This window comes from Somniosus microcephalus, chromosome 9 (genome assembly GCF_052327205.1).
Source record: "Somniosus microcephalus isolate GS21.2 chromosome 9, FLI_Smic_1.0, whole genome shotgun sequence".
NCBI lineage: Eukaryota > Metazoa > Chordata > Chondrichthyes > Squaliformes > Somniosidae > Somniosus > Somniosus microcephalus.
Genome location: NC_140995.1, coordinates 220,944,991 through 221,017,079, shown reverse-complemented (window position 1 = coordinate 221,017,079; position 72,089 = coordinate 220,944,991).

Below are 72,089 nucleotides of genomic sequence, written 5' to 3'. Positions count from 1 at the left end.
CGCACCATTACAATGGGTAGACTCAGTATCGCACCATTACAATGGAAAGACTCAGTATCTCACCATTACAGTGGATAGACTCAATATCGCACCATTACAATGGATAGACTCAGTATCGCACCATTACAATGGTTAGACTCAGTATCTCACCATTACAGTGGATAGACTCAATATCGCACCATTACAATGGATAGACTCAGTATCGCACCATTACAGTGGATAGACTCAGTATCGCACCATTACAGTGGATAGAAACAGTATCGCAACATTACAATGAATAGACTCAGTATCGCACCATTACAGTGGATAGACTCAGTATCGCACCATTACAGTGGATAGAAACAGTATCGCAATATTAAAATGGATAGACTCAGTATCTCACCATTACAGTGGATAGACTCATTATCTCAACATTGCAGTGGATAGACTCAGTATCGCACCATTACAGTGGATAGACTCAGTATCGCAACATTACAATGGATAGACTCAGTATCGCACCATTACAATGGATAGACTCAGTATCGCACCATTACAGTGGATAGACTCAATATCGCACCATTACAATGGATAGACTCAGTATCACACCATTACAATGGATAGACTCATTATCGCACCATTACAGTGGATGGACTCAGCATTGCACCATTACCGTGGATAGACTCAGTTTCGCACCATTACAGTGGATAGACTCAGTATCACACCATTACATTGGATAGACTCAGTATCGCACCATTACAGTGGATAGACTCAGTATCACACCATTACAATGGATAGACTCAGTATGGCACCATTACAATGGATAGACTCAGTATCGCACCATTACAGTGGATAGAATCAGTATCTCACTATTACAGTGGATAGACTCAGTATTGCACCATTACAGTGGATAGACTCAGTATCGCACCATTACAGTGGATAGGCTCAGTATTGCACCATTACAGTGGATAGACTCAGTATCACACCATTACAGTGGATAGACTCAGTATCGCACCATTACAGTGGATAGAAACAGTATCGCAACATTACAATGAATAGACTCAGTATCGCACCATTACAGTGGATAGACTCAGTATCGCACCATTACACTGGATAGAAGCAGTATCGCAATATTAAAATGGATAGGCTCAGTATCTCACCATTGCAGAGGATAGACTCAGTGTCTCACCATTACAGTGGATAGACTCAGTATCGCACCATTACAATGGATAGACTCAGTATCTCACCATTACAGTGGATAGAGTCAGTATCTCACCATTACAGTGGATAGACTCAGTATCGCACCATTACAGTGGATAGACTCAGTATCTCACCATTACAGTGGATAGACACAGTTACGCAACATTTCAATGGTTGGACTCAGTATCGCACCATTACAATGGATAGACTGAGTATCGCAACATTACAATGGATAGAGTCAGTATCTCACCATTCCAGTGAATAGGCTCAGTATCGCACCATTACAGTGGCTAGACTCAGTATCGCACCATTACAGTGGATAGCCTCAGTGTCGCACTATTACAATGGATAGACTCAGTATCGCACCATTACATTGGATAGACTCAGTATCGCACCATTACAATGGATAGACTCAGTATCGCACCATTACAATGGATAGACTCAGTATCGCACCAATACAGTGGATAGAATCAATATCTCACCATTACACTGGATAGACTCAATATTGCACCATTACAGTGGATAGACTCAGTATCGCACCATTACAGTGGATAGACTCAGTATCGCACCATTACAGTGGATAGACTCAATATCGCACCATTACAATGGATAGAATCAGTATCTCACCATTACACTGGACAGCCTCTGTATTGCACCATTGCAGTGGATAGGCTCAGTATCGCACCATTACAGTGGCTAGACTCAGTATCGCACCATTACAGTGGATAGATTCAGTATCGCACCATTACAATGGATAGACTCACTATCGCACCATTACAGTGGATAGAATCAGTATCTCACCATTACACTGGATAGACTCAATATTGCACCATTACAGTGGATAGACTTAGTATCGCACCATTACAGTGGATAGACTCAGTATCGCACCATTACAGTGGATAGACTCAATATCGCACCATTACAATGGATAGACTCAGTATCTCACCATTACAGTGGATAGACTCATTATCTCAACATTACAGTGGATAGACTCAGTATCGCACCATTACAGTGGATAGACTCAGTATCGCAACATTACAATGGATGGACTCATTATCGCACCATTACAATGGATAGACTCAGTATCGAACCATTACAGTGGATAGACTCAGTATCGCACCATTACAGTGGATAGAAACAGTATCGCAATATTAAAATGGATAGACTCAGTATCTCACCATTACAGTGGATAGACTCATTATCTCAACATTACAATGGATAGACTCAGTATCGCACCATTACAGTGGATAGACTCAGTATCGCAACATTACAATGGATAGACTCAGTATCGCACCATTACAATGGATAGACTCAGTATCGCACCATTACAGTGGATAGACTCAGTATCGCACCATTACAATGGATAGACTCAGTATCGCACCATTACAATGGATAGGCTCAGTATCGCACCATTACAATGGATAGACTCATTATCGCACCATTACAGTGGATGGACTCAGCATTGCACCATTACAGTGGATAGACTCAGTATCGCACCATTACAGTGGATAGACTCTGTATCACACCATTACAGTGGATAGACTGAGTATCACACCATTACAGTGGATAGACTCAGTATCACACCATTACAATGGATAGACTCAGTATGGCACCATTACAATGGATAGACTCAGTATCGCACCATTACAGTGGATAGAATCAGTATCTCACTATTACAGTGGATAGACTCAGTATTGCACCATTACAGCGGATAGACTCAGTATCGCACCATTACAGTGGATAGGCTCAGTATTGCACCATTACAGTGGATAGACTCAGTATCACACCATTACAGTGGATAGACTCAGTATCGCACCGTTACAGTGGATAGAAACAGTATCGCAACATTACAATGAATAGACTCAGTATCGCACCATTACAGTGGATAGACTCAGTATCGCACCATTACACTGGATAGAAACAGTATCGCAATATTAAAATGGATAGGCTCAGTATCTCACCATTGCAGTGGATAGACTCAGTGTCTCACCATTACAGTGGATAGACTCAGTATCGCACCATTACAATGGATAGACTCAGTATCTCACCATTACAGTGGATAGAGTCAGTATCTCACCATTACCGTGGATAGACTCAGTATCGCACCATTACAGTGGATAGACTCAGTATCTCACCATTACAGTGGATAGACACAGTTTCGCAACATTTCAATGGTTAGACTCAGTATCGCACCATTACAATGGATAGACTGAGTATCGCAACATTACAATGGATAGACTCAGTATCTCACCATTACAGTGGATAGGCTCAGTATCGCACCATTACAGTGGCTAGACTCAGTATCGCACCATTACAGTGGATAGCCTCAGTATCGCACCATTACATTGGATAGACTCAGTATCGCACCATTCCAGTGGATAGGCTCAGTATCGCACCATTACAATGGATAGACCCATTATCGCACCATTACAGTGGATGGACTCAGTATCACACCATTACAGTGGATAGACTCAGTTTCACTCCATTACAGTGGATCGACTCAGTATCGCACCATTACAGTGGATAGACTCAGTATCGCAACATTACAATGGATAGACTCAGTAACTCACCATTACAATGGATAGACTCAGTATCGCACCATTACAGTGGATAGACTCAGTATCGCACCATTACAGTGGATAGACTCAGTATCGCACCATCACAGTGGATAGAATCAGTATCTCACCATTACAGTGGATAGACTCAGTATTGCAACATTACAGTGGATAGAGTCAGTTTCGCACCATTACAATGGATAGACTCAGTATCGCACCATTACAGTGGATAGACTCAATATCGCACCATTACAATGGACAGACTCAGTATCGCACCATTACAATGGATAGACTCAGTATCTCACCATTACAGTGGATAGACTCAGTATCGCACCATTACAGTGGATAGACTCAGTATCGCACCATTACAATGGATGGACTCAGTGTCGCACCATTACAGCGGATAGAATCAGTATCGCACCATTACAGTGGATAGACTCAGTATCGCACCATTACAATGGATAGACTCAGTATCGCACCAATACAGTGGATAGAATCAGTGTCTCACCATTACACTGGATAGACTCAATATTGCACCATTACAGTGGATAGACTCAGTATCGCACCATTACAGTGGATAGACTCAGTATCGCACCATTACAGTGGATAGACTGAATATCGCACCATTACAATGGATAGAATCAGTATCGCACCAATACAGTGGATAGAATCAGTATCTCACCATTACAGTGGACAGCCTCAGTATTGCACCATTGCAGTGGATAGGCTCAGTATCGCACCATTACAGTGGCTAGAATCAGTATCGCACCATTACAGTGGATAGATTCAGTATCGCACCATTACAATGGATAGACTCAGTATCGCACCATTACAGTGGATAGAATCAGTATCTCACCATTACACTGGATAGACTCAATATTGCACCATTACAGTGGATAGACTCAGTATCGCACCATTACAGTGGATAGACTCAGTATCACACCATTATAGTGGATAGACTCAATATCGCAACATTTCAATGGTTAGACTCAGTATCGCACCATTACAATGGATAGACTGAGTATCGCAACATTACAATGGATTGACTCAGAATCTCACCATTACAGTGGATAGGCTCAGTATCGCACCATTACAGTGGATAGACTCAGTATCGCACCATTACAGTGGATAGACTCAGTATCGCACCATTACAATGGATAGACTCAGTATCGCACCATTACAATGGATAGGCTCAGTATCGCACCATTACAATGGATAGACTCATTATCGCACCATTACAGTGGATGGACTCAGCATTGCACCATTACAGTGGATAGACTCAGTATCGCACCATTACAGTGGATAGACTCAGTATCACACCATTACAGTGGATAGACTCAGTATCGCACCATTACAGTGGATAGACTCAGTATCACACCATTACAATGGATAGACTCAGTATGGCACCATTACAATGGATAGACTCAGTATCGCACCATTACAATGGATAGACTCAGTATCGCACCATTACAATGGATAGGCTCAGTATCGCACCATTACAATGGATAGACTCATTATCGCACCATTACAGTGGATGGACTCAGCATTGCACCATTACAGTGGATAGACTCAGTATCGCACCATTACAGTGGATAGACTCTGTATCACACCATTACAGTGGATAGACTCAGTATCGCACCATTACAGTGGATAGACTCAGTATCACACCATTACAATGGATAGACTCAGTATGGCACCATTACAATGGATAGACTCAGTATCGCACCATTACAGAGGATAGAATCAGTATCTCACTATTACAGTGGATAGACTCAGTATTGCACCATTACAGCGGATAGACTCAGTATCGCACCATTACAGTGGATAGGCTCAGTATTGCACCATTACAGTGGATAGACTCAGTATCACACCATTACAGTGGATAGACTCAGTATCGCACCGTTACAGTGGATAGAAACAGTATCGCAACATTACAATGAATAGACTCAGTATCGCACCATTACAGTGGATAGACTCAGTATCGCACCATTACACTGGATAGAAACAGTATCGCAATATTAAAATGGATAGGCTCAGTATCTCACCATTGCAGTGGATAGACTCAGTGTCTCACCATTACAGTGGATAGACTCAGTATCGCACCATTACAATGGATAGACTCAGTATCTCACCATTACAGTGGATAGAGTCAGTATCTCACCATTACCGTGGATAGACTCAGTATCGCACCATTACAGTGGATAGACTCAGTTTCACTCCATTACAGTGGATCGACTCAGTATCGCACCATTACAGTGGATAGACTCAGTATCGCAACATTACAATGGATAGACTCAGTAACTCACCATTACAATGGATAGACTCAGTATCGCACCATTACAGTGGATAGACTCAGTATCGCACCATTACAGTGGATAGACTCAGTATCGCACCATCACAGTGGATAGAATCAGTATCTCACCATTACAGTGGATAGACTCAGTATTGCAACATTACAGTGGATAGATTCAGTTTCGCACCATTACAATGGATAGACTCAGTATCGCACCATTACAGTGGATAGACTCAATATCGCACCATTACAATGGACAGACTCAGTATCGCACCATTACAATGGATAGACTCAGTATCTCACCATTACAGTGGATAGACTCAGTATCGCACCATTACAGTGGATAGACTCAGTATCGCACCATTACAATGGATGGACTCAGTGTCGCACCATTACAGCGGATAGAATCAGTATCGCACCATTACAGTGGATAGACTCAGTATCGCACCATTACAATGGATAGACTCAGTATCGCACCAATACAGTGGATAGAATCAGTGTCTCACCATTACACTGGATAGACTCAATATTGCACCATTACAGTGGATAGACTCAGTATCGCACCATTACAGTGGATAGACTCAGTATCGCACCATTACAGTGGATAGACTGAATATCGCACCATTACAATGGATAGAATCAGTATCGCACCAATACAGTGGATAGAATCAGTATCTCACCATTACAGTGGACAGCCTCAGTATTGCACCATTGCAGTGGATAGGCTCAGTATCGCACCATTACAGTGGCTAGAATCAGTATCGCACCATTACAGTGGATAGATTCAGTATCGCACCATTACAATGGATAGACTCAGTATCGCACCATTACAGTGGATAGAATCAGTATCTCACCATTACACTGGATAGACTCAATATTGCACCATTACAGTGGATAGACTCAGTATCGCACCATTACAGTGGATAGACTCAGTATCACACCATTATAGTGGATAGACTCAATATCGCAACATTTCAATGGTTAGACTCAGTATCGCACCATTACAATGGATAGACTGAGTATCGCAACATTACAATGGATTGACTCAGAATCTCACCATTACAGTGGATAGGCTCAGTATCGCACCATTACAGTGGATAGACTCAGTATCGCACCATTACAGTGGATAGACTCAGTATCGCACCATTACAATGGATAGACTCAGTATCGCACCATTACAATGGATAGGCTCAGTATCGCACCATTACAATGGATAGACTCATTATCGCACCATTACAGTGGATGGACTCAGCATTGCACCATTACAGTGGATAGACTCAGTATCGCACCATTACAGTGGATAGACTCAGTATCACACCATTACAGTGGATAGACTCAGTATCGCACCATTACAGTGGATAGACTCAGTATCACACCATTACAATGGATAGACTCAGTATGGCACCATTACAATGGATAGACTCAGTATCGCACCATTACAATGGATAGACTCAGTATCGCACCATTACAATGGATAGGCTCAGTATCGCACCATTACAATGGATAGACTCATTATCGCACCATTACAGTGGATGGACTCAGCATTGCACCATTACAGTGGATAGACTCAGTATCGCACCATTACAGTGGATAGACTCTGTATCACACCATTACAGTGGATAGACTCAGTATCGCACCATTACAGTGGATAGACTCAGTATCACACCATTACAATGGATAGACTCAGTATGGCACCATTACAATGGATAGACTCAGTATCGCACCATTACAGAGGATAGAATCAGTATCTCACTATTACAGTGGATAGACTCAGTATTGCACCATTACAGCGGATAGACTCAGTATCGCACCATTACAGTGGATAGGCTCAGTATTGCACCATTACAGTGGATAGACTCAGTATCACACCATTACAGTGGATAGACTCAGTATCGCACCGTTACAGTGGATAGAAACAGTATCGCAACATTACAATGAATAGACTCAGTATCGCACCATTACAGTGGATAGACTCAGTATCGCACCATTACACTGGATAGAAACAGTATCGCAATATTAAAATGGATAGGCTCAGTATCTCACCATTGCAGTGGATAGACTCAGTGTCTCACCATTACAGTGGATAGACTCAGTATCGCACCATTACAATGGATAGACTCAGTATCTCACCATTACAGTGGATAGAGTCAGTATCTCACCATTACCGTGGATAGACTCAGTATCGCACCATTACAGTGGATAGACTCAGTATCTCACCATTACAGTGGATAGACACAGTTTCGCAACATTTCAATGGTTAGACTCAGTATCACACCATTACAATGGATAGACTGAGTATCGCAACATTACAATGGATAGACTCAGTATCTCACCATTACAGTGGATAGGCTCAGTATCGCACCATTACAGTGGCTAGACTCAGTATCGCACCATTACAGTGGATAGCCTCTGTATCGCACCATTACATTGGATAGACTCAGTATCGCACCATTCCAGTGGATAGGCTCAGTATCGCACCATTACAATGGATAGACCCATTATCGCACCATTACAGTGGATGGACTCAGTATCACACCATTACAGTGGATAGACTCAGTTTCACTCCATTACAGTGGATCGACTCAGTATCGCACCATTACAGTGGATAGACTCAGTATCGCAACATTACAATGGATAGACTCAGTAACTCACCATTACAATGGATAGACTCAGTATCGCACCATTACAGTGGATAGACTCAGTATCGCACCATTACAGTGGATAGACTCAGTATCGCACCATCACAGTGGATAGAATCAGTATCTCACCATTACAGTGGATAGACTCAGTATTGCAACATTACAGTGGATAGATTCAGTTTCGCACCATTACAATGGATAGACTCAGTATCGCACCATTACAGTGGATAGACTCAATATCGCACCATTACAATGGACAGACTCAGTATCGCACCATTACAATGGATAGACTCAGTATCTCACCATTACAGTGGATAGACTCAGTATCGCACCATTACAGTGGATAGACTCAGTATCGCACCATTACAATGGATGGACTCAGTGTCGCACCATTACAGCGGATAGAATCAGTATCGCACCATTACAGTGGATAGACTCAGTATCGCACCATTACAATGGATAGACTCAGTATCGCACCAATACAGTGGATAGAATCAGTGTCTCACCATTACACTGGATAGACTCAATATTGCACCATTACAGTGGATAGACTCAGTATCGCACCATTACAGTGGATAGACTCAGTATCGCACCATTACAGTGGATAGACTCAATATCGCACCATTACAATGGATAGAATCAGTATCGCACCAATACAGTGGATAGAATCAGTATCTCACCATTACAGTGGACAGCCTCAGTATTGCACCATTGCAGTGGATAGGCTCAGTATCGCACCATTACAGTGGCTAGACTCAGTATCGCACCATTACAGTGGATAGATTCAGTATCGCACCATTACAATGGATAGACTCAGTATCGCACCATTACAGTGGATAGAATCAGTATCTCACCATTACACTGGATAGACTCAATATTGCACCATTACAGTGGATAGACTCAGTATCACACCATTACAGTGGATAGACTCAGTATCACACCATTATAGTGGATAGACTCAATATCGCAACATTTCAATGGTTAGACTCAGTATCGCACCATTACAATGGATAGACTGAGTATCGCAACATTACAATGGATTGACTCAGAATCTCACCATTACAATGGATAGGCTCAGTATCGCACCATTACAATGGATAGACTCATTATCGCACCATTACAGTGGATGGACTCAGCATTGCACCATTACAGTGGATAGACTCAGTATCGCACCATTACAGTGGATAGACTCAGTATCACACCATTACAGTGGATAGACTCAGTATCGCACCATTACAGTGGATAGACTCAGTATCACACCATTACAATGGATAGACTCAGTATGGCACCATTACAATGGATAGACTCAGTATCGCACCATTACAGTGGATAGAATCAGTATCTCACTATTACAGTGGATAGACTCAGTATTGCACCATTACAGCAGATAGACTCAGTATCGCACCATTACAGTGGATAGGCTCAGTATTGCACCATTACAGTGGATAGACTCAGTATCACACCATTACAGTGGATAGACTCAGTATCGCACCATTACAGTGGATAGAAACAGTATCGCAACATTACAATGAATAGACTCAGTATCGCACCATTACAGTGGATAGACTCAGTATCGCACCATTACACTGGATAGAAACAGTATCGCAATATTAAAATGGATAGGCTCAGTATCTCACCATTGCAGTGGATAGACTCAGTGTCTCACCATTACAGTGGATAGACTCAGTATCGCACCATTACAATGGATAGACTCAGTATCGCACCATTACAGTGGATAGACTCAGTATCGCACCATTACAATGGATAGACTCAGTATCGCACCATTACAATGGATAGGCTCAGTATCGCACCATTACAATGGATAGACTCATTATCGCACCATTACAGTGGATGGACTCAGCATTGCACCATTACAGTGGATAGACTCAGTATCGCACCATTACAGTGGATAGACTCAGTATCACACCATTACAGTGGATAGACTCAGTATCGCACCATTACAGTGGATAGACTCAGTATCACACCATTACAATGGATAGACTCAGTATGGCACCATTACAATGGATAGACTCAGTATCGCACCATTACAGTGGATAGAATCAGTATCTCACTATTACAGTGGATAGACTCAGTATTGCACCATTACAGCAGATAGACTCAGTATCGCACCATTACAGTGGATAGGCTCAGTATTGCACCATTACAGTGGATAGACTCAGTATCACACCATTACAGTGGATAGACTCAGTATCGCACCATTACAGTGGATAGAAACAGTATCGCAACATTACAATGAATAGACTCAGTATCGCACCATTACAGTGGATAGACTCAGTATCGCACCATTACACTGGATAGAAACAGTATCGCAATATTAAAATGGATAGGCTCAGTATCTCACCATTGCAGTGGATAGACTCAGTGTCTCACCATTACAGTGGATAGACTCAGTATCGCACCATTACAATGGATAGACTCAGTATCTCACCATTACAGTGGATAGAGTCAGTATCTCACCATTACCGTGGATAGACTCAGTATCGCACCATTACAGTGGATAGATTCAGTATCTCACCATTACAGTGGACAGACACAGTTTCGCAACATTTCAATGGTTAGACTCAGTATCGCACCATTACAATGGATAGACTGAGTATCGCAACATTACAATGGATAGACTCAGTATCTCACCATTACAGTGGATAGGCTCAGTATCGCACCATTACAGTGGCTAGACTCAGTATCGCACCATTACAGTGGATAGCCTCAGTATCGCACCATTACAATGGATAGACTCAGTATCGCACCATTACATTGGATAGACTCAGTATCGCACCATTACAATGGATAGTCTCAGTATCGCACCATTACAATGGATAGACCCATTATCGCACCATTACAGTGGATGGACTCAGTATCACACCATTACAGTGGATAGACTCAGTTTCACTCCATTACAGTGGATAGACTCAGTATCACACCATTACAGTGGATAGACTCAGTATCGCAACATTACAATGGATAGACTCAGTAACTCACCATTACAATGGATAGACTCAGTATCGCACCATTACAGTGGATAGACTCAGTATCGCACCATTACAGTGGATAGACTCAGTATCGCACCATCACAGTGGATAGAATCAGTATCTCACCAATACAATGGATAGACTCAGTATTGCAACATTACAGTGGATAGATTCAGTTTCGCACCATTACAATGGATAGACTCAGTATCGCACCATTACAGTGGATAGACTCAATATCGCACCATTACAATGGACAGACTCAGTATCGCACCATTACAATGGATAGACTCAGTATCTCACCATTACAGTGGATAGACTCAGTATCGCACCATTACAGTGGATAGACTCAGTATCGCACCATTACAATGGATGGACTCAGTGTCGCACCATTACAGCGGATAGAATCAGTATCGCACCATTACAGTGGATAGACTCAGTATCGCACCATTGCAATGGATAGACTCAGTATCGCACCAATACAGTGGATAGAATCAGTGTCTCACCATTACACTGGATAGACTCAATATTGCACCATTACAGTGGATAGATTCAGTATCGCACCATTACAGTGGATAGACTCAGTATCGCACCATTACAGTGGATAGACTCAATATCGCACCATTACAATGGATAGAATCAGTATCGCACCAATACAGTGGATAGAATCAGTATCTCACCATTACAGTGGACAGCCTCAGTATTGCACCATTGCAGTGGATAGGCTCAGTATCGCACCATTACAGTGGCTAGACTCAGTATCGCACCATTACAGTGGATAGATTCAGTATCGCACCATTATAATGGATAGACTCATTATCGCACCATTACAGTGGATAGAATCAGTATCTCACCATTACACTGGATAGACTCAATATTGCACCATTACAGTGGATAGACTCAGTATCGCACCATTACAGTGGATAGACTCAGTATCACACCATTATAGTGGATAGACTCAATATCGCAACATTTCAATGGTTAGACTCAGTATCGCACCATTACAATGGATAGACTGAGTATCGCAACATTACAATGGATTGACTCAGAATCTCACCATTACAGTGGATAGGCTCAGTATCGCACCATTACAGTGGCTAGACTCAGTATCGCACCATTACAGTGGATAGACTCAGTATCGCACCATTACAATGGATAGACTCAGTATCGCAGCATTACAATGGATAGGCTCAGTATCGCACCATTACAGTGGATAGACTCAGTATTGCACCATTACAGTGGATAGACTCGGTATCGCACCATTACAATGGATAGGCTCAGTATCTCACCATTACAATGGATAGACTCAGTATCGCATCATTACAGTGGATTGACTCAGTATCGCGCCATTACAATGGATAGACTCAGTATCGCACCATTACAATGGAAAGACTCAGTATCTCACCATTACAGTGGATAGACTCAGTATCGCACCATTACAATGGATAGGCTCAGTATCGCACCATTACAATGGATAGATTCATTATCGCACCATTACAGTGGATGGACTCAGTATCACACCATTACACTGGATAGACTCAGTATCGCACCATTACAGTGGATAGACTCAGTATCGCACCATTACAATGGATAGACTCAGTATGGCACCATTACAATGGATAGACTCAGTATCGCACCATTACAGCGGATAGACTCAGTATCGCACCATTACACTGGATAGACTCAATATCGCACCATTACAATGGATAGACTCAGTACCGCACCATTACAGTGGATAGACTCAGTATCGCACCATTACAATGGAAAGACTCAGTATCTCACCATTACACTGGATAGACTCAATATCGCACCATTACAATGGATAGACTCAGTATCGCACCATTACAATGGATAGACTCAGTATCTCACCATTACAGTGGATAGACTCAATATCGCACCATTACAATGGATAGACTCAGTATCGCACCATTACAGCGGATAGACTCAGTATCGCACCATTACACTGGATAGACTCAATATCGCACCATTACAATGGATAGACTCAGTACCGCACCATTACAGTGGATAGACTCAGTATCGCACCATTACAGTGGATAGACTCAGTATCGCACCATTACAGTGGATAGAAACAGTATCGCAACATTACAATGAATAGACTCAGTATCGCACCATTACAGTGGATAGACTCAGTATCGCACCATTACAGTGGATAGAAAAAGTATCGCAATATTAAAATGGATAGACTCAGTGTCTCACCATTACAGTGGATAGACTCATTATCTCACCATTACAGTGGATAGACTCAGTATCGCACCATTACAGTGGATAGACTCAGTATCGCAACATTACAATGGATAGACTGAGTATTGCACCATTACAATGGATAGACTCAGTATCGCACCATTACAGTGGATAGACTCAGTATCGCAACATTACATAGAAACATAGAAACATAGAGATAGGAACAGGAGTAGGCCATTCGGCCCTTCGAGCCTGCTCCGCCATTCAATGAGATCATGGCTGATCTTCGTCTGAGATCATAGCTGATCTTACCAGTTCAGTACCCCGTCCCTGCCTTTTCTCCGTAACCCTTAATCCCCTTAGCCTTCAGAAATATATCCAATTCTCTCTTGAAAATATTTATTGAATTAGCCTTCACAGCCCTCTGTGGCAGGGAATTCCACAGGCTCACCACTCTTTGAGTGAAGAAATTTTTCCTCATCTCTGTTTTAAATGATTTGCCCGCTATTTTTAGACTGTGGCCCCTGGTTCTGTGCTCCCCGGCCATTGGAAACATTCTCTCTGAATTCAGCCTGTCCAGGCCTGCCATAATTTTATATGTTTCGATGAGATCCCCTCTCAATCTTCTAAACTCCAGTGAGTACAAGCCCAAACTATTTAATCTCTCTTCGTAGGTCATTCCCGCCATTCCAGGTATCAGCCTGGTGAATCGCCGTTGCACTCTTTCCATGGCAAGAACATCCTTCCGCAGATGGGGCGACCAAAACTGTACACAATACTCCAGATGCGGTCTCACCAGCACCTTGTACAGCTGTAGTAAGGTATCCCTATTCCTATACTCGAACCCCCTTGATATGAAGGCCAACATACCATTTGCCTTCTTAATCGCCTGTTGCACCTGCATGCTCTCCTTCAGTGACTGGTGCACAAGAACACCCAGGTCCCTCTGCACTTCCCCATCTCCCAATCTATTGCCATTTAGATAATAATCTACCCTCCTGTTTTTACCCCCAAAGTGGATAACCTCGCATTTATCCACATTATAGTGCATCTGCCACGTATCCGCCCATTCCCCCAACCTGTCCAAATCGCACTGTAGCCTCCTGACATCCTCATCAGAGCCCACCCCTCCTCCTAGTTTAGTGTCGTCAGCGAATTTGGAAATATTGCATCCAATTCCCTGATCCAGATCATTTATATATATTGTGAACAGCTGGGGTCCCAGGACAGATCCTTGCGGCACCCCGCTGGTCACTGCCTGCCACTCCGAAAACGAGCCGTTTATTCCAACTCTCTGTTTTCTATCCGCCAGCCAGTTCTCTATCCACGTTAATACTTTGCCCCCAATTCCATGAGCCTTAATTTTGCATGATAATCTTTTGTGTGGAACCTTATCGAAGGCTTTCTGGAAGTCAAGGTACACCACATCCACTGGCTCTCCCCCATCTATTTTACCAGTTACTTCCTCAAAAAATTCCAGCAGATTAGTCAAACACGATTTACCCTTTGTAAATCCATGTTGACTCTGTCCGATCCTTTCCCCATTTGTCAAGTGCTCCGCTATTTTATCCTTAATAATGGACTCTAGCATTTTGCCCACAACCGATGTAAGGCTTACTGGTCTATAATTCCCTGCTTTCTCTCTACCCCCCTTTTTAAATATTGGGGTAACATTAGCTACCCTCCAATCCACGGGTACTGTTCCCGAGTCAATGGAGTTCCGGAAGATGATCCTTAGAGCATCTGCTATCTCCAGGGCCACCTCCTTAAGTACCCTAGGATGTAGTTTATCAGGCCCCGGGGATTTGTCGGCCTTCAGTCCCCTCAACTTACCCAACACCATATCCCTAGAGATACTAATTTCTGTCAGCTCCTCCCTCTCATTAGTCCCTATGTTTGCCGATATTCCTGGGAGGTTATTTGTGTCCTCCTTTGTGAATACAGAACCAAAGTATGAGTTTAATTGGTCTGCCATTTCCTTATTCTCCATTATATATTCTCCCGAATCGGACTGCAAGGGACCGACTTGGGATTTTACCAGTCTTTTCCTCCTGATATACCGATAAAAGCTTTTGCAGTCTGTCTTTATGTTTGCTGCAAGTTTACTTTCGTATTCTATTGTCCCCTTCCTGATTAATCCCTTTGTCCTCTTTTGCTGTATCCTGTACTGCCCCCAATCTTCCAGTCTGGTGCTTTTTTTGCCAGTTGATATGCCCTTTTTTTTGATTTTATGCTGTCCCTAATTTCCCTCGTTATCCACGGTTGAGTCACCTTTTTAGGTTTATTTTTATGCCAAACCGGTATAAACATGTTCTGGAATTCTTCCATTCTATCTTTGAATGCTTGCCATTGTCTATCCACTGTCAATCCCCCCAGAAACACCACCCAATCAATCTTACCCAATTCCCGTCTCATACCCTCGTAATTCCCTTTATTTAAGTTCTGGACCTTAGTCTCTGATTCAATTTCCTCACTCTCCATCTCGACTGAGAGCTCGATCATATTATGATCGCTCTGACCCAAGGGGCCTCGTACAAGAAGATTGCTGATAAGTCCCTTCTCATTGCACAATACCCAGTCTAAAATGGCCTGATCTCGAGTCGGCTCCTCGACATATTGGTCCAGATAACCGTCCCGAAAACATTCCAGGAATTCCTCCTCCTATCGCACCATTACGCTGGATAGACTCAATATCGCACCATTACAATTGATAGATTCAGTATCTCACTATTACAGTGGATAGACTCAGTATTGCCCCATTACAATGGATAGACTCAGTTTGCACCATTACAGTGGATAGACTCAGTATCGCACCATTACAATGGATTGACTCAGCATCGCACCATTACAATGGATAGACTCAGTATCACACCATTACAGTGGATAGACTCAGTATCGCACCATTACAGTGGATAGACTCAGTCTCGCACCATTACAATGGATAGACTCAGTATCGCACCATTACAATGGATAGGCTCAGTATCGCACTATTACAATGGATAGACTCATTATCGCACCATTACAGTGCATGGACTCAGTATCACACCATTACAGTGGATAGACTCAGTATCGCACCATTACAGTGGATAGACTCAGTATCGCACCATTACAATGGATAGGCTCAGTATCGCACCATTACAATGGATAGATTCATTATCGCACCATTACAGTGGATGGACTCAGTATCACACCATTACACTGGATAGACTCAGTATTGCACCATTACAGTGGATAGACTCAGTATCGCACCATTACAATGGATAGACTCAGTATGGCACCATTACAATGGATAGACTCAGTATCGCACCATTACAGCGGATAGACTCAGTATCGCACCATTACACTGGATAGACTCAATATCGCACCATTACAATGGATAGACTCAGTACCGCACCATTACAGTGGATAGACTCAGTATCGCACCATTAGAGTGGATAGACTCAGTATCGCACCATTACGCTGGATAGACTCAATATCGCACCATTACAATGGATAGACTCAGTACCGCACCATTACAGTGGATAGACTCAGTATCGCACCATTACAGTGGATAGACTCAGTATCGCACCATTACAGTGGATAGAAACAGTATCGCAACATTACAATGAATAGACTCAGTATCGCACCATGACAGTGGATAGACTCAGTATCGCACCATTACAGTGGATAGAAAAAGTATCGCAATATTAAAATGGATAGACTCAGTGTCTCACCATTGCAGTGGATAGACTCATTATCTCACCATTACAGTGGATAGACTCAGTATCGCACCATTACAGTGGATAGACTCAATATCGCACCATTACAATGGACAGACTCAGTATCGCACCATTACAATGGATAGACTCAGTATCTCACCATTACAGTGGATAGACTCAGTATCGCACCATTACAGTGGATAGACTCAGTATCGCACCATTACAATGGATGGACTCAGTGTCGCACCATTACAGCGGATAGAATCAGTATCGCACCATTACAGTGGATAGACTCAGTATCGCACCATTACAGTGGATAGACTCAGTATCGCAACATTACAATTGATAGATTCAGTATCTCACTATTACAGTGGATAGACTCAGTATCGCCCCATGACAATGGAAAGACTCAGTTTGCACCATTACAGTGGATAGACTCAGTATCGCACCATTACAATGGATTGACTCAGCATCGCACCATTACAATGGATAGACTCAGTATCGCACCATTACAGTGGATAGACTCAGTATCGCACCATTACAGTGAATAGACTCAGTCTCGCACCATTACAATGGATAGACTCAGTATCGCACCATTACAATGGATAGGCTCAGTATCGCACTATTACAATGGATAGACTCATTATCGCACCATTACAGTGCATGGACTCAGTATCACATCATTACAGTGGATAGACTCAGTATCGCACCATTACAGTGGATAGACTCAGTATCGCACCATTACAATGGAAAGGCTCAGTATCGCACCATTACAATGAATAGATTCATTATCGCACCATTACAGTGGATGGACTCAGTATCACACCATTACAGTGGATAGACTCAGTATCGCACCATTACAGTGGATAGACTCAGTATCGCACCATTACAATGGATAGGCTCAGTATCGCACCATTACAATGGATAGACTCATTATCGCACCATTACAGTGGATGGACTCAGTATCTCTCCATTACAGTGGATAGACTCATTATCTCTCCATTACAGTGGATAGACTCAATATCGCACCATTACAATGGATAGACCCAGTATCTCACCATTACAGTGGATAGACTCAGTATCGCACCATTACAATGGAAAGACTCAGTATCTCACCATTACACTGGATAGACTCAATATCGCACCATTACAATTGATAGATTCAGTATCTCACTATTACAGTGGATAGACTCAGTATTGCCCCATTACAATGGATAGACTCAGTTTGCACCATTACAGTGGATAGACTCAGTATCGCACCATTACAATGGATTGACTCAGCATCGCACCATTACAATGGATAGACTCAGTATCACACCATTACAGTGGATAGACTCAGTATCGCACCATTACAATGGAAAGACTCAGTATCTCACCATTACACTGGATAGACTCAATATCGCACCATTACAATTGATAGATTCAGTATCTCACTATTACAGTGGATAGACTCAGTATTGCCCCATTACAATGGATAGACTCAGTTTGCACCATTACAGTGGATAGACTCAGTATCGCACCATTACAATGGATTGACTCAGCATCGCACCATTACAATGGATAGACTCAGTATCACACCATTACAGTGGATAGACTCAGTATCGCACCATTACAGTGGATAGACTCAGTCTCGCACCATTACAATGGATAGACTCAGTATCGCACCATTACAATGGATAGGCTCAGTATCGCACTATTACAATGGATAGACTCATTATCGCACCATTACAGTGCATGGACTCAGTATCACACCATTACAGTGGATAGACTCAGTATCGCACCATTACAGTGGATAGACTCAGTATCGCACCATTACAATGGATAGGCTCAGTATCGCACCATTACAATGGATAGATTCATTATCGCACCATTACAGTGGATGGACTCAGTATCACACCATTACACTGGATAGACTCAGTATTGCACCATTACAGTGGATAGACTCAGTATCGCACCATTACAATGGATAGACTCAGTATGGCACCATTACAATGGATAGACTCAGTATCGCACCATTACAGCGGATAGACTCAGTATCGCACCATTACACTGGATAGACTCAATATCGCACCATTACAATGGATAGACTCAGTACCGCACCATTACAGTGGATAGACTCAGTATCGCACCATTAGAGTGGATAGACTCAGTATCGCACCATTACGCTGGATAGACTCAATATCGCACCATTACAATGGATAGACTCAGTACCGCACCATTACAGTGGATAGACTCAGTATCGCACCATTACAGTGGATAGACTCAGTATCGCACCATTACAGTGGATAGAAACAGTATCGCAACATTACAATGAATAGACTCAGTATCGCACCATGACAGTGGATAGACTCAGTATCGCACCATTACAGTGGATAGAAAAAGTATCGCAATATTAAAATGGATAGACTCAGTGTCTCACCATTGCAGTGGATAGACTCATTATCTCACCATTACAGTGGATAGACTCAGTATCGCACCATTACAGTGGATAGACTCAATATCGCACCATTACAATGGACAGACTCAGTATCGCACCATTACAATGGATAGACTCAGTATCTCACCATTACAGTGGATAGACTCAGTATCGCACCATTACAGTGGATAGACTCAGTATCGCACCATTACAATGGATGGACTCAGTGTCGCACCATTACAGCGGATAGAATCAGTATCGCACCATTACAGTGGATAGACTCAGTATCGCACCATTACAGTGGATAGACTCAGTATCGCAACATTACAATTGATAGATTCAGTATCTCACTATTACAGTGGATAGACTCAGTATCGCCCCATGACAATGGAAAGACTCAGTTTGCACCATTACAGTGGATAGACTCAGTATCGCACCATTACAATGGATTGACTCAGCATCGCACCATTACAATGGATAGACTCAGTATCGCACCATTACAGTGGATAGACTCAGTATCGCACCATTACAGTGAATAGACTCAGTCTCGCACCATTACAATGGATAGACTCAGTATCGCACCATTACAATGGATAGGCTCAGTATCGCACTATTACAATGGACAGACTCATTATCGCACCATTACAGTGCATGGACTCAGTATCACATCATTACAGTGGATAGACTCAGTATCGCACCATTACAGTGGATAGACTCAGTATCGCACCATTACAATGGAAAGGCTCAGTATCGCACCATTACAATGAATAGATTCATTATCGCACCATTACAGTGGATGGACTCAGTATCACACCATTACAGTGGATAGACTCAGTATCGCACCATTACAGTGGATAGACTCAGTATCGCACCATTACAATGGATAGGCTCAGTATCGCACCATTACAATGGATAGATTCATTATCGCACCATTACAGTGGATGGACTCAGTATCTCTCCATTACAGTGGATAGACTCATTATCTCTCCATTACAGTGGATAGACTCAATATCGCACCATTACAATGGATAGACCCAGTATCTCACCATTACAGTGGATAGACTCAGTATCGCACCATTACAATGGAAAGACTCAGTATCTCACCATTACACTGGATAGACTCAATATCGCACCATTACAATGGATAGACTCAGTATCGCACCATTACAATGGATAGACTCAGTATCTCACCATTACAGTGGATAGACTCAATATCGCACCATTACAATGGATAGACTCAGTATCGCACCATTACAGCGGATAGACTCAGTATCGCACCATTACACTGGATAGACTCAATATCGCACCATTACAATGGATAGACTCAGTACCGCACCATTACAGTGGATAGACTCAGTATCGCACCATTACAGTGGATAGACTCAGTATCGCACCATTACAGTGGATAGAAACAGTATCGCAACATTACAATGAATAGACTCAGTATCGCACCATTACAGTGGATAGACTCAGTATCGCACCATTACAGTGGATAGAAAAAGTATCGCAATATTAAAATGGATAGACTCAGTGTCTCACCATTACAGTGGATAGACTCATTATCTCACCATTACAGTGGATAGACTCAGTATCGCACCATTACAGTGGATAGACTCAGTATCGCAACATTACAATGGATAGACTGAGTATCGCACCATTACAATGGATAGACTCAGTATCGCACCATTACAGTGGATAGACTCAGTATCGCAACATTACATAGAAACATAGAAACATAGAGATAGGAACAGGAGTAGGCCATTCGGCCCTTCGAGCCTGCTCCGCCATTCAATGAGATCATGGCTGATCTTCGTCTGAGATCATAGCTGATCTTACCAGTTCAGTACCCCGTCCCCGCCTTTTCTCCGTAACCCTTAATCCCCTTAGCCTTCAGAAATATATCCAATTCTCTCTTGAAAATATTTATTGAATTAGCCTTCACAGCCCTCTGTGGCAGGGAATTCCACAGGCTCACCACTCTTTGAGTGAAGAAATTTTTCCTCATCTCTGTTTTAAATGATTTGCCCGCTATTTTTAGACTGTGGCCCCTGGTTCTGTGCTCCCCGGCCATTGGAAACATTCTCTCTGAATTCAGCCTGTCCAGGCCTGCCATAATTTTATATGTTTCGATGAGATCCCCTCTCAATCTTCTAAACTCCAGTGAGTACAAGCCCAAACTATTTAATCTCTCTTCGTAGGTCATTCCCGCCATTCCAGGTATCAGCCTGGTGAATCGCCGTTGCACTCTTTCCATGGCAAGAACATCCTTCCGCAGATGGGGCGACCAAAACTGTACACAATACTCCAGATGCGGTCTCACCAGCACCTTGTACAGCTGTAGTAAGGTATCCCTATTCCTATACTCGAACCCCCTTGATATGAAGGCCAACATACCATTTGCCTTCTTAATCGCCTGTTGCACCTGCATGCTCTCCTTCAGTGACTGGTGCACAAGAACACCCAGGTCCCTCTGCACTTCCCCATCTCCCAATCTATTGCCATTTAGATAATAATCTACCCTCCTGTTTTTACCCCCAAAGTGGATAACCTCGCATTTATCCACATTATAGTGCATCTGCCACGTATCCGCCCATTCCCCCAACCTGTCCAAATCGCACTGTAGCCTCCTGACATCCTCATCAGAGCCCACCCCTCCTCCTAGTTTAGTGTCGTCAGCGAATTTGGAAATATTGCATCCAATTCCCTGATCCAGATCATTTATATATATTGTGAACAGCTGGGGTCCCAGGACAGATCCTTGCGGCACCCCGCTGGTCACTGCCTGCCACTCCGAAAACGAGCCGTTTATTCCAACTCTCTGTTTTCTATCCGCCAGCCAGTTCTCTATCCACGTTAATACTTTGCCCCCAATTCCATGAGCCTTAATTTTGCATGATAATCTTTTGTGTGGAACCTTATCGAAGGCTTTCTGGAAGTCAAGGTACACCACATCCACTGGCTCTCCCCCATCTATTTTACCAGTTACTTCCTCAAAAAATTCCAGCAGATTAGTCAAACACGATTTACCCTTTGTAAATCCATGTTGACTCTGTCCGATCCTTTCCCCATTTGTCAAGTGCTCCGCTATTTTATCCTTAATAATGGACTCTAGCATTTTGCCCACAACCGATGTAAGGCTTACTGGTCTATAATTCCCTGCTTTCTCTCTACCCCCCTTTTTAAATATTGGGGTAACATTAGCTACCCTCCAATCCACGGGTACTGTTCCCGAGTCAATGGAGTTCCGGAAGATGATCCTTAGAGCATCTGCTATCTCCAGGGCCACCTCCTTAAGTACCCTAGGATGTAGTTTATCAGGCCCCGGGGATTTGTCGGCCTTCAGTCCCCTCAACTTACCCAACACCATATCCCTAGAGATACTAATTTCTGTCAGCTCCTCCCTCTCATTAGTCCCTATGTTTGCCGATATTCCTGGGAGGTTATTTGTGTCCTCCTTTGTGAATACAGAACCAAAGTATGAGTTTAATTGGTCTGCCATTTCCTTATTCTCCATTATATATTCTCCCGAATCGGACTGCAAGGGACCGACTTGGGATTTTACCAGTCTTTTCCTCCTGATATACCGATAAAAGCTTTTGCAGTCTGTCTTTATGTTTGCTGCAAGTTTACTTTCGTATTCTATTGTCCCCTTCCTGATTAATCCCTTTGTCCTCTTTTGCTGTATCCTGTACTGCCCCCAATCTTCCAGTCTGGTGCTTTTTTTGCCAGTTGATATGCCCTTTTTTTTGATTTTATGCTGTCCCTAATTTCCCTCGTTATCCACGGTTGAGTCACCTTTTTAGGTTTATTTTTATGCCAAACCGGTATAAACATGTTCTGGAATTCTTCCATTCTATCTTTGAATGCTTGCCATTGTCTATCCACTGTCAATCCCCCCAGAAACACCACCCAATCAATCTTACCCAATTCCCGTCTCATACCCTCGTAATTCCCTTTATTTAAGTTCTGGACCTTAGTCTCTGATTCAATTTCCTCACTCTCCATCTCGACTGAGAGCTCGATCATATTATGATCGCTCTGACCCAAGGGGCCTCGTACAAGAAGATTGCTGATAAGTCCCTTCTCATTGCACAATACCCAGTCTAAAATGGCCTGATCTCGAGTCGGCTCCTCGACATATTGGTCCAGATAACCGTCCCGAAAACATTCCAGGAATTCCTCCTCCTATCGCACCATTACGCTGGATAGACTCAATATCGCACCATTACAATTGATAGATTCAGTATCTCACTATTACAGTGGATAGACTCAGTATTGCCCCATTACAATGGATAGACTCAGTTTGCACCATTACAGTGGATAGACTCAGTATCGCACCATTACAATGGATTGACTCAGCATCGCACCATTACAATGGATAGACTCAGTATCACACCATTACAGTGGATAGACTCAGTATCGCACCATTACAGTGGATAGACTCAGTCTCGCACCATTACAATGGATAGACTCAGTATCGCACCATTACAATGGATAGGCTCAGTATCGCACTATTACAATGGATAGACTCATTATCGCACCATTACAGTGCATGGACTCAGTATCACACCATTACAGTGGATAGACTCAGTATCGCACCATTACAGTGGATAGACTCAGTATCGCACCATTACAATGGATAGGCTCAGTATCGCACCATTACAATGGATAGATTCATTATCGCACCATTACAGTGGATGGACTCAGTATCACACCATTACACTGGATAGACTCAGTATTGCACCATTACAGTGGATAGACTCAGTATCGCACCATTACAATGGATAGACTCAGTATGGCACCATTACAATGGATAGACTCAGTATCGCACCATTACAGCGGATAGACTCAGTATCGCACCATTACACTGGATAGACTCAATATCGCACCATTACAATGGATAGACTCAGTACCACACCATTACAGTGGATAGACTCAGTATCGCACCATTAGAGTGGATAGACTCAGTATCGCACCATTACGCTGGATAGACTCAATATCGCACCATTACAATGGATAGACTCAGTACCGCACCATTACAGTGGATAGACTCAGTATCGCACCATTACAGTGGATAGACTCAGTATCGCACCATTACAGTGGATAGAAACAGTATCGCAACATTACAATGAATAGACTCAGTATCGCACCATGACAGTGGATAGACTCAGTATCGCACCATTACAGTGGATAGAAAAAGTATCGCAATATTAAAATGGATAGACTCAGTGTCTCACCATTGCAGTGGATAGACTCATTATCTCACCATTACAGTGGATAGACTCAGTATCGCACCATTACAGTGGATAGACTCAATATCGCACCATTACAATGGACAGACTCAGTATCGCACCATTACAATGGATAGACTCAGTATCTCACCATTACAGTGGATAGACTCAGTATCGCACCATTACAGTGGATAGACTCAGTATCGCACCATTACAATGGATGGACTCAGTGTCGCACCATTACAGCGGATAGAATCAGTATCGCACCATTACAATGGAAAGACTCAGTTTGCACAATTACAGTGGATAGACTCAGTATCGCACCATTACAATGGATTGACTCAGCATCGCACCATTACAATGGATAGACTCAGTATCGCACCATTACAGTGGATAGACTCAGTATCGCACCATTACAGTGAATAGACTCAGTCTCGCACCATTACAATGGATAGATTCAGTATCGCACCATTACAATGGATAGGCTCAGTATCGCACTATTACAATGGATAGACTCATTATCGCACCATTACAGTGCATGGACTCAGTATCACATCATTACAGTGGATAGACTCAGTATCGCACCATTACAGTGGATAGACTCAGTATCGCACCATTACAATGGAAAGGCTCAGTATCGCACCATTACAATGAATAGATTCATTATCGCACCATTACAGTGGATGGACTCAGTATCACACCATTACAGTGGATAGACTCAGTATCGCACCATTACAGTGGATAGACTCAGTATCGCACCATTACAATGGATAGGCTCAGTATCGCACCATTACAATGGATAGATTCATTATCGCACCATTACAGTGGATGGACTCAGTATCACACCATTACACTGGATAGACTCAGTATCGCACCATTACAGTGGATAGACTCAGTATCGCACCATTACAATGGATAGACTCAGTATGGCACCATTACAATGGATAGACTCAGTATCGCACCATTACAGCGGATAGACTCAGTATCGCACCATTACACTGGATAGACTCAATATCGCACCATTACAATGGATAGACTCAGTACCGCACCATTACAGTGGATAGACTCAGTATCGCACCATTAGAGTGGATAGACTCAGTATCGCACCATTACAGTGGATAGAAACAGTATCGCAACATTACAATGAATAGACTCAGTATCACACCATTACAGTGGATAGACTCAGTATCGCACCATTACAGTGGATAGAAAAAGTATCGCAATATTAAAATGGATAGACTCAGTGTCTCACCATTACAGTGGATAGACTCATTATCTCTCCATTACAGTGGATAGACTCAGTATCGCACCATTACAGTGGATAGACTCAGTATCACAAGATTACAATGGATAGACTCAGTATCGCACCATTACAATGGATAGACTCAGTATCGCACCATTACAGTGGATAGACTCAGTATCGCAACATTACAATTGATAGATTCAGTATCTCACAATTACAGTGGATAGACTCAGTATCGCACCATTACAATGGATTGACTCAGCATCGCACCATTACAATGGATAGACTCAGTATCACACCATTACAGTGGATAGACTCAGTATTGCACCATTACAGTGGATAGACTCAGTATCGCACCATTACAATGGATAGACTCAGTATCGCACCATTACAATGGATAGGCTCAGTATCGCACTATTACAATGGATAGACTCATTATCGCACCATTGCAGTGCATGGACTCAGTATCACACCATTACAGTGGATAGACTCAGTTTCGCACCATTACAATGGATAGACTCAGTATGGCACCATTACAATGGATAGACTCAGTATCGCACCATTACAGTGGATAGAATCAGTATCTCACCATTACAGTGGATAGACTCATTATTGCACCATTACAGTGGATAGACTCAGTATCGCACCATTACAGTGGATAGACTCAGTTTTGCACCATTACAGTGGATAGAATCAGTCTCGCACCATTACAGTGGATAGACTCAGTATCGCACCATTGCAGTGGATAGAAACAGTATCGCAACATTACAATGAATAGACTCAGTATCGCACCATTACAGTGGATAGACTCAGTATCGCACCATTACAATTGATAGAAACAGTATCGCAATATTAAAATGGATAGACTCAGTATCTCACCATTACAGTGGATAGACTCATTATCTCACCATTACAGTGGATAGACTCAGTATCGCACCATTACAGTGGATAGACTCAGTATCGCAACATTACAATGGATAGACTCAGTATCGCACCATTACAATGGATAGACTCAGTATCGCACCATTACAGTGGATAGACTCAGTATCGCACCTTTACAATGGATAGACTCAGTATGGCACCATTACAATGGATAGACTCAGTATCGCACCATTACAGCGGATAGACTCAGTATCGCACCATTACACTGGATAGACTCAATATCGCACCATTACAATGGATAGACTCAGTACCGCACCATTACAGTGGATAGACTCAGTATCGCACCATTAGAGTGGATAGACTCAGTATCGCACCATTACGCTGGATAGACTCAATATCGCACCATTACAATGGATAGACTCAGTACCGCACCATTACAGTGGATAGACTCAGTATCGCACCATTACAGTGGATAGACTCAGTATCGCACCATTACAGTGGATAGAAACAGTATCGCAACATTACAATGAATAGACTCAGTATCGCACCATTACAGTGGATAGACTCAGTATGGCACCATTACAGTGGATAGAAAAAGTATCGCAATATTAAAATGGATAGACTCAGTGTCTCACCATTGCAGTGGATGGACTCATTATCTCACCATTACAGTGGATAGACTCAGTATCGCACCATTACAGTGGATAGACTCAGTATCGCAACATTACAATGGATAGACTCAGTATCGCACCATTACAATGGATAGACTCAGTATCGCACCATTACAGTGGATAGACTCAGTATCGCAACATTACAATTGATAGATTCAGTATCTCACTATTACAGTGGATAGACTCAGTATCGCCCCATGACAATGGATAGACTCATTATCGCACCATTACAGTGCATGGACTCAGTATCACATCATTACAGTGGATAGACTCAGTATCGCACCATTACAGTGGATAGACTCAGTATCGCACCATTACAATGGAAAGGCTCAGTATCGCACCATTACAATGGATAGATTCATTATAGCACCATTACAGTGGATGGACTCAGTATCACACCATTACAGTGGATAGACTCAGTATCGCACCATTACAGTGGATAGACTCAGTATCGCACCATTACAATGGATAGGCTCAGTATCGCGCCATTACAATGGATAGATGCATTATCGCACCATTACAGTGGATGGACTCAGTATCACACCATTACACTGGATAGACTCAGTATCGCACCATTACAGTGGATAGACTCAGTATCGCACCATTACAATGGATAGACTCAGTATGGCACCATTACAATGGATAGACTCAGTATCGCACCATTACAGCGGATAGACTCAGTATCGCACCATTACGCTGGATAGACTCAATATCGCACCATTACAATGGATAGACTCAGTACCGCACCATTACAGTGGATAGACTCAGTATCGCACCATTAGAGTGGATAGACTCAGTATCGCACCATTACAGTGGATAGAAACAGTATCGCAACATTACAATGAATAGACTCAGTATCGCACCATTACAGTGGATAGACTCAGTATCGCACCATTACAGTGGATAGAAAAAGTATCGCAGTATTAAAATGGATAGACTCAGTGTCTCACCATTAAAGTGGATAGACTCATTATCTCTCCATTACAGTGGATAGACTCAGTATCGCACCATTACAGTGGATAGACTCAGTATCACAAGATTACAATGGATAGACTCAGTATCGCACCATTACAATGTTTAGACTCAGTATCGCACCATTACAGTGGATAGACTCAGTATCGCAACATTACAATTGATAGATTCAGTATCTCACAATTACAGTGGATAGACTCAGTATCGCACCATTACAATGGATTGACTCAGCATCGCACCATTACAATGGATAGACTCAGTATCACACCATTACAGTGGATAGACTCAGTATTGCACCATTACAGTGGATAGACTCAGTATCGCACCATTACAATGGATAGACTCAGTATCGCACCATTACAATGGATAGGCTCAGTATCGCACTATTACAATGGATAGACTCATTATCGCACCATTGCAGTGCATGGACTCAGTATCACACCATTACAGTGGATAGACTCAGTATCGCACCATTACAATGGATAGACTCAGTATGGCACCATTACAATGGATAGACTCAGTATCGCACCATTACAGTGGATAGAATCAGTATCTTACCATTACAGTGGATAGACTCATTATTGCACCATTACAGTGGATAGACTCAGTATCGCACCATTACAGTGGATAGACTCAGTTTTGCACCATTACAGTGGATAGAATCAGTCTCGCACCATTACAGTGGATAGACTCAGTATCGCACCATTGCAGTGGATAGAAACAGTATCGCAACATTACAATGAATAGACTCAGTATCGCACCATTACAGTGGATAGACTCAGTATCGCACCATTACAATTGATAGAAACAGTATCGCAATATTAAAATGGATAGACTCAGTATCTCACCATTACAGTGGATAGACTCATTATCTCACCATTACAGTGGATAGACTCAGTATCGCACCATTACAGTGGATAGACTCAGTATCGCAACATTACAATGGATAGACTCAGTATCGCACCATTACAATGGATAGACTCAGTATCGCACCATTACAGTGGATAGACTCAGTATCGCACCTTTACAATGGATAGACTCAGTATGGCACCATTACAATGGATAGACTCAGTATCGCACCATTACAGCGGATAGACTCAGTATCGCACCATTACACTGGATAGACTCAATATCGCACCATTACAATGGATAGACTCAGTACCGCACCATTACAGTGGATAGACTCAGTATCGCACCATTAGAGTGGATAGACTCAGTATCGCACCATTACGCTGGATAGACTCAATATCGCACCATTACAATGGATAGACTCAGTACCGCACCATTACAGTGGATAGACTCAGTATCGCACCATTACAGTGGATAGACTCAGTATCACACCATTACAGTGGATAGAAACAGTATCGCAACATTACAATGAATAGACTCAGTATCGCACCATTACAGTGGATAGACTCAGTATCGCACCATTACAGTGGATAGAAAAAGTATCGCAATATTAAAATGGATAGACTCAGTGTCTCACCATTGCAGTGGATGGACTCATTATCTCACCATTACACTGGATAGACTCAGTATCGCACCATTACAGTGGATAGACTCAGTATCGCAACATTACAATGGATAGACTCAGTATCGCACCATTACAATGGATAGACTCAGTATCGCACCATTACAGTGGATAGACTCAGTATCGCAACATTACAATTGATAGATTCAGTATCTCACTATTACAGTGGATAGACTCAGTATCGCCCCATGACAATGGAAAGACTCAGTTTGCACCATTACAGTGGATAGACTCAGTATCGCACCATTACAATGGATTGACTCAGCATCGCACCATTACAGTGGATAGACTCAGTATCGCACCATTACAGTGAATAGACTCAGTCTCGCACCATTACAATGGATAGACTCAGTATCGCACCATTACAATGGATAGGCTCAGTATCGCACTATTACAATGGATAGACTCATTATCGCACCATTACAGTGCATGGACTCAGTATCACATCATTACAGTGGATAGACTCAGTATCGCACCATTACAGTGGATAGACTCAGTATCGCACCATTACAATGGAAAGGCTCAGTATCGCACCATTACAATGGATAGATTCATTATCGCACCATTACAGTGGATGGACTCAGTATCACACCATTACAGTGGATAGACTCAGTATCGCACCATTACAGTGGATAGACTCAGTATCGCACCATTACAATGGATAGGCTCAGTATCGCGCCATTACAATGGATAGATGCATTATCGCACCATTACAGTGGATGGACTCAGTATCACACCATTACACTGGATAGACTCAGTATCGCACCATTACAGTGGATAGACTCAGTATCGCACCATTACAATGGATAGACTCAGTATGGCACCATTAGAATGGATAGACTCAGTATCGCACCATTACAGCGGATAGACTCAGTATCGCACCATTACACTGGATAGACTCAATATCGCACCATGACAATGGATAGACTCAGTACCGCACCATTACAGTGGATAGACTCAGTATCGCACCATTAGAGTGGATAGACTCAGTATCGCACCATTACAGTGGATAGAAACAGTATCGCAACATTACAATGAATAGACTCAGTATCGCACCATTACAGTGGACAGACTCAGTATCGCACCATTACAGTGGATAGAAAAAGTATCGCAGTATTAAAATGGATAGACTCAGTGTCTCACCATTACAGTGGATAGACTCATTATCTCTCCATTACAGTGGATAGACTCAGTATCGCACCATTACAGTGGATAGACTCAGTATCGCACCATTACAATGGATTGACTCAGCATCGCACCATTACAATGGATAGACTCAGTATCACACCATTACAGTGGATAGACTCAGTATTGCACCATTACAGTGGATAGACTCAGTATCGCACCATTACAATGGATAGACTCAGTATCGCACCATTACAATGGATAGGCTCAGTATCGCACTATTACAATGGATAGACTCATTATCGCACCATTGCAGTGCATGGACTCAGTATCACACCATTACAGTGGATAGACTCAGTATCGCACCATTACAGTAGATAGACTCAGTATCGCACCATTACAGTGGATAGACTCAGTATCGCACCATTACAATGGATAGACTCAGTATGGCACCATTACAATGGATAGACTCAGTATCGCACCATTACAGTGGATAGAATCAGTATCTCACCATTACAGTGGATAGACTCATTATTGCACCATTACAGTGGATAGACTCAGTATCGCACCATTACAGTGGATAGACTCAGTTTTGCACCATTACAGTGGATAGAATCAGTCTCGCACCATTACAGTGGCTAGACTCAGTATCGCACCATTACAGTGGATAGAAACAGTATCGCAACATTACAATGAATAGACTCAGTATCTCACCATTACAGTGGATAGACTCATTATCTCACCATTACAGTGGATAGACTCAGTATCGCACCATTACAGTGGATAGACTCAGTATCGCAACATTACAATGGATAGACTCAGTATCGCACCATTACAATGGATAGACTCAGTATCGCACCATTACAGTGGATAGACTCAGTATCGCAACATTACAATGGATAGACTCAGTATCTCACCATTACAGTGGATAGACTCAGTATTGCAACATTACAATGGATAGACTCAGTATCTCACCATTACAGTGGATAGACTCAGTATCGCACCATTACAATGGATAGACTCAGTATCTCACCATTACAGTGGATAGACTCAGTATCTCACCATTACAGTGGATAGACTCAGTATCGCACCATTGCAGTGGATAGACTCAGTATCGCACCATTACAGTGGATAGACCCAGTATCGCACCATTACAGTGGATAGACTCAGTATCTCACCATTACAGTGGATAGACACAGTTTCGCAACATTTCAATGGTTAGACTCAGTATCGCACCATTACAATGGATAGACTGAGTATCGCAACATTACAATGGATAGACTCAGTATCTCACCATTAAAGTGGGTAGGCTCAATTTCGCACCATTACAGTGGATAGACTCAGTATCACTCCATTACAGTGGATAGACTCAGTATCGCACCATTACAATGGATCGGCTCAGTATCGCACCATTACAATGGATAGACTCATTATCGCACCATTACAGTGGATGGACCCAGTATCACACCATTACAGTGGATAGACTCAGTTTCGCTCTATTACAGTGGATAGACTCAGTATCACAAGATTACAATGGATAGACTCAGTATCGCACCATTACAATGGATAGACTCAGTATCGCACCATTACAGTGGATAGACTCAGTATCGCACCATTACAATGGATTGACTCAGCATCGCACCATTACAATGGATAGACTCAGTATCACACCATTACAGTGGATAGACTCAGTATTGCACCATTACAGTGGATAGACTCAGTATCGCACCATTACAATGGATAGACTCAGTATCGCACCATTACAATGGATAGGCTCAGTATCGCACTATTACAATGGATAGACTCATTATCGCACCATTGCAGTGCATGGACTCAGTATCACACCATTACAGTGGATAGACTCAGTATCGCACCATTACAATGGATAGACTCAGTATGGCACCATTACAATGGATAGACTCAGTATCGCACCATTACAGTGGATAGAATCAGTATCTTACCATTACAGTGGATAGACTCATTATTGCACCATTACAGTGGATAGACTCAGTATCGCACCATTACAGTGGATAGACTCAGTTTTGCACCATTACAGTGGATAGAATCAGTCTCGCACCATTACAGTGGATAGACTCAGTATCGCACCATTGCAGTGGATAGAAACAGTATCGCAACATTACAATGAATAGACTCAGTATCGCACCATTACAGTGGATAGACTCAGTATCGCACCATTACAATTGATAGAAACAGTATCGCAATATTAAAATGGATAGACTCAGTATCTCACCATTACAGTGGATAGACTCATTATCTCACCATTACAGTGGATAGACTCAGTATCGCACCATTACAGTGGATAGACTCAGTATCGCAACATTACAATGGATAGACTCAGTATCGCACCATTACAATGGATAGACTCAGTATCGCACCATTACAGTGGATAGACTCAGTATCGCACCTTCACAATGGATAGACTCAGTATGGCACCATTACAATGGATAGACTCAGTATCGCACCATTACAGCGGATAGACTCAGTATCGCACCATTACACTGGATAGACTCAATATCGCACCATTACAATGGATAGACTCAGTACCGCACCATTACAGTGGATAGACTCAGTATCGCACCATTAGAGTGGATAGACTCAGTATCGCACCATTACGCTGGATAGACTCAATATCGCACCATTACAATGGATAGACTCAGTACCGCACCATTACAGTGGATAGACTCAGTATCGCACCATTACAGTGGATAGACTCAGTATCGCACCATTACAGTGGATAGAAACAGTATCGCAACATTACAATGAATAGACTCAGTATCGCACCATTACAGTGGATAGACTCAGTATCGCACCATTACAGTGGATAGAAAAAGTATCGCAATATTAAAATGGATAGACTCAGTGTCTCACCATTGCAGTGGATGGACTCATTATCTCACCATTACAGTGGATAGACTCAGTATCGCACCATTACAGTGGATAGACTCAGTATCGCAACATTACAATGGATAGACTCAGTATCGCACCATTACAATGGATAGTCTCAGTATCGCACCATTACAGTGGATAGACTCAGTATCGCAACATTACAATTGATAGATTCAGTATCTCACTATTACAGTGGATAGACTCAGTATCGCCCCATGACAATGGAAAGACTCAGTTTGCACCATTACAGTGGATAGACTCAGTATCGCACCATTACAATGGATTGACTCAGCATCGCACCATTACAGTGGATAGACTCAGTATCGCACCATTACAGTGAATAGACTCAGTCTCGCACCATTACAATGGATAGACTCAGTATCGCACCATTACAATGGATAGGCTCAGTATCGCACTATTACAATGGATAGACTCATTATCGCACCATTACAGTGCATGGACTCAGTATCACATCATTACAGTGGATAGACTCAGTATCGCACCATTACAGTGGATAGACTCAGTATCGCACCATTACAATGGAAAGGCTCAGTATCGCACCATTACAATGGATAGATTCATTATCGCACCATTACAGTGGATGGACTCAGTATCACACCATTACAGTGGATAGACTCAGTATCGCACCATTACAGTGGATAGACTCAGTATCGCACCATTACAATGGATAGGCTCAGTATCGCGCCATTACAATGGATAGATGCATTATCGCACCATTACAGTGGATGGACTCAGTATCACACCATTACACTGGATAGACTCAGTATCGCACCATTACAGTGGATAGATTCAGTATCGCACCATTACAATGGATAGACTCAGTATGGCACCATTACAATGGATAGACTCAGTATCGCACCATTACAGCGGATAGACTCAGTATCGCACCATTACACTGGATAGACTCAATATCGCACCATGACAATGGATAGACTCAGTACCGCACCATTACAGTGGATAGACTCAGTATCGCACCATTAGAGTGGATAGACTCAGTATCGCACCATTACAGTGGATAGAAACAGTATCGCAACATTACAATGAATAGACTCAGTATCGCACCATTACAGTGGATAGACTCAGTATCGCACCATTACAGTGGATAGAAAAAGTATCGCAGTATTAAAATGGATAGACTCAGTGTCTCACCATTACAGTGGATAGACTCATTATCTCTCCATTACAGTGGATAGACTCAGTATCGCACCATTACAGTGGATAGACTCAGTATCGCACCATCACAATGGATTGACTCAGCATCGCACCATTACAATGGATAGACTCAGTATCACACCATTACAGTGGATAGACTCAGTATTGCACCATTACAGTGGATAGACTCAGTATCGCACCATTACAATGGATAGACTCAGTATCGCACCATTACAATGGATAGGCTCAGTATCGCACTATTACAATGGATAGACTCATTATCGCACCATTGCAGTGCATGGACTCAGTATCACACCATTACAGTGGATAGACTCAGTATCGCACCATTACAGTGGATAGACTCAGTTTTGCACCATTACAGTGGATAGAATCAGTCTCGCACCATTACAGTGGATAGACTCAGTATCGCACCATTGCAGTGGATAGAAACAGTATCGCAACATTACAATGAATAGACTCAGTATCGCACCATTACAGTGGATAGACTCAGTATCGCACCATTACAATTGATAGAAACAGTATCGCAATATTAAAATGGATAGACTCAGTATCTCACCATTACAGTGGATAGACTCATTATCTCACCATTACAGTGGATAGACTCAGTATCGCACCATTACAGTGGATAGACTCAGTATCGCAACATTACAATGGATAGACTCAGTATCGCACCATTACAATGGATAGACTCAGTATCGCACCATTACAGTGGATAGACTCAGTATCGCACTATTACAATGGATAGACTCATTATCGCACCATTACAGTGCATGGACTCAGTATCACATCATTACAGTGGATAGACTCAGTATCGCACCATTACAGTGGATAGACTCAGTATCGCACCATTACAATGGAAAGGCTCAGTATCGCACCATTACAATGGATAGATTCATTATCGCACCATTACAGTGGATGGACTCAGTATCACACCATTACAGTGGATAGACTCAGTATCGCACCATTACAGTGGATAGACTCAGTATCGCACCATTACAATGGATAGGCTCAGTATCGCGCCATTACAATGGATAGATGCATTATCGCACCATTACAGTGGATGGACTCAGTATCACACCATTACACTGGATAGACTCAGTATCGCACCATTACAGTGGATAGATTCAGTATCGCACCATTACAATGGATAGACTCAGTATGGCACCATTACAATGGATAGACTCAGTATCGCACCATTACAGCGGATAGACTCAGTATCGCACCATTACACTGGATAGACTCAATATCGCACCATGACAATGGATAGACTCAGTACCGCACCATTACAGTGGATAGACTCAGTATCGCACCATTACAGTGGATAGACTCAGTATCGCACCATTACAATGGATAGACTCAGTATGGCACCATTACAATGGATAGACTCAGTATCGCACCATTACAGTGGATAGAATCAGTATCTCACCATTACAGTGGATAGACTCATTATTGCACCATTACAGTGGATAGACTCAGTATCGCACCATTACAGTGGATAGACTCAGTTTTGCACCATTACAGTGGATAGAATCAGTCTCGCACCATTACAGTGGCTAGACTCAGTATCGCACCATTACAGTGGATAGAAACAGTATCGCAACATTACAATGAATAGACTCAGTATCTCACCATTACAGTGGATAGACTCATTATCGCACCATTACAGTGCATGGACTCAGTATCACATCATTACAGTGGATAGACTCAGTATCGCACCATTACAGTGGATAGACTCAGTATCGCACCATTACAATGGAAAGGCTCAGTATCGCACCATTACAATGGATAGATTCATTATCGCACCATTACAGTGGATGGACTCAGTATCACACCATTACAGTGGATAGTCTCAGTATCGCACCATTACAGTGGATAGACTCAGTATCGCACCATTACAATGGATAGGCTCAGTATCGCGCCATTACAATGGATAGATGCATTATCGCACCATTACAGTGGATGGACTCAGTATCACACCATTACACTGGATAGACTCAGTATCGCACCATTACAGTGGATAGATTCAGTATCGCACCATTACAATGGATAGACTCAGTATGGCACCATTACAATGGATAGACTCAGTATCGCACCATTACAGCGGATAGACTCAGTATCGCACCATTACACTGGATAGACTCAATATCGCACCATGACAATGGATAGACTCAGTACCGCACCATTACAGTGGATAGACTCAGTATCGCACCATTAGAGTGGATAGACTCAGTATCGCACCATTACAGTGGATAGAAACAGTATCGCAACATTACAATGAATAGACTCAGTATCGCACCATTACAGTGGATAGACTCAGTATCGCACCATTACAGTGGATAGAAAAAGTATCGCAGTATTAAAATGGATAGACTCAGTGTCTCACCATTACAGTGGATAGACTCATTATCTCTCCATTACAGTGGATAGACTCAGTATCGCACCATTACAGTGGATAGACTCAGTATCGCACCATTACAATGGATTGACTCAGCATCGCACCATTACAATGGATAGACTCAGTATCACACCATTACAGTGGATAGACTCAGTATTGCACCATTACAGTGGATAGACTCAGTATCGCACCATTACAATGGATAGACTCAGTATCGCACCATTACAATGGATAGACTCAGTATCGCACTATTACAATGGATAGACTCATTATCGCACCATTGCAGTGCATGGACTCAGTATCACACCATTACAGTGGATAGACTCAGTATCGCACCATTACAGTAGATAGACTCAGTATCGCACCATTACAGTGGATAGACTCAGTATCGCACCATTACAATGGATAGACTCAGTATGGCACCATTACAATGGATAGACTCAGTATCGCACCATTACAGTGGATAGAATCAGTATCTCACCATTACAGTGGATAGACTCATTATTGCACCATTACAGTGGATAGACTCAGTATCGCACCATTACAGTGGATAGACTCAGTTTTGCACCATTACAGTGGATAGAATCAGTCTCGCACCATTACAGTGGCTAGACTCAGTATCGCACCATTACAGTGGATAGAAACAGTATCGCAACATTACAATGAATAGATTCAGTATCTCACCATTACAGTGGATAGACTCATTATCTCACCATTACAGTGGATAGACTCAGTATCGCACCATTACAGTGGATAGACTCAGTATCGCAACATTACAATGGATAGACTCAGTATCGCACCATTACAATGGATAGACTCAGTATCGCACCATTACAGTGGATAGACTCAGTATCGCAACATTACAATGGATAGACTCAGTATCTCACCATTACAGTGGATAGACTCAGTATTGCAACATTACAATGGATAGACTCAGTATCTCACCATTACAGTGGATAGACTCAGTATCGCACCATTATAATGGATAGACTCAGTATCTCACCATTACAGTGGATAGACTCAGTATCTCACCATTAAAGTGGATAGACTCAGTATCGCACCATTGCAGTGGATAGACTCAGTATCGCACCATTACAGTGGATAGACCCAGTATCGCACCATTACAGTGGATAGATTCAGTATCTCACCATTACAGTGGATAGACACAGTTTCGCAACATTTCAATGGTTAGACTCAGTATCGCACCATTACAATGGATAGACTGAGTATCGCAACATTACAATGGATAGACTCAGTATCTCACCATTAAAGTGGGTAGGCTCAATTTCGCACCATTACAGTGGATAGACTCAGTATCACTCCATTACAGTGGATAGACTCAGTATCGCACCATTACAATGGATCGGCTCAGTATCGCACCATTACAATGGATAGACTCATTATCGCACCATTACAGTGGATGGACCCAGTATCACACCATTACAGTGGATAGACTCAGTTTCGCTCTATTACAGTGGATAGACTCAGTATCACACCATTACAGTGAATTGACTCAGTATCGCACCATTACAATGGATAGACTCAGTATCTCACCATTACAATGGATAGACTCAGTATCGCACCATTACACTGGATAGACTCAGTATCGCACCATTACAGTGGATAGACTCAGCATCGCACCATTACAATGGATAGACTCAGTATCACACCATTGCAGTGGATAGACTCAGTATTGCACCATTACAGTGGATAGACTCAGTATCGCACCATTACAATGGATAGACTCAGTATCGCACCATTACAATGGATAGGCTCAGTATCGCACTATTACAATGGATGGACTCATTATCGCACCATTGCAGTGCATGGACTCAGTGTCACACCATTACAGTGGATAGACTCAGTATCGCACCATTACAGTAGATAGACTCAGTATCGCACCATTACAGTGGATAGACTCAGTATCGCACCATTACAATGGATAGACTCAGTATGGCACCATTACAATGGATAGACTCAGTATCGCACCATTACAGTGGATAGAATCAGTATCTCACCATTACAGTGGATAGACTCATTATTGCACCATTACAGTGGATAGACTCAGTATCGCACCATTACAGTGGATAGACTCAGTTTTGCACCATTACAGTGGATAGAATCAGTCTCGCACCATTACAGTGGATAGACTCAGTATCGCACCATTACAGTGGATAGAAACAGTATCGCAACATTACAATGAATAGACTCAGTATCGCACCATTACAGTGGATAGACTCAGTATCGCACCATTACAGTGGATAGAATCAGTATCTCACCATTACAGTGGATAGACTCAGTATTTCACCATTACAGTGGATAGACTCAGTTTCGCACCATTACAATGGATAGACTCAGTATCGCACCATGACAATGGAAAGACTCAGTATCTCACCATTACAGTGGATAGACTCAATATCGCACCATTACAATGGATAGACTCAGTATCACACCATTACAATGGATAGACTCAGTATCTCACCATTACAGTGGATAGACTCAGTATCGCACCATTACAGTGGATAGACTCAGTATCGCACCATTACAATGGATGGACTCAGTATCGCACCATTACAGCGGATAGACTCAGTATCGCACCATTACAGTGGATAGACTCAGTATCGCACCATTACAATGGATAGACTCAGTATCACACCAATACAGTGGATAGAATCAGTATCTCACCATTACAGTGGATAGACTCAGTATTGCACCATTACAGTGGATAGAATCAGTATCGCACCATTACAGTGGATAGACTCAGTATCGCACCATTACAGTGGATAGACTCAGTATCGCACCATTACAATGGATAGACTCAGTATCGCACCATTACAGTGGATAGAATCAGTATCTCACCATTACAGTGGATAGACTCAGTATTGCACCATTGCAGTGGATAGACTCAGTATCGCACCATTACAGTGGATAGACTCAGTATCTCACCATGACAGTGGATAGACACTGTATCGCAACATTACAATGGTTAGACTCAGTATCGCACCATTACAATGGATAGGCTGAATATCACAGCATTACAATGGATAGACTCAGTATCTCACCATTACAGTGGATAGGCTCAGTATCGCACCATTACAGTGGCTAGACTCAGTATCGCACCATTACAGTGAATAGACTCAGTATCTCACCATTACAGTGGATAGACACAGTATCACAACATTACAATGGTGAGACTCAGTATCTCACCATTACAGTGGATAGGCTCAGTATCGCACCATTACAGTGGCTAGACTCAGTATCGCACCATTACAGTGGATAGACTCAGTATCGCACCATTACAATGGATAGGCTCAGTATCGCACCATTACAATGGAGAGACTCATTATCGCACCATTACAGTGGATGGACTCAGTATCACACCATTACAGTGGATAGACTCAGTATCACACCATTACCGTGGATAGACTCAGTATCGCATCATTACAGTGGATAGACTCAGTATCGCACCATTACAATGGATAGACTCAGTATCTCACCATTACAATGGATAGACTCAGTATCGCACCATTACAGTGGATAGACTCAGTATCGCACCATTACAATGGAAAGACTCAGTATCTCACCATTACAGTGGATAGACTCAGTATCGCACCGTTACAATGGATAGACTCAGTATCTCACCATTACAATGGATAGACTCAGTATCGCACCATTACAGTGTATAGACTCAGTATCGCACCATTACAATGGATAGACTCAGTATTGCACCATTACAATGAAAAGACTCAGTATCTCACCATTACAGTGGATACACTCAATATCGCACCATTACAATTGATAGACTCAATATCGCACCATTTCAATGGATAGACTCATTATCTCACCATTACAGTGGATAGACTCAGTATCGCACCATTACAATGGATAGACTCAGTATCGCACCATTGCAGTGGATAGACTCAGTATCGCACCATAACAATGGATAGACTCAGTATCACTCCATTACAGTGGATAGAATCAGTATCTCACCATTACAGTGGATAGACTCAGTATTGCACCATTACAGTGGATAAACTCAGTATCGCACCATTACAGTGGATAGACTCAGTATCGCACCATTACAGTGGATAGACTCAGTATCACACCATTACAGTGGAGAGAAACAGTATCGCAACATTACAATGGATAGACACAGTATCGCACCATTACAGTGGATAGACTCAATATCGCACCATTACAATGGATAGACTCAGTATCGCACCATTACAATGGATAGACTCAGTATCTCACCATTACAATGGATAGACTCAGTATCGCACCATTACAGTGGATAGACTCAGTATCGCACCATTACAATGGATGGACTCAGTATCGCACCATTACAGCGGATAAACTCAGTATCGCACCATTACAGTGGATAGACTCAGTATCGCACCATTCAATGGATAGACTCAGTATCTCACCATTACAATGGATAGACTCAGTATCGCACCATCACAGTGGATAGACTCAGTATCGCACCATTACAATGGATGGACTCAGTATCGCACCATTACAGCGGATAGACTCAGTATCGCACCATTACAGTGGATGGACTCAATATCGCACCATTACAATGGATAGACTCAGTATCGCACCATTACAGTGGATAGAATCAGTATCTCACCATTACAGTGGATAGACTCAGTATTGCACCATTGCAGTGGATAGATTCAGTATCGCACCATTACAATGGATAGACTGAGTATTGCAACATTACAATGGATAGACTCAATATCTCCCCATTACAGTGGATAGGCTCAGTATCGCACCATTACAGTGGCTAGACTCAGTATCGCACCATTACAGTGGATAGACTCAGTATCGCACCATTTCAATGGATAGACTCAGTATCGCACCATTACAATGGATAGGCTCAGTATCGCACCATTAATTGGACAGACTCATTATCACACCATTACAGTGGATGGACTCAGTATCACACCATTACAGTGGATAGACTCAGTATCACACCATTACAGTGGATAGACTCAGTATCGCACCATTACAGTGGATAGACTCAGTATCGCACCATTACAATGGATAGACTCAGTATCTCACCATTACAATGGATAGACTCAGTATCGCAACATTACAGTGGATAGACTCAGTATCGCACCATTACAATGGATAGACTCAGTATCGCACCATTGCAATGGAAAGACTCAGTATCTCACCATTACAGTGGATAGACTCAGTATCTCACCATTACAATGGATAGACTCAGTATCGCACCATTACAGTGGATAAACTCAGTATCGCATCATTACAGTGGATAGACTCAGTATCGCACCATTACAATGGATAGACTCAGTATCTCACCATTACAATGGATAGACTCAGTATCGCACCATTACAGTGGATAGACTCAGTATCGCACCATTACAATGGAAAGACTCAGTATCTCACCATTACAGTGGATACACTCAATATCGCACCATTACAATTGATAGACTCAATATCGCACCAGTTCAATGGATAGACTCAGTATCTCACCATTACAGTGGATAGACTCAGTATCGCACCATTACAATGGATAGACTCAGTATCACACCATTACAGTGGATAGACTCAGTATCGCACCATAACAATGGATAGACTCAGTATCACTCCATTACAGTGGATAGAATCAGTATCTCACCATTACAGTGGATAGACTCAGTATTGCAGCATTACAGTGGATAAACTCAGTATCGCACCATTACAGTGGATAGACTCAGTATCGCACCATTACAGTGGATAGACTCAGTATCACACCATTACAGTGGAGAGAAACAGTATCGCAACATTACAATGGATAGACACAGTATCGCACCATTACAGTGGATTGACTCAATATCGCACCATTACAATGGATAGAATCAGTATCGCACCATTACAATGGATAGACTCAGTATCTCACCATTACAATGGATAGACTCAGTATCGCACCATTACAGTGGATAGACTCAGTATCGCACCATTACAATGGATGGACTCAGTATCGCACCATTACAGCGGATAAACTCAGTATCGCACCATTACAGTGGATAGACTCAGTATCGCACCATTACCATGGATAGACTCAGTTTCGCACCAATAAAGTGGATAGAATCAGTCTCTTACCATTACAGTGGATAGACTCAGTATTGCACCATTACAGTGGATAGACTCAGTATCGCACCATTACAGTGGATAGACTCAGTATCGCACCATTCAATGGATAGACTCAGTATCTCACCATTACAATGGATAGACTCAGTATTGCACCATTACAGTGGATAGACTCAGTATCGCACCATTACAATGGATGGACTCAGTATCGCACCATTACAGCGGATAGACTCAGTATCGCACCATTACAGTGGATAGACTCAGTATCGCACCATTACAATGGATAGTCTCAGTATCGCACCAATACAGTGGATAGAATCAGTATCTTACCATTACAGTGGATAGACTCAGTATTGCACCATTACAGTGGATAGACTCAGCATCGCACCATTACAGTGGATAGACTCAATATCGCACCATTACAATGGATAGACTCAGTATCGCACCATTACAGTGGATAGAATCAGTATCTCACCATTACAGTGGATAGACTCAGTATTGCACCATTGCAGTGGATAGATTCAGTATCGCACCATTACAATGGATAGACTGAGTATTGCAACATTACAATGGATAGACTCAATATCTCCCCATTACAGTGGATAGGCTCAGCATCGCACCATTACAGTGGCTAGACTCAGTATCGCAGCATTACAGTGGATAGACTCAGTATCGCACCATTTCAATGGATAGACTCAGTATCGCACCATTACAATGGATAGGCTCAGTATCGCACCATTACAATGGAGAGACTCATTAACACACCATTACAGTGGATGGACTCAGTATCACACCATTACAGTGGATAGACTCAGTATCACACCATTACAGTGGATAGACTCAGTATCGCACCATTACAGTGGATAGACTCAGTATCGCACCATTACAATGGATAGACTCAGTATCTCACCATTACAATGGATAGACTCAGTATCGCACCATTACAGTGGATAGACTCAGTATCGCACCGTTACAATGGATAGACTCAGTATCGCACCATTGCAATGGAAAGACTCAGTATCTCACCATTACAGTGGATAGACTCAGTATCTCACCATTACAATGGATAGACTCAGTATCGCACCATTACAGTGGATAAACTCAGTATTGCACCATTACAGTGGATAGACTCAGTATCGCACCATTACAGTGGATAGACTCAGTATCACACCATTACAGTGGAGAGAAACAGTATCGCAACATTACAATGGATAGACTCAGTATCGCACCATTACAGTGGATAGACTCAATATCGCACCATTACAATGGATAGACTCAGTATCGCACCATTACAATGGATAGACTCAGTATCTCACCATTACAATGGATAGACTCAGTATCGCACCATTACAGTGGATAGACTCAGTATCGCACCATTACAATGGATGGACTCAGTATCGCACCATTACAGCGGATAAACTCAGTATCGCACCATTACAGTGGATAGACTCCGTATCGCACCATTACAATGGATAGACTCAGTTTCGCACCAATACAGTGGATAGAATCAGTATCTTACCATTACAGTGGATAGACTCAGTATTGCACCATTACAGTGGATAGACTCAGTATCGCACCATTACAGTGGATAGACTCAGTATCGCACCATTACAATTGATAGACTCAGTATCTCACCATTACAATGGATAGACTCAGTATCGCACCATTACAGTGGATAGACTCAGTATCGCACCATTACAATGGATGGACTCAGTATCGCACCATTACAGTGGATAGACTCAGTATCGCACCATTACAGTGGATAGACTCAGTATCGCACCATTACAATGGATAGACTCAGTATCGCACCAATACAGTGGATAGAATCAGTATCTTTCCATTACAGTGGATAGACTCAGTATTCCACCATTACAGTGGATAGACTCAGTATCGCACCATTACAGTGGATAGACTCAATATCGCACCATTACAATGGATAGACTCAGTATCGCACCATTACAGTGGATAGAATCAGTATCTCACCATTACAGTGGATAGACTCAGTATTGCACCATTGCAGTGGATAGATTCAGTATCGCACCATTACAATGGATAGACTGAGTATTGCAACATTACAATGGATAGACTCAATATCTCCCCATTACAGTGGATAGGCTCAGTATCGCACCATTACAGTGGCTAGACTCAGTATCGCACCATCACAGTGGATAGACTCAGTATCGCACCATTTCAATGGATAGGCTCAGTATCGCACCATTACAATGGAGAGACTCATTATCACACCATTACAGTGGATGGACTCAGTATCACACCATTACAGTGGATAGACTCAGTATCACACCATTACAGTGGATAGACTCAGTATCGCACCATTACAGTGGATAGACTCAGTATCGCACCATTACAATGGATAGACTCAGTATCTCACCATTACAATGGATAGACTCAGTATCGCACCATTACAGTGGATAGACTCAGTATCGCACCATTACAATGGATAGACTCAGTATCGCACCATTGCAATGGAAAGACTCAGTATCTCACCATTACAGTGGATAGACTCAATATCGCACCATTACAATTGATAGACTCAATATCGCACCATTACAATGGATAGACTCAGTATCTCACCATTACAGTGGATAGACTCAGTATCGCACCATTACAATGGAAAGACTCAGTATCTCACCATTACAGTGGATAGACTCAATATCGCACCATTACAATGGATAGACTCAGTATCGCACCATTACAGCGGATAGACTCAGTGTCGCACCATTACACTGGATAGACTCAGTATCGCACCATTACAATGGATAGACTCAGTACCGCACCATTACAGTGGATAGACCCAGTATCGCACCATTACAGTGGATAGACTCAGTATCGCACCATTACAGTGGATAGAAACAGTATCGCAATATTAAAATGGATAGACTCAGTATCTCACCATTACAGTGGATAGACTCATTATCTCACCATTACAGTGGATAGACTCAGTATCGCACCATTACAATGGATGGACTCAGTATCGCGCCATTACAGTGGATAGACTCAGTATCGCAACATTACAATTGATAGATTCAGTATCTCACAATTACAGTGGATAGACTCAGTATCGCCCCATTACAATGGATAGACTCACTTTGCACCATTACAGTGGATAGACTCAGTATCGCCACATTACAATGGATAGACTCAGTATCGCACCATTACAATGGATAGACTCAGCATCGCACCATTACAATGGATAGACTCAGTATCACACCATTACAGTGGATAGACTCAGTATCGCACCATTACAGTGGATAGACTGAGTATCGCACCATTACAATGGATAGACTCAGTATCGCACCATTACAATGGATAGGCTCAGTATCGCACCATTACAATGGATAGACTCATTATCGCACCATTACAGTGGATAGACTCAGTATCACACCATTACAGCGGATAGACTCAGTATCGCACCATTACAGTGGATAGACTCAGTATTGCACCATTACAATGGAGAGGCTCAGTATCGCACCATTACAATGGATAGACTCATTATCGCACCATTACAGTGGATGGACTCAGTATCACACCATTACAGTGGATAGACTCAGTATCGCACCATTACAGTGGATAGACTCAGTATCGCACCATTACAGTGGATAGACTCAGTATCGCACCATTACAATTGATAGACTCAGTATCTCACCATTACAATGGATAGACTCAGTATCGCACCATTACAGTGGATAGACTCAGTATCGCACCATTACAATGGATGGACTCAGTATCGCACCATTACAGTGGATAGGCTCAGTATCGCACCATTACAGTGGATAGACTCAGTATCGCACCATTACAATGGATAGACTCAGTATCACACCAATACAGTGGATAGAATCAGTATCTTTCCATTACAGTGGATAGACTCAGTATTCCACCATTACAGTGGATAGACTCAGTATCGCACCATTACAGTGGATAGACTCAATATCGCACCATTACAATGGATAGACTCAGTATCGCACCATTACAGTGGATAGAATCAGTATCTCACCATTACAGTGGATAGACTCAGTATTGCACCATTGCAGTGGATAGATTCAGTATCGCACCATTACAATGGATAGACTGAGTATTGCAACATTACAATGGATAGACTCAATATCTCCCCATTACAGTGGATAGGCTCAGTATCGCACCATTACAGTGGCTAGACTCAGTATCGCACCATTACAGTGGATAGACTCAGTATCGCACCATTTCAATGGATAGACTCAGTATCGCACCATTACAATGGATAGGCTCAGTATCGCACCATTACAATGGAGAGACTCATTATCACACCATTACAGTGGATGGACTCAGTATCACACCATTACAGTGGATAGACTCAGTATCACACCATTACAGTGGATAGACTCAGTATCGCACCATTACAGTGGATAGACACAGTATCGCACCATTACAATGGATAGACTCAGTATCTCACCATTACAATGGATAGACTCAGTATCGCACCATTACAGTGGATAGACTCAGTATCGCACCATTACAATGGATAGACTCAGTATCGCACCATTGCAATGGAAAGACTCAGTATCTCACCATTACAGTGGATAGACTCAATATCGCACCATTACAATAGATAGACTCAATATCGCACCATTACAATGGATAGACTCAGTATCTCACCATTACAGTGGATAGACTCAGTATCGCACCATTACAAAGGAAAGACTCAGTATCTCAACATTACAGTGGATAGACTCAATATCGCACCATTACAATGGATAGACTCAGTATCGCACCATTACAGCGGATAGACTCAGTGTCGCACCATTACAATGGATAGACTCAGTACCGCACCATTACAGTGGATAGACTCAGTATCGCACCATTACAGTGGATAGACTCAGTATCGCACCATTACAGTGGATAGAAACAGTATCGCAATATTAAAATGGATAGACTCAGTATCTCACCATTACAGTGGATAGACTCATTATCTCACCATTACAGTGGATAGACTCAGTATCGCACCATTACAATGGATAGACTCAGTATCGCGCCATTACAGTGGATAGACTCAGTATCGCAACATTACAATTGAAAGATTCAGTATCTCACAATTACAGTGGATAGACTCAGTATCGCCCCATTACAATGGATAGAGTCACTTTGCACCATTACAGTGGATAGACTCAGTATCGCCACATTACAATGGATAGACTCAGTATCGCACCATTACAATGGATAGAATCAGCATCGCACCATTACAATGGATAGACTCAGTATCACACCATTACAGTGGATAGACTCAGTATCGCACCATTACAGTGGATAGACTCAGTATCGCACCATTACAATGGATAGACTCAGTATCGCACCATTACAATGGATAGGCTCAGTATCGCACCATTACAATGGATAGACTCATTATCGCACCATTACAGTGGATAGACTCAGTATCACACCATTACAGTGGATAGACTCAGTATCGCACCATTACAGTGGATAGACTCAGTATTGCACCATTACAAAGGAGAGGCTCAGTATCGCACCATTACAATGGATAGACTCATTATCGCACCATTACAGTGGATGGACTCAGTATCACACCATTACAGTGGATAGACTCAGTATCGCACCATTACAGTGGATAGACTCAGTATCGCACCATTACAGTGGATAGACTCAGTATCGCACCATTACAATTGATAGACTCAGTATCTCACCATTACAATGGATAGACTCAGTATCGCACCATTACAGTGGATAGACTCAGTATCGCACCATTACAATGGATGGACTCAGTATCGCACCATTACAGTGGATAGACTCAGTATCGCACCATTACAGTGGATAGACTCAGTATCGCACCATTACAATGGATAGACTCAGTATCGCACCAATACAGTGGATAGAATCAGTATCTTTCCATTACAGTGGATAGACTCAGTATTCCACCATTACAGTGGATAGACTCAGTATCGCACCATTACAATGGATAGACTGAGTATTGCAACATTACAATGGATGGACTCAATATCTCCCCATTACAGTGGATAGGCTCAGTATCGCACCATTACAGTGGCTAGACTCAGTATCGCACCATTACAGTGGATAGACTCAGTATCGCACCATTTCAATGGATAGACTCAGTATCGCACCATTACAATGGATAGACTCAGTTTCGCACCAATACAGTGGATAGAATCAGTCTCTTACCATTACAGTGGGTAGACTCAGTATTGCACCATTACAGTGGATAGACTCAGTATCGCACCATTACAGTGGATAGACTCAGTATCGCACCATTCAATGGATAGACTCAGTATCTCACCATTACAATGGATAGACTCAGTATCGCACCATTACAGTGGATAGACTCAGTATCGCACCATTACAATGGATGGACTCAGTATCGCACCATTACAGCGGATAGACTCAGTATCGCACCATTACAGTGGATAGACTCAGTATCGCACCATTACAATGGATAGACTCAGTATCGCACCAATACAGTGGATAGAATCAGTATCTTACCATTACAGTGGATAGACTCAGTATTGCACCATTACAGTGGATAGACTCAGCATCGCACCATTACAGTGGATAGACTCAATATCGCACCATTACAATGGATAGACTCAGTATCGCACCATTACAGTGGATAGAATCAGTATCTCACCATTACAGTGGATAGACTCAGTATTGCACCATTGCAGTGGATAGATTCAGTATCGCACCATTACAATGGATAGACTGAGTATTGCAACATTACAATGGATAGACTCAATATCTCCCCATTACAGTGGATAGGCTCAGCATCGCACCATTACAGTGGCTAGACTCAGTATCGCAGCATTACAGTGGATAGACTCAGTATCGCACCATTTCAATGGATAGACTCAGTATCGCACCATTACAATGGATAGGCTCAGTATTGCACCATTACAATGGAGAGACTCATTAACACACCATTACAGTGGATGGACTCAGTATCACACCATTACAGTGGATAGACTCAGTATCACACCATTACAGTGGATAGACTCAGTATCGCACCATTACAGTGGATAGACTCAGTATCGCACCATTACAATGGATAGACTCAGTGTCTCACCATTACAATGGATAGACTCAGTATCGCACCATTACAGTGGATAGACTCAGTATCGCACCGTTACAATGGATAGACTCAGTATCGCACCATTGCAATGGAAAGACTCAGTATCTCACCATTACAGTGGATAGACTCAGTATCTCACCATTACAATGGATAGACTCAGTATCGCACCATTACAGTGGATAAACTCAGTATTGCACCATTACAGTGGATAGACTCAGTATCGCACCATTACAGTGGATAGACTCAGTATCACACCATAACAGTGGAGAGAAACAGTATCGCAACATTACAATGGATAGACTCAGTATCGCACCATTACAGTGGATAGACTCAATATCGCACCATTACAATGGATAGACTCAGTATCGCACCATTACAATGGATAGACTCAGTATCTCACCATTACAATGGATAGACTCAGTATCGCACCATTACAGTGGATAGACTCAGTATCGCACCATTACAATGGATGGACTCAGTATCGCACCATTACAGCGGATAAACTCAGTATCGCACCATTACAGTGGATAGACTCCGTATCGCACCATTACAATGGATAGACTCAGTTTCGCACCAATACAGTGGATAGAATCAGTATCTTACCATTACAGTGGATAGACTCAGTATTGCACCATTACAGTGGATAGACTCAGTATCGCACCATTACAGTGGATAGACTCAGTATCGCACCATTACAATTGATAGACTCAGTATCTCACCATTACAATGGATAGACTCAGTATCGCACCATTACAGTGGATAGACTCAGTATCGCACCATTACAATGGATGGACTCAGTATCGCACCATTACAGTGGATACACTCAGTATCGCACCATTACAGTGGATAGACTCAGTATCGCACCATTACAATGGATAGACTCAGTGTCGCACCAATACAGTGGATAGAATCAGTATCTTTCCATTACAGTGGATAGACTCAGTATTCCACCATTACAGTGGATAGACTCAGTATCGCACCATTACAGTGGATAGACTCAATATCGCACCATTACAATGGATAGACTCAGTATCGCACCATTACAGTGGATAGAATCAGTATCTCACCATTACAGTGGATAGACTCAGTATTGCACCATTGCAGTGGATAGATTCAGTATCGCACCATTACAATGGATAGACTGAGTATTGCAACATTACAATGGATAGACTCAATATCTCCCCATTACAGTGGATAGGCTCAGTATCGCACCATTACAGTGGCTAGACTCAGTATCGCACCATTACAGTGGATAGACTCAGTATCGCACCATTTCAATGGATAGACTCAGTATCGCACCATTACAATGGATAGGCTCAGTATCGCACCATTACAATGGAGAGACTCATTATCACACCATTACAGTGGATGGACTCAGTATCACACCATTACAGTGGATAGACTCAGTATCACACCATTACAGTGGATAGACTCAGTATCGCACCATTACAGTGGATAGACTCAGTATCGCACCATTACAATGGATAGACTCAGTATCTCACCATTACAATGGATAGACTCAGTATCGCACCATTACAGTGGATAGACTCAGTATCGCACCATTACAATGGATAGACTCAGTATCGCACCATTGCAATGGAAAGACTCAGTATCTCACCATTACAGTGGATAGACTCAATATCGCACCATTACAATTGATAGACTCAATATCGCACCATTACAATGGATAGACTCAGTATCTCACCATTACAGTGGATAGACTCAGTATCGCACCATTTCAATGGATAGACTCAGTATCGCACCATTACAATGGATAGGCTCAGTATCGCACCATTACAATGGAGAGACTCATTAACACACCATTACAGTGGATGGACTCAGTATCACACCATTACAGTGGATAGACTCAGTATCACACCATTACAGTGGATAGACTCAGTATCGCACCATTACAGTGGATAGACTCAGTATCGCACCATTACAATGGATAGACTCAGTGTCTCACCATTACAATGGATAGACTCAGTATCGCACCATTACAGTGGATAGACTCAGTATCGCACCGTTACAATGGATAGACTCAGTATCGCACCATTGCAATGGAAAGACTCAGTATCTCACCATTACAGTGGATAGACTCAGTATCTCACCATTACAATGGATAGACTCAGTATCGCACCATTACAGTGGATAAACTCAGTATTGCACCATTACAGTGGATAGACTCAGTATCGCACCATTACAGTGGATAGACTCAGTATCACACCATAACAGTGGAGAGAAACAGTATCGCAACATTACAATGGATAGACTCAGTATCGCACCATTACAGTGGATAGACTCAATATCGCACCATTACAATGGATAGACTCAGTATCGCACCATTACAATGGATAGACTCAGTATCTCACCATTACAATGGATAGACTCAGTATCGCACCATTACAGTGGATAGACTCAGTATCGCACCATTACAATGGATGGACTCAGTATCGCACCATTACAGCGGATAAACTCAGTATCGCACCATTACAGTGGATAGACTCCGTATCGCACCATTACAATGGATAGACTCAGTTTCGCACCAATACAGTGGATAGAATCAGTATCTTACCATTACAGTGGATAGACTCAGTATTGCACCATTACAGTGGATAGACTCAGTATCGCACCATTACAGTGGATAGACTCAGTATCGCACCATTACAATTGATAGACTCAGTATCTCACCATTACAATGGATAGACTCAGTATCGCACCATTACAGTGGATAGACTCAGTATCGCACCATTACAATGGATGGACTCAGTATCGCACCATTACAGTGGATACACTCAGTATCGCACCATTACAGTGGATAGACTCAGTATCGCACCATTACAATGGATAGACTCAGTGTCGCACCAATACAGTGGATAGAATCAGTATCTTTCCATTACAGTGGATAGACTCAGTATTCCACCATTACAGTGGATAGACTCAGTATCGCACCATTACAGTGGATAGACTCAATATCGCACCATTACAATGGATAGACTCAGTATCGCACCATTACAGTGGATAGAATCAGTATCTCACCATTACAGTGGATAGACTCAGTATTGCACCATTGCAGTGGATAGATTCAGTATCGCACCATTACAATGGATAGACTGAGTATTGCAACATTACAATGGATAGACTCAATATCTCCCCATTACAGTGGATAGGCTCAGTATCGCACCATTACAGTGGCTAGACTCAGTATCGCACCATTACAGTGGATAGACTCAGTATCGCACCATTTCAATGGATAGACTCAGTATCGCACCATTACAATGGATAGGCTCAGTATCGCACCATTACAATGGAGAGACTCATTATCACACCATTACAGTGGATGGACTCAGTATCACACCATTACAGTGGATAGACTCAGTATCACACCATTACAGTGGATAGACTCAGTATCGCACCATTACAGTGGATAGACTCAGTATCGCACCATTACAATGGATAGACTCAGTATCTCACCATTACAATGGATAGACTCAGTATCGCACCATTACAGTGGATAGACTCAGTATCGCACCATTACAATGGATAGACTCAGTATCGCACCATTGCAATGGAAAGACTCAGTATCTCACCATTACAGTGGATAGACTCAATATCGCACCATTACAATTGATAGACTCAATATCGCACCATTACAATGGATAGACTCAGTATCTCACCATTACAGTGGATAGACTCAGTATCGCACCATTACAATGGAAAGACTCAGTATCTCACCATTACAGTGGATAGACTCAATATCGCACCATTACAATGGATAGACTCAGTATCGCACCATTACAGCGGATAGACTCAGTGTCGCACCATTACACTGGATAGACTCAGTATCGCACCATTACAATGGATAGACTCAGTACCGCACCATTACAGTGGATAGACTCAGTATCGCACCATTACAGTGGATAGACTCAGTATCGCACCATTACAGTGGATAGAAACAGTATCGCAATATTAAAATGGATAGACTCAGTATCTCACCATTACAGTGGATAGACTCATTATCTCACCATTACAGTGGATAGACTCAGTATCGCACCATTACAATGGATAGACTCAGTATCGCGCCATTACAGTGGATAGACTCAGTATCGCAACATTACAATTGATAGATTCAGTATCTCACAATTACAGTGGATAGACTCAGTATCGCCCCATTACAATGGATAGACTCACTTTGCACCATTACAGTGGATAGACTCAGTATCGCCACATTACAATGGATAGACTCAGTATCGCACCATTACAATGGATAGAATCAGCATCGCACCATTACAATGGATAGACTCAGTATCACACCATTACAGTGGATAGACTCAGTATCGCACCATTACAGTGGATAGACTCAGTATCGCACCATTACAATGGATAGACTCAGTATCGCACCATTACAATGGATAGGCTCAGTATCGCACCATTACAATGGATAGACTCATTATCGCACCATTACAGTGGATAGACTCAGTATCACACCATTACAGTGGATAGACTCAGTATCGCACCATTACAGTGGATAGACTCAGTATTGCACCATTACAAAGGAGAGGCTCAGTATCGCACCATTACAATGGATAGACTCATTATCGCACCATTACAGTGGATGGACTCAGTATCACACCATTACAGTGGATAGACTCAGTATCGCACCATTACAGTGGATAGACTCAGTATCGCACCATTACAGTGGATAGACTCAGTATCGCACCATTACAATTGATAGACTCAGTATCTCACCATTACAATGGATAGACTCAGTATCGCACCATTACAGTGGATAGACTCAGTATCGCACCATTACAATGGATGGACTCAGTATCGCACCATTACAGTGGATAGACTCAGTATCGCACCATTACAGTGGATAGACTCAGTATCGCACCATTACAATGGATAGACTCAGTATCGCACCAATACAGTGGATAGAATCAGTATCTTTCCATTACAGTGGATAGACTCAGTGTTCCACCATTACAGTGGATAGACTCAGTATCGCACCATTACAGTGGATAGACTCAATATCGCACCATTACAATGGATAGACTCAGTATCGCACCATTACAGTGGATAGAATCAGTATCTCACCATTACAGTGGATAGACTCAGTATTGCACCATTGCAGTGGATAGATTCATTATCGCACCATTACAATGGATAGACTGAGTATTGCAACATTACAATGGATGGACTCAATATCTCCCCATTACAGTGGATAGGCTCAGTATCGCACCATTACAGTGGCTAGACTCAGTATCGCACCATTACAGTGGATAGACTCAGTATCGCACCATTTCAATGGATAGACTCAGTATCGCACCATTACAATGGATAGGCTCAGTATCGCACCATTACAATGGAGAGACTCATTATCACACCATTACAGTGGATGGACTCAGTATCACACCATTACAGTGGATAGACTCAGTATCACACCATTACAGTGGATAGACTCAGTATCGCACCATTACAGTGGATAGACTCAGTATCGCACCATTACAATGGATAGACTCAGTATCTCACCATTACAATGGATAGACTCAGTATCGCACCATTACAGTGGATAGACTCAGTATCGCACCATTACAATGGATAGACTCAGTATCGCACCATTGCAATGGAAAGACTCAGTATCTCACCATTACAGTGGATAGACTCAATATCGCACCATTACAATTGATAGACTCAATATCGCACCATTACAATGGATAGACTCAGTATCTCACCATTACAGTGGATAGACTCAGTATCGCACCATTACAATGGAAAGACTCAGTATCTCACCATTACAGTGGATAGACTCAATATCGCACCATTACAATGGATAGACTCAGTATCGCACCATTACAGCGGATAGACTCAGTGTCGCACCATTACACTGGATAGACTCAGTATCGCACCATTACAATGGATAGACTCAGTACCGCACCATTACAGTGGATAGACTCAGTATCGCACCATTACAGTGGATAGACTCAGTATCGCACCATTACAGTGGATAGAAACAGTATCGCAATATTAAAATGGATAGACTCAGTATCTCACCATTACAGTGGATAGACTCATTATCTCACCATTACAGTGGATAGACTCAGTATCGCACCATTACAATGGATAGACTCAGTATCGCGCCATTATAGTGGATAGACTCAGTATCGCAACATTACAATTGATAGATTCAGTATCTCACAATTACAGTGGATAGACTCAGTATCGCCCCATTACAATGGATAGACTCACTTTGCACCATTACAGTGGATAGACTCAGTATCGCCACATTACAATGGATAGACTCAGTATCGCACCATTACAATGGATAGACTCAGCATCGCACCATTACAATGGATAGACTCAGTATCGCACCATTACATTGGATAGACTCAGTATCGCACCATTACAGTGGATAGACTCAGTATCGCACCATTACAATGGATAGACTCAGTATCGCACCATTACAATGGATAGGCTCAGTATCGCACCATTACAATGGATAGACTCATTATCGCACCATTACAGTGGATAGACTCAGTATCACACCATTACAGTGGATAGACTCAGTATCGCACCATTACAGTGGATAGACTCAGTATCGCACCATTACAATGGATAGACTCAGTATGGCACCATTACAATGGATAGACTCAGTATCGCACCATTACAGTGGTTAGAACCAGTATCTCACCATTACAGTGGATAGACTCAGTATTGCACCATTGCAGTGGATAGACTCAGTATCGCACCATTACAGTGGATAGACTCAGTATTGCACCATTACAGTGGATAGACTCAGTATCGCACCATTACACTGGATAGACTCAGTATCGCACCATTACAGTGGATAGAAACAGTATCGCAACATTACAATGAATAGACTCAGTATTGCACCATTACAGTGGATAGACTCAGTATCGCGCCATTACAGTGGATAGAAACAGTATCGCAATATTAAAATGGATAGACTCAGTATCTCACCATTACAGTGGATAGACTCATTATCTCACCATTACAGTGGATAGACTCAGTATCGCACCATTACAGTGGATAGACTCAAGATCGCAACATTACAATGGATAGACTCAGTATCGCACCATTACAATGGATAGACTCAATATCGCACCATTACAGTGGATAGACTCAGGCCTAGAAATTCAGTTCGGACGCTATTGCGGCGCTAAAGTCTGGCGCTCGGCAAATTTAGCGGCCGCCGGAAAGTGCAGGCGAGCTCGCCGAAATTCAGTAGATTTGGCCAACTCTTTGGCCGAGCGCTGCAATAGGCGTTGGAACCCTGTGTTCAGGTGCTAATCCGGCGATGCGGCCTGATAACGCCGATTCCGGGCGCAGCGCAGGTGCGATCATGTGGTGAGTGTCAGCAGACACCCTGACGCCGGCCAGCTCTTAAAGGGGGAAGGGTCAACTTTGACTGCAGCCACGCCCTGCATGCTGTAGCCCTGCAACTAGGCCTCAGGACTGGTTGTGTACCAAATCAACGCCTGGAGGTAATGGAGAGGGCCCGTGAAAGAGCCCAGCAGTTCTCTGAGCATGCGCTGGGTGTGCTCCTTCATGGGGTACGCAAGAGAAGACGGGTCGTGTGCCCGGCTAGTGGCAGGAAGGCTCCCAGGAGCCATTTCAGGGAGGCATGGACCAAAATTGCCCGGAGGGTCTCCTCCAACTCCGATGTTCCCAGGAGTGCGGACCAGTGCCGCAAGAAATACAATGACCTATGTCGGCTGGTCAAGGTGAGTACCCTTTCCAGTGTCCCCCTCATCCTTGCATGTGCACCTCCCATTAGGGCCAAAGGGACATCAAAGGTCTAATGCCCAGCCCTCCTGCCGCTGCAATGGCACTTGCATGTTAATCAATAGCTCTTTCTGCACTTATCACACTGTCCAAGCTATTCCACCATGGGAGGCCTCACACACAGCAACAGGGCACCACACTGTCCAAGCTATTCCACCATGGGAGGCCTCACACACAGCAACAGGGCACCACACTGTCCAAGCTATTCCACCATGGGAGGACTCACACACACCAACGGGGCACCACACTGTACTTAGACGCCCTCCTTTCTCTTGCAGGCCAAGCTGGCGAGGAACGCCAGGAGCCTGCGTGTCACTGGTGGAGGCCCTCGCGATTACCAGGAGCTAACGGTTCTGGAAGAGAGGGTGGCCCGACTCCTGCGTCACCCGGTGACTGGGCCTGTGGCGCTCGGCGACGCCGACCCTATACTGGAACCCACTGGTAAGGACAGGACTGGGTGCACCTCTCTCCTTGCCCTCGCGCATCAGAGCTACATCCTTCCCCACTGGCCGAAAAATGCGCATAATGCACCAGTGCGGCCTCCCTCGCTGTCGGCCTGTCCTCACTCTAAAGCTACACTTGTGCCTTCCTGCTTTCAGCTGGTGAGGAGGAGATGCTCCCTGAAGCCCAGACAGCCAGACCCTCGGAGGAGGAGGACGTCGAGGAGCAGCAGGAAGGCGCCACCTCGGGGGAACCCTCCTCCGCTCCAGGAGATGGCAATGAAGGGGAGACGTCTGGCGTGCTGGAGAGCCAGGGGGAGGCGGGGGAGGGGAGCCCCGAACCTGGTCCCAGTGGCATGGACGCACGCGGCAAGGCTCCGGCGGCACGCCAGCCTTCTGCCCAGAGGGGGGAGGCGGTGGAGGGGAGGGCAGAACCTGCTCCCAGTGGCGTGGCCGCACGCGGCAAGGCTCCGGCGGCACGCCAGCCTTCTGGCCAGAGGGTGGAGGCGCCCTCCAGTCCGGACTCGGACGTCGCCCAGGAGGTGCGCCTCCTGGACGAGATGTCGGCGGCGTCGGAGCGGCGGCACGTCGAATTCATGGAGGTGGTGGCACAGATGCCTCACGCCATCGAAAGCCTCGCACAAAGTGTGGTGGCTTTCGGCCAATCCCAGGCCAGGGGGCTGGAGCAAATCGCAGCAGCGCACGCCAGGGGGGTGGAGCTCCTTGTGGCAGCGCATGAGAGGGGGGTGCAACAACTCGAGGCAGCGCAGCACGCCAGTCGCCAGCTGAGAGGTGCTGGGCAGACAATGGCACTGCAGATGCGGGCACATGCCGGCGCAGTTGGGGCACTGACTTCTGCCACCCTCGCACTGGCGCGGAGGCGTCACCAGGCCAGCCGCCGCCCTGCTGCCGCACACCGGTCTGGCGACCAACAGTTTGGCGCGCTTGCTCCCCGGCCAGGCCGCCCGAGTGCACGTGTGTCTGGCGAGCAGCGCGCGCCTGGCATCACCCACCTTGTCCCCATTGGTGCAGGCGAGCCTGCCACTCCCCCAGCCAGGGTGCAAGGAGCTGCTGCAGGCAGAGAAGAGGGCCACCCACAGCTGCAGCAGCCACCAGCCGGCCCCTCCCGGGCCCGCCCTCGTGTAGGCCGACCCCCAAGGGCATCTGGCGAGACGCCTTGTCGCCCTGAAGATCCTTCCCCCAGCCTCGCCACAGCCTCACGGCCCAGCTTGAGGTGCAGCAGCAGGAGGGGCCGGGGCAAAAGACGGCTGTCGACGGACTCACCCTCTCGCCACACCGAATAGAGTGTGGTGAGCGAGGGTTTGGGTGATGCGGGGGCTTCTGTTCTGGGGGGCATTATGTTGTTTGGTTTTATGGGGGTGTTTGTGTTGTGGGGGGGGCTTGTTTTTGTTAGGCCAGTGAGGAAGGCCATTTGGATGTTGATGTTATGTTAGTCCTCCCCAGGTTTTGGGAGTAAAAGAAGTTTGTGACTGTTTTTTGGGGGTCTTCTCTGTTTTGCTCTTCCATGTGGGAAGGGCCCTGAGTTTTTGAAATAAAGATGTTTATTTATTCACCATGTGCAGGTGTCATGTTTCAAGTAGTTGTTGGGTTAACCGGCTGAGGGCTTGCGGAGCGGCTGCCTTCAGCTGCGTTCAGTGGCCCAGGCCATTCCCTGACAGGGGGCCTAGAAGTGTCGAGCAATAAGCCCCCGGCGGACGGCCCTTGGACCTTGTCGCTCCCTCCTGGCCTGGTGCTCCTCCTCCTCAGGGTCCTCCTGCTCGTCCTCCTGAGGTGGTGGGCCAATGTCAGGTGGCAGTGCCTGAGTCCTGCGGATAGCCAGGTTGTGGAGCATGCAGCACACCACGACAAACTGGGAGACTCTATCCGGCGAATACTGAAGAGACCTGCCCGAACGATCCAGGCAACGGAACCGTTGCTTGAGGACGCCTATCGTTTGCTCTATTAGGTTCCTTGTGGCTTGATGGCTTTCGTTGTATGCCAGCTCCGCTGGGGTCCTGGGCGCGCGGAGCGGGGTCATGAGCCATGTGCACAAAGGGTAGTCCTTGTCCCCGATAAGCCATCCCCTTGGTGGAGGCTGTGCCTGGAACATGTCAGCCACAGTAGTCTGGCGCAGGATAAAGGCATCGTGGCTGCTTCCTGGGAAGCGGGCATTGACAGCTAGGATGCGCTGCCTGTGGTCACACACCAGCTGCACATTTAGGGAATGGTAGCCCTTCCGGTTGCGGTATTGCTCGGCATTGTGGATAGGTGCCCGCATAGCCACATGCGTGCAGTCAATGGCGCCCTGCACCATGGGGAAGGCCGCGATCCTGGCAAATCCGACTGCACGCTGCTCCTGCTTGTGTTGGGTCATGGGGAAGGAGATGAATTGGTGCCTCCTCGCGAAAAGTGCTTCGGTGACCTGTCGGATGCAGCGATGCGCGGCGAACTGGGAGATGTTCGCAATGTCCCCAGCAGCGGCTTGGAAGGAGCCGCTTGCATAAAAGCTGAGAGCCACCGTGACCTTCGCTTCCACCGAGAGAGACGCCCTGGACATGAGCTGTGGCTGCAAATCTGCATGAAGCAGCTGGCAGATCTCTCCAACCACCTCCCTTCTGAAGCGCAGCCTCTTAACACAATGCGCCGCAGTCATGGTGAGATATGAGACCTGCTCCCGGTATTGCCTGACTGGGTAAGGCCTACGTTGGTGACGCCTAATGGCCCCTCTGCGTCTAGGCATGCCTGGCCCTCTCTCAAAGCGTCTGCGAGCCCTTCGCACAAAATGTAGCAACTGAGGGTTGGCCCCCCATGCAGCCCCCATTACAAAGTTCCAAACAGCAAAATCACAAGGATGCAAATGTCAAAGCACTGGCTAGAAGCCAAAAATACCTCTCCTATGGTGTCCGAAATCAGTAATCTCTGTGCCTTGCTCTCTGTGCAGAAATCCAAAGCAGTAAAGTCATTGCAGCGAAATGGCTGGCTTTTATGGGTGAGTGGATGTGCCCTTTAATTAGCGCTCCCCGAATCCCACAGGGCCTCTGTTGAGTTCCATTTCACAGTTCTTAGCAGCACCACGCCCACATCGGCCGGGCGCCACTGAATTTCCGGTTTGGGGCGCACAAACGGCGTTGCACGACGGAATGACGTCATAAGATGCGCGCGCAGCTGAGCGGGCGCTAACACTTTGCGCCGGCGCTAAAGCCCAGCTGAATTTCGGCGTAGGCGCAGATCCGGCGGTGCCCGGCCGCTAAGTGGATAGCGCCGGAAATCTGGCGCTAACGGCTGGCGCAAACAGCTGAATTTCTAGGCCAGTATCTCACCATTACAGTGGATAGACTCAGTATTGCAACATTACAATGGATAGACTCAGTATTTCACCATTACACTGGATAGACTCAGTATCTCACCATTACAGTGGATAGACTCAGTATCGCACCATTACAATGGATAGGCTCAGTATCTCACCATTACAGTGGATAGACTCAGTATCTCACCATTACAGTGGATAGACTCAGTATCGCACCATTGCAGTGGATAGACTCAGTATCGCACCATTACAGTGGATAGACTCAGTATCGCACCATTACAGTGGATAGATTCAGTATCTCACCATTACAGTGGGTAGACACAGTTTCGCAACATTTCAATGGTTAGACTCAGTATCGCACCATTACAATGGATAGACTGAGTATCGCAACATTACAATGGATAGACTCAGTATCTCACCATTACAGTGGATAGGCTCAGTATCGCACCATTACAGTGGCTAGACTCAGTATCGCACCATTACAGTGGATAGACTCAGTATCGCAGCATTACAATGGTTAGACTCAGTATCGCACCATTACAATGGATAGGCTCAGTATCGCACCATTACAATGGATAGACTCATTATCGCACCATTACAGTGGATGGACTCAGTATCACACCATTACAGTGGATAGACTCAGTATCGCACCATTACAGTGGATAGAATCAGTATCTCATCATTACAGTGGATAGACTCAGTATTGCACCATTACAGTGGATAGACTCAGTTTCGCACCATTACAATGGATAGACTCAGTATCGCACCATAACAATGGAAAGACTCAGTATCTCACCATTACAGTGGATAGACTCAGTATCGCACCATTACAATGGATTGACTCAGTATCGCACCATTACAATGGAAAGACTCAGTATCTCACCATTACAGTGGATAGACTCAATATCGCACCATTACAATGGATAGACTCAGTATCGCACCATTACAATGGACAGACTCAGTATCTCACCATTACAGTGGATAGACTCAGTATCGCACCATTACAGTGGATAGACTCAGTATCGCACCATTACAATGGATGGACTCAGTATCTCACCATTACAGTGGATAGACTCAGTATCGCACCATTACAGTGGATAGACTCAGTATCGCACCAATACAGTGGATAGAATCAGTATCTCACCATTACAGTGGATAGACTCAGTATCGCACCATTACAATGGATAGACTCAGTATCGCACCAATACAGTGGATAGACTCAGTATCGCACCATTACAGCGGATAGACTCAGTATCGCACCATTACAGTGGATAGACTCAGTATCGCACCATTACAATGGATAGACTCAGTATCGCACCAATACAGTGGATAGAATCAGTATCTCACCATTACAGTGGATAGACTCAGTATTGCACCATTACAGTGGATAGACTCAGTATCGCACCATTACAGTGGATAGATTCAGTATCGCACCATTACAGTGGATAGACTCAATATCGCACCATTACAATGGATAGACTCAGTATCGCACCATTACAGTGGATAGAATCAGTATCTCACCATTACAGTGGATAGACTCAGTATTGCACCACTGCAGTGGATAAACTCAGTATCGCACCATTACAGTGGATAGACTCAGTATCTCACCATTACAGTGGATAGACACAGTATCGCAACATTTCAATGGTTAGACTCAGTATCGCACCATTACAATGGATAGACTGAGTATCGCACCATTACAATGGAGAGACTCATTATCGCACCATTACAGTGGATGGACTCAGTATCACACCATTACAGTGGACAGACTCAGTATCACACCATTACAGTGGATAGAGTCAGTATCGCACCATTACAGTGGATAGACTCAGTATCGCACCATTACAATGGATAGACTCAGTATCTCACCATTACAATGGATAGACTCAGTATCGCACCATTACAGTGGATAGACTCAGTATCGCACCATTACAATGGATAGACTCAGTATCGCACCATTACAATGGAAAGACTCAGTATCTCACTATTACAGTGGATAGACTCAATATCGCACCATTACAATGGATAGACTCAATATCGCACCATTACAATGGATAGACTCAGTATCTCACCATTACAGTGGATAAGCTCAGTATCACACCATTACAATGGATAGACTCAGTATCACACCATTACAGCGGATAGACTCAGTATCGCACCATTACAGTGGATAGACTCAGTATCGCACCATAACAATGGATAGACTCAGTATCGCTCCATTACAGTGGATAGAATCAGTATCTCACCATTACAGTGGATAGACTCAGTATTGCACCATTACAGTGGATAGACTCAGTATCGCACCATTACAGTGGATAGACTCAGTATCGCACCATTACAGTGGATAGACTCAGTATCGCACCATTACAGTGGATAGACTCAGTATCGCACCATAACAATGGATAGACTCAGTATCGCTCCATTACAGTGGATAGAATCAGTATCTCACCATTACAGTGGATAGACTCAGTATTGCACCATTACAGTGGATAGACTCAGTATCGCACCATTACAGTGGATAGACTCAGTATCGCACCATTACAGTGGATAGACTCAGTATCGCACCATTACAGTGGATAGAAACAGTATCGCAACATTACAATGGATAGACTCAGTATCGCACCATTACAGTGCATAGACTCAGTATCGCACCATTACAGTGGATAGAAACAGTATCGCAATATTAAAATGGATAGACTCAGTATCTCACCATTACAGTGGATAGACTCATTATCTCACCATTACAGTGGATAGACTTAGTATCGCACCATTACAGTGGATAGACTCAGTATCGCAAAATTACAATGGATAGACTCAGTATCGCACCATTACAATGGATAGACTCAGTATCGCACCATTACAATGGATAGGCTCAGTATCTCACCATTACAGTGGATAGACTGAGTATCGCAACATTACAATGGCTAGACTCAGTATCTCACCATTACAGTGGATAGGCTCAGTATCGCACCATTACAGTGGCTAGACTCAGTATCGCACCATTACAGTGGATAGACTCAGTATCACACCATTACAATGGATAGACTCAGTATCGCACCATTACAATGGATAGGCTCAGTTTCGCACCATTAGAATGGATAGGCTCAGTATCGCACCATTACAATTGACAGACTCAGTATCTCACCACTACAATGGATAGACTCAGTATCGCACCATTACAATGGATAGGCTCAGTATCTCACCATTACAGTGGATGGACTCAGTATCTCACCATTACAGTGGATAGACTCAGTGTCGCACCATTGCAGTGGATAGACTCAGTATCGCACCATTACAGTGGATAGATTCAGTATCGCACCATTACAGTGGATAGACTCAGTATCGCACCATTACAATGGATAGACTCAGTATCGCACCATTACAGTGGCTTGTCTCAGTATCGCACCATTACAGTGGATAGACTCAGTATCGCACCATTACAGTGGCTTGTCTCAGTATCGCACCATTACAGTGGCTTGTCTCAGTATCGCACTATTACAGTGGATAGACTCAGTTTCGCACCATTGCAGTGGATAGACTCAGTAGCACACCATTACAGTGGCTTGTCTCAGTATCGCACCATTACAGTGGCTTGTCTCAGTATCGCACCATTACAGTGGATAGACTCAGTATCGCACCATTACAGTGGATAGACTCAGTAGCACACCATTACAGTGGATAGACTCTGTATCGCACCATTACAATGTATCGACTCAGTATCGCACCATTACAATGGATAGACTCAGTATCGCACCATTGCAATGGATAGACTCAGTATCGCACCATTACAATGGATAGACTCAGTATCGCACCATTACAATGGATAGACTCAGTATCGCACCATTACAATGGATAGACTCAGTATCGCACCATTATTACAATGGATAGACTCAGTATCGCACCATTACAATGGATAGACTCAGTATCGCACCATTATTACAATGGATAGCCTCAGTATCGCACCATTACAATGGATAGACTCAGTATCGCACCATTATTACAAATGATGGACTCAATATCGCACCATTACAGTGGATAGACTCAGTACTGTATCTATGAGTGCCAGCAGCCCTTTAATCCCTGACACAAAAGCTTATTCTTTATATTGACTCTCAGCAGTGTTTGGCAGTTCATAGAAACATAGAAACATAGAAGATAGGAGCAGGAGTAGGCCATTCGGCCCTTCGAGCCTGCTCCGCCATTCAGCGAGATCATGGCTGATCATCCAAACCCTAGCACCCGGTCCCTACACCGACAGCCATCCCACCCAAGCCCTATCCCCGTTCAAGCAATTCCAACCTAGTTCTCCTGCAAAATGTACACATGTCCACTTTTCAGCTGGGAGCACTGAAGAGCTGCCTGCTCTGACCGATTTCTCTCCCCCTGACCATCCTAAAGCACCTCTAATGAGAATATGAGTTTGATGTGATAACCCAGAGGTACAGCAGCTTCCATGTCTCTCACAATAGCAAAGCACCTTGTGTTGTACTCTGCATGCGTGCGAACTTTAAATTCCTCTGCTGATTGTTCGAATGATTCCACTGGGAGTTGATGAGAAACATCGTGAATAACAAGCAATCTATTCCTTGGTTCACGCCATTGGGTTTTAATCTTTGTAACATGAATATCCATTAACTTGCTTTCTTGTTCTATTGCAGGTCGGTGCATTCTCCTCGAGCTGATTTCATTCTCTCCAATCTCCTGACTCACAAGCCTTTGATGCAGCGATTTACCGCAATAAAGCGTTCAGCGGCCAGTTTCAGATCATTTCGCTTTTGGCATTACTCACGTAACAAATTTAGTTAAGCCTTGAATGTCGTGTTGTTTTGATATTTTAAACCTGTACTGATGTAGCGTTTTGCTTAAAATGAGCAACTGTTGAATTTTGAGGCCTCCCGCTCAGTGGAATCGCGGGCACAGGGGGTTAGCAGCTCGAGCATGGTGTGGAAGAACTTACCGCCTCGTTCTCGCCGTCGCTGTGGCGTCTCCATTTTGCCGGGTCTTTCGAATAGGCGGTCTGGGCGGCAGCCTGAACAGATTGCACAGCTGGTTTTGATATTTAAGTTGGGGTCTTATGAAGTCAGTGAGGCCCCCAATGCCATTTTCGGACTGGTTTGGGTGGGGTGTGCCACAGGTAAGTTTCGCTTTATTTTCGTGAGGCCGGGAGGCTCCACCAAACTAGCCTGGGCCCCTGTCACTCCAGCTTTGCTGCTCCTCTGAGATTAGAGCCCGCCCCGCCCCGCCCCGCCGCCCCCTCTCTCCCCGCACTCCCCTTCTTCCAGCCTGGACGATGTCGGGCTGCCCGGTATTGTGGCAGCCTGGAGCCGGCTGGCTGCCCCGGGGGGGGCCACTCAATTTCCACCTGCAGACCACCGACCCAATGCTAATCAGGCCCGGCCCTCGAAATGGACCAGGCTTCCGTCAAAGTCCACCTGCGTTATGTCTGAGTAAACACTCGTATCGGTGAGACGCTAACCAACTGCTTTTCTTTCCAGGCCCTCTAGAGCATTCCCATCGAAGAATAACAAACCGATATAAGGCAAGTATAATTGCAACAATGTGCTTACTCCCATCAGGTGGGGCACCTAGTGTTCAGTTAACAATATGCAAGTACTATACGTACCATACTCTGGGTGAAAATCTACTTCAGGGAGTTTGCTAAGTGAATGGTTGATTTATTTGTTGGTGATTGAGATAGATGGGTTAGTAACTACATTAGATAAGAGGAATTATTCAAGATGGTAACTGGCACTACTTTATAAATGAGGGCCTAGAAATTCAGTTGGTTGCGCCAGCAGTTAGCGCCTTAAGAGAAGTGAATTTCGGGCGCTATGCGTGTAGCGCCCGGGCGCAGCGCAGTTTGCGCCTCGCCCCAAATTAAGTTGACCCTTAGCACCGGCGCAAAGTTTAGCGCCCGCCCGGCTGCGCGCGCAGAAAATGACGTCACATCCTCGTGCAACGCCCTTTGCGCGCCCCGATTCCAAACTTCAGTCGGACCGCCCCATTGTGCGGCTGGCGGCCAGAGCATTTGTAAAATGGAACGCAACACAGCCGACGCGGGCCCCGGGGAGCGCAAATTAAAGGGCACGTACCCTGCAGTATAAAGGGCAGCCATTTTGCAGCAAACACTCTTGTGCAACGGATTTCTGGACACACAACAAGGAGGAGAGCTAACTGGTTTCGCGCAGCAATAGCTCAGGTATTTTTGGACTCAGGCCAAAGCGCTGCAAGTGCCCTGTTGGAAATTTGACTGTTTGCCAGCATTTGATGGGGGTTGCATGGGGTGCCAACGTGGAGTTTCAGTGCCATGTGCATAGGGCTCGCAGACGCGGGGTCAGAGGGGCAGCCCTGGCTAGAGGCAGAGGGGGCAACAGGCGTCGGCAACATAGGCCTTACCCAGTCAGGGTATACCGCCAGCAGCGCTCCTACCTCACCATGAGTGGCGCGCGATGTGTAAGAAGGCTGAGATTCCGAAAGGAGGTGGTTGCAGAGATCTGCCACCTGCTTCGCAGAGATCTGCGTCCAAAGCTCAGGTGCAGGACTTCTCTGTCGGTGGAAGTGAAGGTGACGGTGGCATTGAACTTCTATGCCACCGGCTCCTTCCAATCCGCTGCTGGGGACATAGCTAACATATCCCAGTTCGGCGTGCATCGCTGCTGAAGAGGCATACAACGAGAGCCATCAAACGAGCAGAAACATCATCGAGCAAACTATTGGGGTCCTCAAGCAGCGGTTCCGCTGCCTTGATCGTTCCGGCGGATCTCTGCAGTATTCGCCGCACCGGGTCTCCCAATTTGTCGTAGTTTGCTGCATGCTACACAACCTGGCTCTCCGCAGGATTCAGGCACTGCCACCTGACGTTGGACCACCACCTCAGGAGGAGGAGCAGGAGGAGCAGGAGGAGGAGGAGGAGGAGTACGTTCCCAGGAGGGAGCGACAAGGTCCAAGGGCCGTCCGTCGCCAGCTTATTGAACGTAACTTCTAAGCCCCCTGTCAGGGAATGCCTTGTGGCCATGAAGGAAGATGAATGCAGCCGCTCCGCAAGCCCTCAGCCGGCGAAGGCAACAAAGACTAACAAGAACAACCATGGACACTGTCTGAATAAAGATTAAAAAAATTTTGACAAAAATGAAACCCCTTCCCACATGAATCCCAAAAACAATCAACGGCCCCCACAAAAAGTGCAACAAACGACTCACTCCCACAACCTGGGGAGGAGTAACTCCACATTTGAACAAACCAGGCCTCAACCTCGGCCTTAACGCAAAAAACATACCCATAAACAAAACAACCATGGCCAAAATAAAGATGTCCACCGCCATATAAAATGAAAGCTGGCCACACCCTCTACTTAGTGGCCCACGAGGGCGAGACCTTGTCCAGCCTTTTGGCGCCCCTGCCTGGCCTGCTGCTCCTCCGCAAGCTCTGCCCAGTGGCTGCTGCGAGGCTGGGGGAAGGCGCCTGAGGGTCAGATGTCCTTCCACCAGATGGCCTTGGGGGGCGGCCTACACGGGCTTTGGGCCTCGAGGGGCCGGCTGTTGATTGGCGCACATGTGCCTGCCCACCATCAGCTCCAGCCGCTTGCCATTGACGCTCCACTGGGGGAGTGGCGGCGATGGATGGCGCAATGTGGGCAAGCTGGCGTATTGGAGGCGCTGGCTGGTGATGTCGCACACTGGCACTCGCCCGGGCCCGCACTGCAGGATCCGCACCAATCAGCCGAAGGGCGGATCGCTGTGCTGCTGCAGCGCGGCGGGTGTCCTGGCGATGCCTGGCTGAGGCAGCGCGTGTGGCAGCAGTGAATGCCCCTGTTGCCCTGGTCTGTGCCCGCATCACATCCGCCACTGACTTGACGGCATCAGCCAGCGACTCCATCGCCGGAGGCATCCGTTCCACTACCTCCATCATCATCCGGCCACTCTCGGCATTTGATGCCCCAAACTCCCGCACACTGGTCGCCAGCGACTCGATGGCCTCAGGCATCCATCCCACCACCTGCATGAGCTCTGTGTGGCGGCGGTCCGAATCCTCGGCCATTTTGTCCAGCTGGCGTGCCTCCTCCGAGGTGAAGGTGGCCGGACTGGAGGCGGGACTCTCCCACTGGGGAGCAGGGATCCGAGCTAGGCGACCCTTGCCACGTTGCTGGCGCCGAATGTCCGCAGCAACTGCACTCCCCTCCGATCCTTCCCCCCTCTGGGGGGAAGGCCGCAGCCCACCCGCAGCCCTCCTGGGTGGCTGGACGCCACTGGTCCCAGCAGCTGCGCTCCCCTCCGAAAGTTGCTCCAGGCTCTCGTCCAGGGAAGACGTGTCCAACACTTCGCCCTCTGCTGCGGGACCTGAGTCCTCCCCTGATGGTCCGGGTTGCTCTTCCTCCTCCTCCTCCTCCTCCTCCTCCTCCTCCTGTTCGGAGGGGCTGTCACTGGCAGCTTCAGGGAGCTCTTCGTCACCAGCTGAAAGCAGGAAGGCACAAGAGTAGCTTCAGAGTGAGGAGAGGGCGTCAGCGAGGGAGTCATGACTGGTGGCATTCAGCGCATTGGTGGCACAGTGGCAAAGGAGGTAGCTCGGATGCGCAAGTGCGACGAGAGAGGGCCAAAAGGCGAGGTCCTTACCATTGCCGGGCAGCGGAGGGTCAGCTTCTCCGCACGCTCTGGGCACAATCACCCGGCCTCCCATGAGGCCACTCACGCGCTCCTCCAGGGGAGTGAGCTTCTGGAACTTGGGGCGGCCTCCCCCGGTGATGTCGCGGCGCTTGCGATTATTCGCAACTTTAGCCTGCAAGAGAAAGGACGGGCTCTAAGTACGGTGTGTAGCCGTGACGTAGTGTGCACTGCCTCCCATGGTGGAATAGCTTGGCCAGAGTGTAGCCCTGATCTAGTGTGCACTGCCTCCCATGGTGGAATAGCTTGGCCAGTGTGTAAAGTGCAGAATGTGCAATTGATGCTCATGACTGTCCCAAAGCTGCTGGCTGAGGGCTGCCCATTAGGCCTTTCAGGTCCCTTTGCCCATCATGTCAGGTGTACATGCAAGAATGAGGAGGAGAGTGGAAAGGGTACTCACCCTGACAATCCTGGTCAGGTCATTGTATTTCTTCCGACATTGCACCTTGTCCCTGGGGGCATCGCCGTAGGATGACACCCCGGTGGCGATCTCCCTCCAGGCTTTGGTGTAGACGCGGTGGGTGGGATTCCTGCCAGTGTCTGGGAACAAGATCCTGCACCTCTTCTCCAATGCTGTCA